This window comes from Cibotium barometz, chromosome 33, assembly GCF_041138505.1.
Source record: "Cibotium barometz isolate CiBa-2024 chromosome 33, ASM4113850v1, whole genome shotgun sequence".
Lineage (NCBI taxonomy): Eukaryota > Viridiplantae > Streptophyta > Polypodiopsida > Cyatheales > Cibotiaceae > Cibotium > Cibotium barometz.
Genome location: NC_141078.1, coordinates 42395394 through 42467482, shown reverse-complemented (window position 1 = coordinate 42467482; position 72089 = coordinate 42395394). Strand labels below are relative to the sequence as shown.

The following is a 72089-nucleotide window of genomic DNA, read 5'->3' as shown; positions in this document are numbered from 1 at the left end:
AGTGATAATACACGTCCCAATGGAATGTTTATATGGTATTTGCACAAGATTTGAATATTTATCCTGTATCATGAGGATGTAAAGATAATGAGGATAATAAAATATATAATATTTCTCTTTAAAAAAACTAGTGAAACATGAAAAAAAGTGTTGGAGTTACAATGCCAACAATCTCTTCGTAGGCTAAGGAATGGCCATAGGGAAGCTAGTTTTTTGGCAAAGGGCGACCGGTCGAGAACCTAGCCGACTCAAGACATTCCCTTCACAGACGTACAACTCATGAAAGCAAAATGAAGAGGTGAAACTTTAGAGCATCAGATTTTGCATTGCATGTCGTTGGTTGTTGTCATGGTCCATGGCCTCACAAGATTGTCTACCAATATGCTTAGGAAGTTCATAGAACTTTTGCTTGAGCATGACATAATGTTTCTTGAAAAGATGCAATGACAAAACAATCACCTTCTCACACTTTAAAACTATCCTTAGTTCTTTGGTTTTTTTCACTACAATCATTGGAAATATATAAAGAGCTAAAAGTTTGTCATCCCAAATGAAGAAGGTGTCAATGTATACATGACAAGAAATGTTTATTCCTTAATATCTAATATTCTCTTAGAGTGATTTGATAGGTTAAGTCATTTCCATTGCTCCTTTTTTTCTTAAAAGCATGCTCCTTGGCTCACGCATTTGGAAAATTATTTCTATCAAACTCTACATCAATCCTTTTCGCCATGGGTTGAAAAAGATTTTGAACATTAATTTTTTTTATACTTAAAATTTAGCTATCATACTAGCGTTTCTATCAAACCTTACATCAAATCTTTTCACCATGGTATGAAAAAGATTTTCTTATTTTGAAAAGGCATTTTGATGTACTCAAATTCAATTATGGCACTCGGTTTTTTTTCCCCACGGAATGGACTAAAAAAGATAATGTAATTGTGAGTGGGCAATTTCTTTTTATTTAAGTGCGATTATTGTAAGATATTTTAAAAAATTTGAGGAGTTTTTTTTATAAAGGAGGCTTGAAATATATATATTCTGCTTTTGTTCCATCAATTTTGAGGATGGAGTTTTTCCCTTATTTTCTATTCCCCCCCCCCCTTTTTTTGAAGAAGGATTTTGGAATATATATTTTCAATCCTAAAAAGAAACTCCATCCTCAAAATTGATGGAGTGTTTCCATCAATTTTGAGGATGGAAAAACTCCATCCTCAAAATTGATACAGTTTTTCCCTTATTTTCTAATTTCCCCCCTTTTTTGAAGAAGGCTTATATATATATATATATATATATATATATATATATATATATAACTTCTTTCCCCCAAAATTTTTCCCCTTATTTTCTATTTTTCCCCTTATTTTAAGAAGGCTTGAAATATATATATATATATATATATATATATATATATATATATATCTTTTTTTCCCATCAATTTTGAGCTTTTTTTCCCATCAATTTTGAGGATGGAGTTTTTTTTGAATTTTGGGAAATTTGGAATTTTTAAGAGTGTGCACACTGTTCAAGTGACCGTAGGAGCAAAGGGCATTCGCACGCGCGGGGACAGGGGGGTTGCCGGCAAAGCCGTAAGGAGGCGCTGGTGTGAATAGTGTACCGACTGCGCCGGTCGGGTATAAATGCGGCGTTGGAAATCAAACCATCCTAGATCCCAAGGTTTTCTTCGACCCAAATCCATATGGAACCTTAGCCAAGCCACGCTCACTCATGTCCCTTGCCCTCATCATTCCCTTCCCTTCATATTGGGCCTCCCCCCCTCCCTTCACACCTAATGCCCGCCCAAAGTTCCTTTTTTTCTTACTCCCCCTTCATCGCACCACTCACACACCCCACCATGGATGTCAGAGTTTGAACCTGCGTACTCACACACACCTCGCATGTCAATGTTTGAACTCGGGCCCGTTCGTTTGATTAGAGTAGAATGGCCCCGCTCACCCATAGTTTCCCTTTTGACACAAAGTACCAACTTAAATCTCCCGTGGAACACATTGTTTCAAATTCTGTGAGCTATTTCTGATCACGTTCCTACTGTAAAAAGACACGAAGGTCCTAGACAGAGCTCCGCAAAGAGGCATAAAATGTGTTCATACAAACAATGCTTGATTCAAAAGACATGATGGCTTCTCAAAAAGGGTTATTTCTCAAAACTTTTAAAAAAGGAGAGAGCACCACTTTCACCAACTTGCATGCCACTCCAAAAATTGTTTTTTGGTTACTTATGGCACTCTATTTTCGTTTCCTTTCTTCACTATTCACACACACACACACACACTATTTGACGTGCATATCTACGCAAAGGAAAGCGAGGCACAGTATCCTCATCGACCAAATTGAGCTTTTTTGTGGATATTTGAGATTGAAAGTGCGAGTTTGATTTTTGCCATATTTCACATATTTTTGAGATTGAAAGTGTGAGTGTGATTTTTGCCAGATTTTCATACTCTTATAACCACTCACCAAAAAAGTTGATTTTCACGTGGAGGGGTGGGGAGCCACTACATTATCTTGTCTTTTTGGAGGGGCTCACCTCTTTAACTGACCTTTACCCTTTGTCAGCAAGGGCTTGGTTGTGTGTTTCTTTATCACCACACCTATGATCATCATAAAGGTTCTTTCCCTATCCATGTGCTCTTGTCTTATCTTAGACCCCCTCCCTCCCTCTCTCTCTCTCTCTCTCTCTCTCTCTCTCTCTCAATATGCCTACATAAATATATGCATGCATGCATACACACATAAAAAATATATACATACATACATACATACATGTGTGTGTGTGTGTGTGCATGCACGTGTGTGCGTGCATGTGCATGTATGTATGTATGTACGTATGTAAGCCTTGCGTATATATATATATATATATATATATATATATATATATATATATATATATATATATATATATATATATATATATGGGGTAAATTTCACACTCATTATTTCTTTCTATTACCAAGTCTTTGGAACCAATTTTGTGTGTGTGTGTGTGTGTGTGTGTGTGTGTGATGCTAGAGGTGAAAGTAGCTTCAGCCATTGGGATGTGGAGAGCTTTCGGCATCATTGCAGAGGCAAAGGAGGATCCTCTAAGAGTTGAAGTTTCCACCTTCATTCGCAAAGCTAGGATAGACGGAAAAGGCGAAGATAATAGTTGAGGCCCAAAATTCTTTCATATGGTATCTTTGTAAAGAAGTACAAATGATCGTGTCATGTCGTAGGTGTTTGCCATGTAATGTTGTGGCCTTGTAAGTTTGCTAGGGAATATAAAGTGGAAGTTTAAGATTATAATACAATGACTTTGTAAACGAGTTGCAATGGTAGTTATAACTTGATATGCATTGATAGTTGTAAATGAGTTGTAATGTGTATAGTGCTCTTGTATCCATCCACTCCTCTCCTCTACTATCACCATGAGTCATAATGTTCAAGACCATAGAGAGCTGATAGACACTTAGAAGTGTAGAGAGAGAAACTGCTCGCCTAAACACCAAAAAGCGCTCGCTCAAAAATGCTCGTCAAAAAACTATACCCCATCTTTTACATCCTTGCTCTTGTTTGAGGGGCAGAGTTCTAGACATGATGGCATCAACGATGCATGTTGCATCTCTCTCCCCTGCACTTTCTTCAACGGCCACATATTGACAAGGACCTTGGAAGCATAGCCCCCTTGGAATGTGGCATAGACTGCCACCTTGTTAATGAGAATTATTTTGAAGCATAGCCCCCTTGGAATGTGGCACAAGGCTTTGGATAGTGATTTGAGGGCAAGGAGCTGAAATCCTACCATTGCTGGGCTAAATCCATTGTGCACAACCATAATGTCTTTAGCTAGAATAAATCCCATGTATCGGACCAATGTTTGAATTGTTCCCAAAGGGGTTCCTTGAGCTACCCTTGCGATGTGCCCGAGCATCTATCTCTATGACAAGTTACACATAAAATATATTTTAATAATCATTTATGCCATTACTAAAAATTGGAAAGTAGGGATTGATAACTTATCGAGTGTATTTCATTAGATGCTATCACATCTAGGTACTCAACTTGATGGAGGACTTATGCTCCTCAAGTTCTTGAGGGGGTGAGTGGGCCAATTTAACCACTAACAAGACCACTGACAAGCTAGCTTGCACTTCTTTAAACTCCTCCTCAGGCACACATGTACATGCTCTCATCAACCTCTTCTATATCACCTTAGACAAAGTACACACTCTCGTACCTTCAACTGATACAAGTTTCTTCATCATGTGTTGAGAGCCTCTGTGATGTCTAAAAGAGAATATAGTCCAATGGCAAGGTGGAACAAGCACTCATCTTGCTTCACTTTGAACATTCTCTCCGAGTCTTACACACAGGTCTTGCAAACAAAGAGAAACTCCTCTCCATCCACCACTACGGAGCTAAGTGTACTAAGTGCTACCTTGGGCATATGTGGTCCTCGGGTTCCTCATCAGTGGGGCAGTGATAATCATCTCCTAAGCCAAATAGTAACTAGTCATTCAAATTGAACTTATTTCACTCATTCAAGCTTTACCCAAATAGTAACTAGTCATTCAAATCGTGGTCTAAATAGTAAGTAGTCATTCAAATTGAACTTATTTCACTCATTCAAGTTTTACCCAAATAGTAACTAGTCATTCAAATCGTTATCCAAATAAAAACTAGTCATATAATGGTGACTAGTCATCGTTGAACTTATCCAAATTGCACTTATCTAAATTTATCCAAATATTTCACTCATTCAAGCTTTACCCAAATAGTAACTAGTCATCAAGTGTGACTTATATTTTTATCTCATATTAAAATTATCCAAACTTATCCAAATTGAACTTATTTCCCTCATTTAAGCTTTATCCAAATCGTCATCAAATGTGACTTGTACTTCTATCTCATATTAAAAATTCCAATCACAATGAAAATAAAAAGTACAATGACAAGTCCAATTACACCACCATCACTCCAGGAATTATGAACCACAAAAGACTTCTCCTTACGTCTCTCCCGATGTACACAATCACAGAGCAAAAAGTATTAGGAGGGAATGGATGCCAAGAAATTTTCTTGGCATCTATGCCCTCCTAATATTTTTCGCTATGTGATTGTGTAGATCGAGAGACATAAGGAGAAGTCTTTAGTGGTTCATGATTCCATGAATAAAGAAAAATTGATACATTTCATTGTTCTAACTTGAAGCTTTCTTCTTGTATTCCCTTAAATCCCATGATCAGTAGGTGTTCTTAAATATCTGCTAAGCTCCATTGCATATTAGCATTGATAAGGTCAATGGAGCTATTAGGTAGTTTGATCGATAGTTCTATGGGTGAACCAACACCTTAACATACCTACAATGGTATCCACTCTCCCTTTTCCTTTATCCATCGCTAATAGTAGAACTAGATGTATAAATTTAAGTGCGTCTTCAAGGATCTAAGTGATACTTGAAATCACAACTCTGCAAGTATATACATTCTTGCTATGCACCCCTTCCACTATATCCCAACCACTTTCAAATAAGCTATTCATTTGTTCAAATTGTAATTTCTTATAAAAATGAGCATTATTGGAGTGGTTTGTGGTAATAGCTTACAAAACATGTGCATAAAGAGATGAGTGGGAGCATACCAACAACTAAGGCCTACTAATTGAGAGGACTTGTCTCCATCATACGCTCTCTCTCTCTCTCTCTCTCTCTCTCTCTCTCTCTCTCTCTCTCTCTTGTGTTGTTGAGATCTCACTCCAATTGCAGCATCTCTCTCAAAAATCTAAGCCATGAAAGAAGCAAAAACCATGGCCATTGTCATAATATGAGTGAACAACAATAATGTCTAAAACTAATATATTTCAAACATTATAAGCTACTGAAATACAAAAGCATTCTTGTCCTCAAGGTGTCAAAATTAGACTTGTCTTCTAGTTTCAATGATTAGATCCCCTGGACCCGCTTTCCCTTTCCATGGCCCTTGGGCCCTTGGGCCAAGGGCCCCAACCGCATGTATCACACATTTGATAAAACACTTCTGTGTAATGAGATCTCTAGTCCCATCATTGAACTTTGGCATCAATTTTATGAATTTTGTGATTTTCATAGGTTTCATCATATTTGTTCATATATATTTAGTGGTTAGAGCAGTAGGTGTAGTGGTGTAGATGGAGGTTGAGGTAGTTACAAGTTGGTAGTATGGGTACAGGTCAATCGGGATAAATCGGGATAGCATGGCATATGCAAGATATTGCCCTTGCCCTTAAGCCAAGCTGGGGTATTATAGAGGGTATCTGTGTAAGGCTAGGTCGTGCTAAGTTGTGTATGCCCCTCCCAATGTTAAGTCTATTCTAGAGCTCCCTACTTCGTGCTATAAGGTTCCCCTCATAGTGTACCCAATAGCTTGGGTAGACTCTTTAACCCTAGTATCTTTAGTCATTATGGCCTTGGTGGTCATACTAAACATGCATCCCCTTGCACTACTAGTATTGGGGTCTAGTGCTGCTAAGCTTGAAGATACAGTAGGCCTATAGGCTATTCCAAACATTCCAAGGTTCGTGTTTTGAGAGCTTGCTGAGCCAAAGGCTACTGACATACACCATTATTTCTACGATAATGCTAGCTGTGGTTCTAGAATGGATTACTCCTTCCTCTACCAAGTTGTCACTCCTCATTCTTGAACTAGACTAGTTAGGGTCCATATCAGGAGCCATATTTGGCCTTTCTAGCCGATTTCCTTTTACTTTGCTGGGTAGTTTGATGATTTTTTAACTCCCACTCATCGATTAGACCTCTTGTGTTATAATGTCTCTAATCATGTCCCATGAAAATCCTTGGCATGGTTGTAGTAGGGGAGTCAAGTACACCAACCTCTTAGTCTATATACAAGGCTTCGAAGAGATTTAGGAGCGAATGCCTCATGGGGGATGCCTCCGTATGTGGCCTTTCTAGCCAGTGGTCTCTTACTTTGTTGGGCAACTTGATGATTTTTTAACTCCCACTCGGACCTCCTGTGATAATGTCTCTAATCACATCCCACAAAACTCCTTTGAGTTCTTGTAGGGGAGTCAGGTACACCAACCTCTTGGTCTATACAAGGCTCCAAAGAGATAGGCTCCTAGTAATAGGCCTCACTCAAGCTAGTGTCTTCATTGCTCAAATACTATGTGCCTAGGGTTACTTGGCTCCCATGAGTCCCAAGGACTACAATGCATGAAGAGATTCCTCTTGATCTTAATTCAACATAGCTTTTAGGGCAGTCTCTTTTAGCAGGGATTGAATCCAAAAATCCTTCCCGACCTTGTGAACATGTAAGGGAGGATCGGCTTATAGCACACCCATTACCAACACGTCACGTGGTGGCCTTGGATATTCTAGATTCAGCTTTATTTTTTATGTTTTTAGTCTGTGTTTGACTTGTGAACGTGCATTCATAAGTTAAGAACATGTGTTCCCACTTTTGATGGCCATGTAAGGGTGGATCAGCTTAGAGCACACCCTTTACCAACAAAAGTCACATGGTGGCCTTGGATATTCTAGATTCAGCTTGATTTTTTTAAATGTTTTTAGTCTCTGTTTGACTTGTGAACATGCATTCACAAGTTAAGAACGTGTGTTCCCACTTGGGTACGTACGTGGCTAGTGAGTTGGGAACATGTATGGGGATCTGCGAACGTATGTGGCTAGTGAGTTGGGAACATGCATAGGGATCTGTGAATGTGTATGGCTAGTGAGTTGGGAATGTGCATGTCTAGGTCCTAGTTAGACTTGAGTATGTGTGTTCACAAGTCTAGGAATGTTCATGGGAAACTAGGAACGTGCGTGGGAACTGTAAACATACATGACCAAGAAAGATAGGAACGTGCGTGGGAAACTATAAACATACATGACCAAGAAAGATAGGAATGTGCATGGCCAGGTCTTGCGAACATACATGGCAATGTGTGAATGTACATGACTAAGTGTTTGTTGGACTTGTAAACATGTGTTTAAAAGTTGAGAACATGTGTTCCCACTTTGGCACGTACATACGTAGTTTTTACAGGTTCACCACTTGTAGTGGTGGAAGTTTGGGCCACGTGATGGTCAGTTTTCAACCATTTTATCATTATGGGCATTTATGGGAAGAATATTATCTGACTTTTCCTTAATGAGAATATTGTGCACATTTTCCATGTCAAACTTAGGAACATGCATTCTTACTTGTGACGTGTATTCCCAAGCAAAGTTGAGCATGCACAACACAGGCAAACTAGAGAACAGTCTACGTTTTGGTAAAAAAAATCCATGTTTTGCCCTCTTATTGCTCCTTAATGGTGCATGTTTTTGGATTTTTTATTTGATAGGATGTCTTCGCTTTTCCTAACCTATCTAATGATATGATCAATGCAACCTAATGGATTTTCTACAAAGATTAATGGTGAGATAAACTCCTAAAATGAATAAAAATTTGTAAATACAAGAAAGAAAGAGCAAGAAAACACTTGTAATTATACAACTCGAGCTTAAAGGGTTGCTCCAGGCTCCATTGCACCAAGGTAACCAAACAAACCAGAAAACAAACAACAACTAAGAGTTAAACATTACTAAAAAATCAGTGGATGTGCACTCCAACTGGGCTATGTCAATACTCCAAATGTAAAGTATAGCAAGGGAGTCCTAAAGCAAAGGTGATTTCCCAACAGCGGCGCCAAAGATGTTCATTGATTTGAGAAAATTTGAGCCTTACAATATAGAGAGAAGGAGAGGAAGAATGTAAGGGTCTTATCGGTTTTGCACCTCTAGCCACTCTTGGTAGAGTAACCCTCTCTTGTGTAGTGCTAGTGTCCTCAACCTTACCTCCTTTGTTGTCTCACTATAAAAGGAGATTTGCAATTGGGTAGGGATCAAAGAGAGAGAAAGATATGGAAAGCTCAACCTCTACTTTGATGCCATGGTGATTGAGAGCATGAGAGAGCAGAGAAGATGTATGAACATCATAAATCACCCACATAACCCCTAACCATCCATATAACAACCAAGAAGAAGAGAAAGCATACAAGCATCTTCAATCAAAAAGCAAGAAAAAATCAATTGTGGGAATGGGGGAATCTAGGGAGGTAGATGTAAGCACATTGAAGCTATGTGGAGGTAGATGTAAGCACATTGAAGCCATGTGGAGGCATTGCAACTGGCATGCTCATGTGGGGTGGTGTGTAAGAGTAGTACGAATGGTTGGTGGTGCAAGGGAAATTGTTGTACATGCTATCCATGATAATGTTCACCTCCTCATTTTGGGAATCTTAGAAGGTACATTGAAAATTGTTATATTGGCTATCCATGATGATGTTCACTAATCTTGGGAATCTTGGAAGGTACATTAATAATCTTGGAAGGTGCATTGATAATCCATGAGAGTGATGTAACCTACATAACACCATAAAACCATGAAGGCCAAATTATGGGAATAACAATCTCAGACCCCTCCAATGCTCTCTCTCTCTCTCTCTCTCTCGTGATACTCAATAATGCTCTCTCTATTGATATTCAATGCACACACACACACACACACACACACACACTCTTAGTCTCTCTCTACTGATATTCAATAACACTATAAAAAATTTGTCAATGTAATTATTTATAATACATAGCTTTAATAGTTATGTCTTTGAATGTAACCTTATACTAACTTTATAAGATTTATTCTGCCCTTTCTATACTAAATTTATAAGGTCTACTCTACCTCTTCTATACTAACTTTATAAGATTTACTTTACCCTTTCTAAACTAACTTTTCTTGCTCATGCATGCATCTCAAACCCTCTTAAATCTTTTACCATATTCAACTCATGCATTATAACCTTTAAAACATCTAACTCTCTAATTAAAAGCTTTCACATACAAATGAATATCAAATCTCTTCAATTAAAGGAACATGTGTACATGCACAGTTTCCAATTTGAACTCATTAGGCCCATATTTTATGAATTTTTATAGAAACCGTAAGCAAGACTGGACTTGGAAAATTTTTGGAAGTTGAGCGTCCAGATTCATGTAACCTTACAAATCTTATCTCTTTGGTGCATAAGGAACCTTGGAAAATACAAATTTGGAATTGGTGAGAAAGTGCTCTCATTTCTCCCTCACATTATCCATCTCCCATAATTTTCGGAAATAATGTGCTCTTATTTTTTTCAAGAAAACCTCTTTCTGAAGTGATTTGTACAGGCTATAACTTGAAGATAGAAGATGCACGTTTAAGCTTAATCAATTATTATGCTCTATTTTGGGTTAATTAAAACACCCCAAAATTGATGGGTGGAATCAAACCTAAATCAACAAGAAATGGCTTCACTAGTAGCCTACACATTAAGGCTACTAACTTCTAAATGGAGGTTGGATATCAACGGATTTTTTGAAGATCAATTAGCATAATTAAAACATAATTTAGGATCAATAAATGATTAAAAATTTGTAGACATTGTACCTCTAAATCTAGTAGGTTTTATGACCCAATTTTATGAGAAATACACATGGTAGTCTAAGCCCATCGATTCAAATGATAAGAGCCATGCATAAACCATCTTGTAAAAATTGTAGAGCATGATTAGGGATCAATTAAGTGTAGTTAAGAACCCAAAAGTTTAATGCAAAGTTGACGTTTTAGTCATGGCTTAAGTATAGGGATTAAAGAGGATCCTTCGAGGTATTCAAGTGCATGTCTAAGTTTGCCCATGAATTCACCTTAAGCATGAAGTTTAGGTAAACCCTTCTAGGGTAAATTTCATTCATTCTAGGTTTATAGATGAAGTTTTGTTTGAGATCCCAATTCTATGTATAAGCCTAACTTATCATGAATATAAGAAAAATCATGTAAAAATTTTAATGGTCTTGGACCTGACTTGGAAGAGAAATTGAGTGAAGTGATTAAGGATGCATATTTCAATGCATGCGAGCATAATGCATTGTTTTAAAGTTTTGGGATTTAAAAGCATGTTGTTTAAGTAATCTAATACAATGATAGCTATGGATCCTCATGGTCATTCAACGAGCCGCAATAGTAGGCAATCCAAGTGATTAGCCATCGAGTCCTTGTTATTATTTGTGGTGGCTAGGAGCCTTGATCCACCCTAGTTTAGAGTCATAGGTGTGCTTCCAAGTATGCCCGAGGGATCCTAGAAGAAGCGGCCTGATGGTGCGCTCTCCATCAGGTGGTGTGATGGGACTCACTAGGTAAGGAACCCAAAAATGGCTTTGGAGGAAGAAAATATATGAGGAAAGTGCGAGAAGTTGGGTGGTCCCGATTAGCCATGAACTTTCTTCAATGGTGGCAAATCAATGATCGTGAAAAGTTTTATATAGGAATAAAATTAGACAAAGATAAGAAGATGTAAATAATGTTTTATACATGAATAAAATTAGACAAAGATAACAAGATGTAAATAATGTTGAGTATTTTCAATATGGTATTGTAAATAATATGGTTATAAAGATTAAATGTATGCTTTAATGTTTTTATTTCAATTATGTGTATGTGCATACTTGTTTTTAGAGGTTTGTGTGAGTGAAAGCTAAAGTGACAAGTGGGTACATACTTGAAAAAATCTCTAAACTAAAAACTGAAAAGCATGTGATAGGGTGGACTAGAGAGGCGCGAGTGCTTTCCAATCTTAGAAGTTAGTATCCTTTAGTTGAGACTTGGTTGTGAATCAAAGAAAATTTAAAAGAAAATTTTAGATATGACTTGTTAGGACTTTAGGGAATGTTACCTAGATTGCCCAAATGGACATCTTAGCTAGTTGAGCCTCAAAGAAGATGATGAATATCATCAAGCCTTTGCTGAGAAGAAGCTTTACTTCACCAATTTGTTTGTAAGAAGAAGCTGGATCCTCCACTCAACAACTTATAGTGAAGAATGCGAAATCGGCTTAGCGGAGGCCATAATGATGGTCAAAGACTTTGTTGAGCCAATTTTAGTAAAGGGTTGTAATGTGCTAGCAAAGATACCTCTTTTACCCTCTCCTGTATTACAAGAGGCCAAATTTTTGCCTCTTGCTCCCATGAACAAAGTTGCCTTTGCAGATATAAGGCCCTAGCATGAGGAGGTCCACTTTTCAAGATACCTTATTTGAGAGAACAAAGTTGCCTCCCACATGTAAGGTCCTAGCATGATGAGATCCACTTTTCAAGATACCTTGCCAAGTAAGAGATCGATGCTATAGGTGTTTTGAGACGAGACATCAAGCTAGGGATTTCCTGATCAAACAAAGGTTTTCCATTAAAAAGAAATCATGCTCCCTTCACTCATAATAGAGAATTTAATTGAGGAAGGAACATGATTCAGGTAGCCACTTCTAAAAATTGTCACTATAGCCAACAAAATAGAACGTATTAAGAAGGGTCTGATTCATGCACATCAGTGAAACACTAGGGATAAAACAATAATTCTCAGTGATCCAAGTCCCAACAACTTTTCAAGGTAAGGAAATTTTCATCGCTGACTAATTGTGGTAGTACACATTCATTCATTTCACTTGGCTGTATATGCGTGAGTTGATATTGAATCAGAAAAAGGTAAACCTTGAGCGTAAAGTTTTAGCTGCTAAGAAATGGATAATATTTCATTCTCTTTGGATAGAAATGAAATGTACTAGTGTATTTTCAAGGTACTACCTTTAGGAATCCATGATGGTACTACCTTTAGGAATCTATGATGGTATCCTTGGCTTGGTTCCAACCAAGCTGACATCCATTGTCACAAGAGGATAATTTCTTTCTTGGATCCACATGGGAACAAAGTATAGGAATTGGGAATCACAGGGCATCCTAATTTACAAATTGTTAAAGCATCAAAGATGCTTAAGGGGCTTAGAAAGAAGCACGCAATCTATGTGGTAAAGCTCAACCATGTGGATCGGGAGCCTAAGGCATACAAAAGTGAGTATGTCGATGTATTCCTTGAGAAACTTAGTGAGCTTCTACTAGTCAAACAAGTTGACCATGAGATAGAAATCACTCCCAGAGTTGAGCTAACAGCTAAAAGAGCCTACAAGATGTCGGTACCAGAAGTCATTAAGCTAAGGGAGCAACTTAAGTAGCTTTTAGAGCAAGGCTTCATCCATACTTTTTCAAAAGAAGAAGAATGTGATCTTGAGGCTTTATATTGATTACAAAGGCCTCAATTAGCTAACGATCAAGAATAAGTATCCTATTCCAAGGATCGATGAACTCTTGGATTGATTACACAACAGCACCGCAGTTGTTCACAAAAATTGATCTCAAGTCTGGATAAATCAGATTTGGATAAAAGAGCAAAATATCCCTAAGATAGCATTCAACTCAAGGTATGGGCATTATGAGCTCACAGTTACGCCTTTCGAGCTGACATGCCAAAATAGCCTCTCCATTGACAACATTAATGAAGAAGGATACACCATTTCAATGGAATGTGAAATGCTAGAGTGCCTTTGACAAGCTGAAATTTCATTTGGTTTCCAATTCAATACCAAATTGCTAGTATTCAACAAACCTTTTGAAGTGGACTAACATGATGTAGGAAGGTAGATCCATAGCATACGAGTCTTGCTGACTTAGGCCTCATGTAAAGAATTATGCCACACATGATTTGGAACTATTTGCAATTGTGCATGCACTAAAAATGTCAAGTTTGAGATTGTCTGCTATTAAATAAAACATATTTGAGATGATGCTTTGAGTAGGAAGACCTTCTTACTGGTAGTCATTGTAGTAAAAAATCCTCATTATGATGAAGTTCAAAGACATATTTCTCAAGATTTCTTGCCTATTATTACATTAGTACAATAATCAAGCAAGACTCTAGAACTAAGAAAAGTTTAGGAGTAATACAAATTTGAGAATGGATGTCTATATTTCAGTAATAGGCTATGCATCCCCAAAATTCCAAACTAAAGAAGATTCTAACAAAAGCTCATGATAGTCCTATAGTTGGACATCTTGGCTATATTAAAACTTTCATGTCTGTGAAAAAAGAGCTTCTTCTAGCTAGGTTTGAAAAAGGATGTACTGCAACATATCCAACAAGGTTTAGCATATCAGTGTGTTTAAGAGGAAAGAGTCAAGATGCTAGGCAAGCTAGATATTCCATAGATGATGAAGTGGAAATGTATCAGTGTGGATTTTATCATAGGCTTACCTAAGGTGTATTCAGGATATGACTCCTTTTTTGGTAATTGCCTAACAAAGATAGCTCATTTGATACTGCTAAGACAACCTACATTGCAATTGATGATGCTAAGATTTTCTTAAAGGAAATTTTTAGATTTCATGGATTGCCTAGAAGGATTGTCAGTGATTGTGATACAAAACTTGCCGCATGTTTTTGTACCACTTTCTTTGAAGCTGTGGGCACGTCTTAAGATCTCAATAGTGCATGTCACCCAAAGATTGATAGAGAGAGTGAATTAAGTGATTAAGGATATTCTTTATTTGTATTCTCTTTATTCATATTGCAACCGTGAGCCTTGTAGATAGTTGAATTATGATCACTTTGTAGATAGTTGAATTATGATTAAGGATATTCTTTATTTGTATTCTCTTTATTCATATTGCAACCGTGAGCCTTGTAGATAGTTGAATTATGATCACTTTGGTAGAATTTTCCTATAAATGCTTCTCATCATTATAGCATTGGGATGAGTCCATTTAGAGCTCTTTATGGTTAGGACTGCACTATTCTGCTCACTTGGTCAAATCCCATGATCAAAGTTGAAGTTTTAAAGTAAATGTTGGATGAAATGGAACAATAGATGCAACCCATCAGAAAGGACATTAGAGCTAACCAGGGTATATAGACGAGGTATGTCGATTCCAAGAGGTTTTCCTGAAATTTTTTAAGGAGGAGGTATGGTTTTTCTCAGGGTAAAGCCGAAAAGAAGTTCTCTATTCTTAGGCAAGTACAAGAAGTTGGCACCTAAATACTGAGAACTTCTCTATTTTGAAGAAGGAGATATGGTTTTTCTCAAGGTAAGGCTCTCGAGGTAAGGCCGAAAAGAAGTTCTCCATTCTTAGACAAGTACAAGAAGTATGTGCCAGATTTTTAGCATGTTCTTGGTGATTAGCAAGTACTATTCCTACTTAAGGATATGTGGAGCTCAAACTAAAAGCCATTCTTCATGTCAAGGAAAAACCACTTAGAAACAAAGTACTAAGACAATGTCTAGTAAAGTGGAAGTTCTTCCTTGTTGAGAAGTCACAACTTGGGAGAAAGAAGAAGATATGCTTAAAGATTACCCTTACTTGGCAAGATGAGGGCTTCTCGAGTTCTTTAAGGGGGGAGGATGTAAGATCCCTATCTATGGAACCCCCTCCTAGAGTTACGTAAAAGTATATAATAAAAACCCCTCCTTTAAGTGGAAATTTACAGAGAGAGAGAGAGTTTGATTTGAGTAAAATTTGCATTTCGAAAAACTCTAGGACATGTGTATATGCTAGTTTCCGATTTGGACTCCGTTAGGCCCATATTTTTAACGATGGCTTTTTTATAGAAATCATAAATAGGACCGAACTTGGGAAAATTTCAGGCTTGAAATGCAACGAGAGACGTCTTGAATAAGAGTCCCAAAATAGAGCCACATTTTCCATTATGCGAGGGAGCAAAATGCATCGCAAGAGGAATGTAGGCTTGAAATGGCAATTTGCAAACGACTTGGATATAGGAATGGATTGGCGCCATTAAACTTTGCCAGATGACAACTCGGTGCAAACAATTGGCACAAACGAAAGTGATTGGCTAATTGACGGTTGGTGTGCCATGAGCAAGGTGGGGAGGCCAGATGAAAAGCTTGTAAAACTTGATGGCTGCGCCTGGTGTGAATGAGGCCGCCTTGTATTAAGTCGGTGATTGGCCACAACGAGCTTGTGAAGACTTGGCGGCGCCTTTTGTGAACCCAACCTAAAGGTAGAGTAAATTGCATTGTGGCAAGGGTCTCCCACCACGGGCTTTCTCTCTTTCACTCTTTTGCAGTTCACCTGTGCTTTTCAAGCTGATGTGAATGGTTCTGCCTTGTATATTAAGTCGGTGATTGGCCAACGAGCTTGTGAAGACTTGGTCGGGCCTTTTGTGATCCTAGTCTAAAGGCACATAGGCTGTGCACCCCACGAGAATTCAACGGTGTTAATCAAATCCCGATCGCAAAGTCTCTTTCCAACAATAGATCCTTCCAGATTCATTTGCCCAAAAACCGGAGGCCTTCACATGGTTAGAAGCATTTAGGCTTAAGCATTCCGTTGATCACGGTGGCCGGAAGGTGAACTCCGTCGGACGGAGTGTTTACTACAACAGTGATCGTCTTAGGAATCAGTGTAGGTGAGCTGTTGCCGTGTTGCTGGGTCATGTGAGGCTAACGTGCACGCCTTGCATGCCCAGCTAGCGCACCTACCCTCTACCGGCTGCTGGAGGGGTATGCAAAGCCTTCGCTTGGAATGAACGTTTTTGCACCAAAGGCTTGTCCCACATATTCAGTAGGCAGCTCGGTTGGAGAACAGAGACACTTGAGCAGACATGAAGCTTGAAACCCTAAGCCTGACACTAATCTGCATTTACAGAGATTATTCGAGATAGCTAGATCATCAGATAGAGACACCTAATCCAACGGTTAACCACGTTCTTGCGCTAGCTTAACCCTAATCCCAATCTTAACTCTAACCTTACACACTAACAGTCCTGTACAGAGGTTACCGCTGATCGCTTGATCATCAGACAGCAACAAAGACACCTGATCCGACTGTCAGAAAGAAACCCTAGCTCTAATTCCTAAGTTTATACTCTGAAGGATCTTACAATGCAGTTCCCGGCCAGTTTCTGTTTTGTTTTACAAGGAAATCCCTTTGTGCAGCCAACAGATTTCCACAACGGTGACCAGGAGTAGCTGGAAGAGGGCTGGCTACGCCGCCCACTGGCCGCTCGGTCAAGCTGCCCATTGGACTCCGCCTAGGGCTACACGGAGAGCCTGGAGAGCAATGTGGGGAGGTTTAGGTTCACAGAGCGTTCTGCCCATAGTAGTGGGCATTGCCCTCATATGCCTTGTGCTCACCAATGTGCATTGGGAGTTCTTCTTCCAGCGTCAGTTAAGCTTTGTGCAGAGAAATGGAACTCATTTTGTTGTTGATGGGAAGCCCTTCTATGTGAATGGCTGGAACTCTTACTGGCTGATGGCCCAGGGTGTTGACTACACCACCAGATCTGCTGTTAAAACTGTTCTTCAGAACGGAGCTGCGATGGGGCTTTCTGTTTGCCGGACATGGGCTTTTTATGATGGCATGGATGGACTTCAAGCCGAACCAGGCCATTATTCTGAGGATGTATTCAGAGTAAGGAAGCGATTCCCTGCTATTTTGTTTTGCTTTTTTTGTATGCACTTGAAGGTGATCATAGTCATTGTAGGCGTAAAATTGCACCCAAAAACACTCTTTCTTGCCATAATTAGAACCCTGCTCCTGCATGGGAATTGGGGGTTCTAGAGGCCAGCACCATCTATGACTATCATTCATTGTATGTATGCTATGATTGCATGGTTGATTATGCTTGAATGTGAATTGTAGGTCCTGCCTATTGTGGCTGCTTAATGCAGTTAATAAGTTGATCCATGCGTATTGTTAGTGCTGAGGCATATATGACCAGTACAAGATGCATGTTAGAGTAGGGTGCATACGAGTAGTGCTGGAAGTGCCGAGGTCAAGATTAGGTCTAGAGAGATGTTATTTGATATGATAAGGTATTCATGTCTACACATGAGTTAAAACAACCATCCTGGCCAAGGTTGCAAGATGGGTGGATTGCGAGGGCATAGCTTTGGCGGCAATAATTAAAGATGAAACAAAGGAAGTGTAAAATTCTGTGTCATGTGCATCATATTTGTGAGTGCCACATGAACAGAACATGCTTCTCAGCATTAGCACTGAGCAGGTTCAAAGGCGGATCTAGGAGAAGAATTTAATTGGATTGGAGCAGATTGACAGCCCTATAGGCAGCCAGAAATGCCCAGGACATGCATCCATAGGTGGGTCATCCATGGAGAGAAAGAAAGAAAGAAAGATATATTAACGTCTCCTAAAGGCCGAAATGGCCCATGAGACCAAAACAAGGTACAACTGATGATGATGATGTCCCATCATAACAAATCTGAAAGAAAGAATGAAAATAGTAACATCCTACGAGAGCTAAGAGCTGAAAGCTGAACCGCTGAATTGTCGCGGGGTAAACTCCTCCGGTGGCGGGCAATTATGGCTCGAATCTGCTGATGGTGAGGGCGATCCTCGTGGTTGTGGGCGTCTTGCTCTACAGATGGCAATGGCTCTGTCCAAGGTGACTCCTCTGGAGGGTGGTCTGCCAGGTAGGCCTGTAGATGGGGGAGTAGAGGCTGGTGGGGTTACAGTGCTGGCCCTGAAAAAATCTGTGAGGGCTCTTTGTCTAGGCGGCTCTGGTCCCACTGCCCTCATGTCCCTCAATAGGCTCTCTTTGTGGCGTTGAAGCTCAAGTATGAAGAGCCCTAAGCACCTTTGGTCCTCAAAGTCCATGATCTGACGCAAAGGTCCAAAGCCTTCACGGAACAGGGAGTGGTACCTCCCTCAGATCTCATAGTAGACAGTACAACGACATATATAGTGTTCCTCCGACTCCACCTCCTGATGGCAAGCTGGCATATGCGGTCCTCTAGTGATATATCCTCATATCCACCTGTCTCTATCCTCACCCGGTGTGAAGAGGTGCGAATCTGTCCAATAGCACTGCGAATACCATGTGAGAGGTGTGTGTCCATGTAAGCATGGCGTATAATAAACCCGTCCGAAGAAAGGTGTAGAAAATGACTATGGTAGTGTGCCATTTTCGTGCCCAATGGCTGCGGGGGCCTGACCCATGTCCTCTCTGTATCTAGTCTCACAATGTCCATCCTGATCACCCGATTCAGCTCTGAACGGCTGAGATCTAAGAACGGGCAGTCCAGGCTGTAAGTAAAAGTGCTATCAATGTCTACAAAAGATCAAAGAGTCTATGAGAGATCAAAAGTATTACAATGTGTCCATGAAGTGACAAAATCATGGACAGCATGATAAAAAAAAACCCAACTAGAGCTGAGAGAAGAAACAACAGCCCTGTAACTGCCAGTGGTACAATGATACAATGTGGGGATTATAGTGGATCCTTGACATCTATGACATTAAAGAGGCTCTCCACATCCACCAGGGGCACTCCTGCAGCTACATCTCTCGAAGATCTCTCGGATTTGAAGCTGTTGGGTGGAGCATCTCCTTGGACTAGTGGGTCTTGGTCGTCTACCTCGCTGCACCTGAATCGCTGTGTCTAGGGAGACTCCCGGGAGGCAGGGTGGCATCTGTGGCACATGTACGGTCAATGTGTACTGCCTGGTCCACCAAGTAGGGGCATCCGGGTCAGTGCCATCTGAAGGCCTCCATCCTCGTGATGGTGGGCTGCGAGGTGTGTGTGTGTGTGTGTGTGTGAGAGAGAGAGAGAGAGAGAGAGAGAGAGAGATTATTAATGTCTACAAGACCAAAGGGTCTATTAGACCAAAAGTGTTACGATATATCCATGAAGTGACTAAGTCATGGACAAACATAAAAAATTAACTAGAACTGATACAATGATATAATGTAAAGTGATCGATGTGGATCCTTGGCATTAGTGGCTGCATAAAGGCTCTCCACGTCCACTACTTGTGGCGGGGCACTCCTGTGTCTTTGGTGGATCCCTCGGATCTGAAGTTGTCAAGTGGAGCATCTCCTCGGACCAGTGGGTCTCGGGCATCTAGCTCGTTGCACTTGGATTGCACTGTCTAAGGAGACACTTGGGAGGCAGGGAGGTATATGGGTTGCTAATGTGCATTGCCTAGTCATTTTTTTTTCATTGGCATGAGGCCCAAGGTTCTCCTATAGTAGGTTGTGGTCTTCTAGCTAGACAGTTGGTTGATCACAGGCTTGTTTGGATCCCAAGGTCTCAACCTTTGAGGATGAGCCAGCTGGGGGAGGATGAGATTGCCTAACAATAGTTGGAATATCTCAGGATTGGGACAGCTCGCATGGTATTTTTTTCACACGTGTGAGAGCTTTGATGCAAATGCATTGAACCCTATGCATTTGCATAAGGGCTTTTACCTTATGCATAGAATGCATTTGCATACGGGCTTTTACCTTATGCAAAAAAGATAGCTCTATGCATAAGGTAAGAGCCCTTATGCAAATGCATTCTATGCATAAGGTAAGAGCCCTTATGCAAATACATTGAGTCCTATGCATGCATAGGGCTCTTTATGCATGTATAGGGCTCTATGCACATAGGGCTTTCTATGCATGCATAGGGCTCTATGCACACATAGGGCTTTCTATGCATGCATAGGGCTCTCTTGAGCTCTATGCATACATAGAGGGCTCTACTTTAAGGATAGAGCTCTCTATGCATAGGATGAGAGTTGTCGTGTGTGTGGACATGTGTGAATTATTCCAGTGTTATTCCAATGGTTTACCTATAGGGGGGGGAGGTGTAGTGCACGAAGACTTAGTTGGAAGAGGATTGATCACCTTGACTCGACTTTAAAACTCTCAAGGAAATTTTATATGGTGTGTATCCTAGTGGTATGGGACGCTAGGATCTGCAGCATGTAGAGTTTCTGGGTGTGTCTATATTTTCTAACCTTGCTATGTCCCATCCTTATGGGTGAATCTTTTACCTCATCTTGTGTTGACTTATATGATTCCTTGAGAGGGCTATGTCAAGCCGATAGGCATTTCATTCGGTATTGGCAACAAGTCTAGGTTGGGAGCTCCATTGTTTTAGACCAGGACTCAGAGATCATTCCACTTGTTAGGGTGGAAGGTAATCAATACCATATTCGGAACCGATATGTCATGTGCATGACATGTACATGCTAATCCCAGGGCTATTTTCTGAAGGGCAGCAGATAAACAGAGACATTAGTTATTGAGCAGGGTGCTTGTGCAGGCTGCTGGAGATCTCTCTCCATCTCATGTATGCATTTTGCATCAGCATGTTCCAGGAAAGGTGTTTAGGGCTGAAAGAAGACTCCCAAAGCTTCTACATGTGACATGGTAGTTGTTCCGTGATGATTTAGTCTCAGATTGTGCTGAGATTAAGGAGAGATCTCTTGTGGGGTCGCAACACTCCTATAGCAGCAGGTCATCCGGAGGTTTGAGTTTTTATGATCATCCTCAGTCCAATGGGCAGATGGAGAGGGTGGGATCAAGTTTTGGAGGTTATTCTTTGTGCATATGGCGACCATTTAATTGTGAGAGGTACATCCCTATGGTTGCCTATGGTACTATTGAGTGTATGGTTATGGCGATAGCTAGAATGTTCGGTAGGAGTGGGGGTAAACCTTAGATTCCCTCAAACTTTGATAGCTTGAAGGAGACAGATTTGTGGTGTCTAATAGTAAGGAGTCTTTGAGAGGGAGGTATGATATCCCTAGGTATGAGGATTTACCAAATCTTAAAAAGGACGGGTATTATGTTGTAGCCAGGAGATATTTGTCTCAGCGATTTCAGGTGTCCAATTCCATGAGGAGTTGGAGGATTGAAGGATGGTTTATGTTCTTGAAGGACCTAAAAAGGTTTTGTTTTTGGTCTTGTTTCCACGATCATATGTTGAAGGAATAACAGCTTCGGTTGAGCTGGCTCCTTTATATGTGGGCCTGTGGCTATGTGGATTTGATAGATATGTGTAAACCTGATTTCAGAGATAGTTGATGCAGGTAGTTGGATTCTTCTTCACTTATTCCAAGAGTGGAAATGTCCTAAGTGGGGAGAAATGTTATGTACCTAGCCCTAACCCATGGGGTTAGGGGACTAATCCATCAAGGTGAGGGGAGTCGTGGGATTAGGGAAAGCAGGCGGTTTCAAGTGGCTAAGGTCCATATTTAATAAATCCAAGATTATTGGCTATTTATGATTGGGCTGTTATTTATAGCAGCAATATGCACTATATAAGTGAGTCTTGGGTTATTATTGATTCAGTGTGGTCGGGACTTGGACCAAGAGACGTACTTCTGCCATGGACATGGTAGATCATGGGTGGTCTTGCTGAGGGCCCGTGTGGGCAGGCATTGGTGGTATGGGATGCCAGGGCCGACTAGCATGGACGCGTGGGAGTGGAACCTTAGCCCTTGGCTTGGGGGAGGTTTGCAGACGAGAACCTATAGTTGGGTGGTGAGCTTGCTTGCACCCCTTTTATTTGGTTTCTCTAATCTTGTTTATGCCTATGTATTAGGTGATCCTCTGGAGGAGTCCCTCACACTACCACACTCATAAGAGTGGATGCACACACAGGTAAGACCTTGATTCCCAACATCCACTATGAGATATGCGGACGTCGGACATTGTCTCTTTAGGGAGGGGTTTGGGTCCCTGTCTATGGAGATGCAATATAGAGATGAGAGATGTCTAGGACTATACCTATTAGAGCTGAGGCACCATAGAGACAAACAATTGAGGTAGGAGCCCGAGAGGCAAGAAATTGCACTGACATATATCACTGACTTTTTTGGCCCCCACCAATGAGCCCCGGTTGACTCTCTACGCGCACACGAGATACACCGGGACAGATTGACCAGTACAAGGCTAATCGTCCCCACTGAGTGAGCACCCCTTGCACTTGGGGGGTCCTTTGAGAGAGAGCACATGTCCTCTAGAGAGCTGGACATCCCCAGTCCCAGAGACCCATATCCTCTTCTCAACAGCTCCAGATCCGAGACTTGCTTCAACGATAGAGCATGATTCTTCAAACTACTTTGAAGCACAACTATAAAATATATAGAAAATCAAAAGAGAGGAAAGACCTTGTTCTCTTAACCTAACCTATTGTATATTCACAAATCTGATGTATTTACAATGAATTATCTACTTCTTTTCAAATAGAAGCCAAGCCTTTGGCCGATTTGTGTTAATTGCTGTTGTTTGGGTGGAATCTACTACTCTTGACTTGATCTTCTCTCTCTTGGTTGCTCCCAAAAGGCTTAGAGGATGTTTAGAATGAGGAGAGAGGGGTCCTATTTATAGAAAAAAGTAGGCCGACAAAGTCAGCTAATTGCACTCGGCTAACTTTGCATTAATTTGCATTTTGGAATAACTTGTGTTAGTTTGTGTTTTGCATTAGCTTGTGTTAAGTTGCGTTTTATGTTAACTGCAGACACCTCCTCTTGTGCACACACTGGTCCAAACTCCAAATAAAACTTCCATATCTTGAAAGTCTCACTTTATTGAAGACACTACTCCTTTTGCTGAATTTTAATCCCTACAAATGCAGCTTTGTTGTGTTGAACCCGCCTCTCATATATTGCAAGCTGGTTATCCTAAAGTTTTCCTTCAGACTTCATTGAACTTTCCCTCGTCATCCATTGGATGTGCTGCATTGTATATTGAATCAGACCCTCTACACTCTACGAAGGCAGGAGTTTGACTACCTTCAATCATAAGTGATGAATTTGGAGCTTATATCTATTGCCAAAAACCCAGATCGTGAAAAATCCGATGTGTCCATGTTGATCATTCACTAAAAACATGATTTTTCCCCACAAACCCTAATTCTCATTCTAACTAGTGGCCCAGAGCATGACACATGCAACCAATTACTGTGACACACCTTTTTTTTTATAGTGAAAATAAAACTCCTATTATGGAAAAATATTACAAGGAGTTAAAACCCAAGGTGGGATTAACTCAGAAGCATTGGAAAAACAGTTTAAACTGGGCAAGAGAAATCTGCTTCATTCGAAGGCTGTCATGCATGTGACGCACACCCACACATGCACGTGCACACACACACACACACACACAATGACACACGCATGCACTCAATTGGGGCTTAAGACCGGACCTTGCTGCAAGTACATGTTTCTAATTGATTTTGGATGTGTTGCTAATGAACTGGTCTTTTGTGTCACAGGCATTGGATTATGTCATTGTTGAGGCAAGGCGACGTGGAGTGCGATTGCTGCTAAGTCTTGTCAACAATTTGCCTGCATTTGGGGGCAAGGGGCAGTATGTTGAGTGGGCTCGCAATTCAGGAGCTGATGTTGGCTCCTCAAATGACTCATTCTTTTCAGATCCCACTGTTCGCGGCTATTACAAGCATTATATGAAGGTAACGATGCAGGGTTCCTCTTACTATCTCAAGAGAAGCATGATCTCAACTACACAGACCGTACCCACATACTTGGTTTGCCTTCAATGCCATGGCATCATCTCTCTCTAAATCATAGTCACAAGGGAACGGGAACGTTTTGAGGAACGGATGACTGTTTGGAACGGGAACGAAAAGCTTGAATAAAAGGGAACGGAATCGGGAACGCCACATCATTGCATAAATGTGTTTATAAATTTACTTTATATATCTATAAATGCTTTGGAAAGAGGCATAGTAAAGAAAGAACCTCAAACCATCTCAGTAGTGGCCATGATAATGCATAGATGTGTTCTACATGATACATAGTCCACTTATATTTCTTACATGGTCTACGGTGCCATTTTGGAACGGGAACGGGAACGGCTATCTCTATGGAACGCGTTCCCCCGTTCCAAGAGCTTGGAACGACGTTCCCTTGTGACTATGCTCTAAATACCAAATGTGTCAGGCATTACTGTCTGCCATGGTTAGGTTTTTCTGTAGTAGTTCTTATGCTGTGAGTTTGATCTTGTTTTTAAAAACTTAATTCCTTTTAACTTAGTTAGCTGCTTTTTACCAAAAAAATTATGCACCTGCCACAAGTAGGACACATTTGAACTTCATGGATCCATCACTTTTGCTTTCGGAATGAAGATCCTTTTGCTCTTTTGTTATAAAGCATTGGAAACCATGCTGACATCATTTCTGCTGCAAAATATGGTATTGTTTACTGAACTCATTACCTATGAATGTTTGTGTTGAGAAAAATGGAACGTGAGACACCTCACCCAGATGGTTGTTGCAGACCTGCATGTTAACCATGGGCAGCTGGTAGTGACCAGCCAGGGGCAGACAGCAGCGGGAAATGCGGAATTCACAGTTATGCAGCCTGTGGGCAGCCCGGCTGTTTGTGGGGCTGGTCAGCCAGCAGTAGGGGCCCTTAAGCTGGCCCCCAGCACCCTTGTTTCTTCATTCTTGCAATTGGAGCCACAACACCCCAATTTACCCCCTCTCCTTGGCAGCCACATGTGCTAAATGCAACCAATTTCAGCAGCAAGTTTTTCTCTCCCCAGTCCCTTCTCAGCTAGCATCTGCCCTGCAGACTGAGGTGGTGTGTTATGGGCATCATGTATCTTGGAGATATTGATCATTCACTCAATTAAGAATACAATTTATTACAATGAATATGCCACATGAAAAGTAGATCACAATACACAACACTAGGGTTGAAGACGACACCCCCCCTCCCCCAGTTGTAGGTATTTTATTGTTAAAAGGAGTATTAATTTGTACTTTGTGGGTGCCTGTGGAATGCCTCAGTAGGCACTTTAGATTTCCAATTATACCAAGCAAGAAACTCAAACTCTAGATGCAATTGAGAATACCCCGGCAACTGTCACAGGTGTACCTCTGCATGTGAATGAATGGATGGATGGATAAAGTGGAGCCTCGCTTGTTGCCGGCCTTGTACGGCCAGATCCGAGTATCGATGAATGTGGCACTTTGCATGCAGCAGAGTTTATAAAAATGGGGGCCTAGCAGCTATTTGGATTTGGTATGTTGATAGAGCTACAATTGTGGAATTGGAGGCTGGGGGATTGATTCCTGGATGAGTAATCTTAGACAGCATGGGTTTTTGTGGTGGGACTTAGTTTTTTCCGCCAAATTTTGATTTGGGGTGCGGGGCTGGGTCAGAATTTGACACACACATCCCCCTACCCCCCCCATTTTATGCTTGCTCTCATACACGACAAGCCAAACAGTTCTTGATGATCAGTACTGTGTAAATTTCAGGAGCTTTAATTATTCAGTTTATGCTTGTATTCATTCTGTTCCTTGAACTACAACCATCTTCTGGCCTAACTTTTTTGTGTGAAAGAGTCGGTCTTCTTTAAAAAACTGCATTCTATGTAGAGGATCAATTTGTTTGGTGCTTTTTTTTTTTTGTCAAAAAATTATTGGCAGAGAATCATGACAAGAGTCAACAGCCTCAGTGGAATTGCATATCGGGATGAGCCGACCATTTTTGCTTGGGAGCTAATGAATGAACCTCGTTGTCCATCGGATCCATCAGGTGACACTTTGCAGGTATGATGCATAGTTTTTGAAAACATTCTTATTTTGCTTTGCCTTGTCTAACGCAAACTAAGCCAACCTTTGGTTTGGATGTGCATTATACTTTAGTATCGACTGGCTATTGATTATTTATACGACTACAATGAGCTAATTTGTCTGCTTTTGAAGATTGGATTCTCATCATCCCATTACAGTACAAGACATTTAGCTTTTGGTAGTTTAAAACAGCGTCAACTTGTAATCCAATGCTCTGCACTGTTAAGTGCTCAGGAGCTCATAGGCTTAGCTTTCAGCATAAGGTTGGAGTGTACATGCCATTCAGAGTTACGACTATTGTGCTTTAGCAGCACACTGTCACCTAGAAGGCATCACTTTTTCAAGGCTAGTGGCATAAGCTTTTTTTTGCCTCACTTTTGTGGCCACGTAGGATCAAGAAGGCCTAGATGGGGTTTGTGCATAGCATGGCCTGTCAGGATCAAGAGTGTTGAAACAGCATTTTCTAGTAGAATATGCATGGTTTGTGTGGATGATTATGTTCTTACTAGTAGGTTTCATGACTAGGGGGTCTATCGCACATCCAAGAGTTTTGAATGCATATAAACGTTCATTGTGCAGCTGGAGGAGAGCTGCGTGCAAGCTCTCATGCTTCTTGCTATTTTTTCAAGCATGCAGATTCTCAAGGTGTGTTTGAGACATGCCAGATGGTTTAAGAGTCAAGGTGGACTTTGCAAGCACATATGTAGGCCATATTTTTTTAATGCATGAATTTTCATGCACAGAAATGGGCAGATGTGTGATTTCTTGAATGACAAGAAGCCTGGCAGGAATAGAGGTGAGAATTTGATTCGGTTGATTCCACTCTGCTCAAGGATGGGGTGATTGTTATGGACTACCCCATAGACCATTTCCGTAGGAAAGGAATAGAGTTGTCAAAGATGACATTTGGCAGATATATTTCCACAGGTTGTGGATTTAAGCTGGAGATGATCCCATCCAAGATGACCATTCGCCATAATCACTTCGTCACAATTACAGGGTATGAGTTTGTTCAGATGTTAAGTTACTTGGGAACAATACTAGAATCTTGATAGCCTTTTTTTAGCTTGTTTTTGTTTTTTGTTTTTTGTTTTTTTTTTGGGGGGGGGGGGGGTGGGGGGGTGGGGATTGGGTGGGTTTGACAACCTAGATTGGTAGAAATCATGAGGATCCAATCTAATAATGCTTTTGGATGTGATCCGCAAGCATTATTAAATTACTCAAAATGCACTTCAATCTTTTACAAAAATTAATTGCATGCATGGTTACACCTCAGCTGGCAATCTAGGGGCGTGATACAAACAACCCTTGACTTTGGATAACCTTGTGCAAATACCTAATGGATGCCAGTATGTTTAAACCATGCCAAATCAGTTGAAGCATGAGGATTTCTTGGGGGTACTTTGGGATGTTAGAGCAGCTCTGTTATAGGTATTGCTAATGCAACATTAGATTGCTGTGGGAGGCTACAACACCTTAGGAGTGGTACCTGCTTATAGAACTAGTACGGGCAGTTCTCATCATATTCCTGGAGGTGTTCACCACGAGGCTATGCGTTAGGAGTGGTACCTGTCTATAGAACTAGTTCAGCCAGTCCGCATCATACTCCCAGAGGTGTTTAAAAAGATTGATAAGGCTACACCTTAGGAATGGAACCTGCCTATAAAACCAGTACAGCCAGTCCTAATCGTACTCTCGGAGTAAAGGGTTTGGATCATTGGTTGTGGATTCTCTGCAATTTGTGTAAACAGTGATTGGGTATGGAGATTTTGGGTTCTGGGGAGTTGCCTCACATCAAAGTACAGTGGGATTCAAGGGTGCGAACTTGGAACAACCTGATTTAGATACTGAGGTATTCTCATAAATGACCACTTTTATCTTGCTAAAGAGATGGATCCAGATACAGTACAAAGGTCTTACTCTGTCGTGTGTATAGTCGAGAGCATGCCCTAGTAAGACCTACATTGCTTTTGGGTTTGGTTTTGGCAGAGTTTTTGGGCCAACAGGCTTCTTCATCATTGTTACTGTTGGAATATGCGGGCCTTGCACTTGGGACTTTTTGGCATGGTCTGGATCCACATGCACAAGTAATGTTATGTGCTTGAAAAGACCTAGAGGCTTGTCGCAGCAGGTCAACAAAGGCTGAGCTTCTTTGGTCGGGGTTGTGTAGCATGGGCAACGGAGAGAGGACTTGTAGCTCACTATAAAGATGATGTGCAGGAAGGCTTGAGGTATGCAATAGACATATCAGTTAAAGACTTATTATCTGCCTTGTAGATCGATTCATTGTTTTTTTGGATTTTTATTTGGAGTGGATTGGGTATTCTCATGCCCATGCCAGCTGTGTAGAGATCCCCATCAGTAAAGCATGTGGGCATGGTCTGGTTGGACTCTCTGCACACCCTTTGTGCGCTGTGGGAGAGCATCCAGGGGGACTCAAAACTTTCAAAGGAATATGACAAGGGCTTTCTTCACAAAGCTGTGAGAGCTTGGAATTTGGCATCTCTCACTAGCGGCAGTTTTGGGGCTTTAGGTTGATGTGCTTATGCCTACCTTTTAGGTCAATTTTCAAATGTGCTAGTATGAGATAAATATTAATTTTGTTTTTCCAAACAACAGGGCTGGATTGAGGAAATGGCTGCATATGCAAAATCACTTGATCAGAAGCATCTTCTGACGGTGGGACTAGAAGGATTTTATGGTCTGTCTACACCAGAGAAGCTAGAGAAGAATCCAGGAAACTGGGCCAGCAACCTGGGTTCTGATTTTATCAGGCATTCAATGGCAGATCTTATAGATTTTGCCTCCGTACATGCATATCCTGATATATGGTACATTTTGAAGCTCAGCTCTTCTTTATTTAACTTAAGGTGTTTGGTTTACTGCTTATGGGTGTTTTCAAGATAAAATGTTTGTTGATGACATCTGATTTGGCAGGACTCCGAACCTTCTTATGGAGGAGAAGATAAAGTATGTGGAAAACTGGGTGACTTCTCACATTGAGGATGCAGAACAAGTCCTTCAGAAGCCAGTCCTCTTCACTGAGTTTGGGGTGTCCGATCAAACACGTAATTTTGATGTCAACAATAGGGTTGGGATGCTTGACATGATGTACAGTAAAATCTATGAATCAGCCAAAGCTGAAGATGCTGGGGCTGGAGTCCTGGTGTGGCAGTTTTTGGTGGAGGGTGTTGACCGCTTCCGCGATGAGTTCACTGTCATCCCATGGCGAGAACCTCTGTTGTATGGGGCCATGGTTAAGCAATCCTGCAGACTGTACAATATATCAGAAAATTACAACCCAACACACCCTGCTTGTTCACAATAAGAGACAATCTATAATGATGTTGGGAGCTTCCCTAATGCTTCGATCATTGTACATCTTCATTCTGGTTTGAATAACTAGAAATGGAAACTCATTTGTGCATGACTCAGCTTGCTGCAGATAATCAAATTCAAAACACACACACACACACACACTCTTTATTTTTCTTTTTCTTTTTTCATAATAGAAGATATATTACCAAAAATTACTTTACAGATGGCCACATGGCTGTCATGTGAACACTCTCTCTCTCTCTCTCTCTCTCTCTCTCTCTCTCTGTGTACAGCCGTTAGATAATGATGATGTGCCTTCAGTTCTACCAGTCAGTTCTGAATGCAATTGGTAATGTAGAACAAGCGAAATTCCTGTAGAAACCCATCTTTGTAGCAACATTTGGCAGAAGCTCGAGTCAATGATTGCAATTTCTGTCGATGAAGACCAGATTTGATGCAAAGATTATACTATGCATGTGATCTACCCTTCATGTTGAGAATGCACTTAAGGGTTTGATATAATGGTGACGATTTGAAAGGCTTTTTGTAAAATCTAAGGGTTACTCAAGCTAAAAAGCATCACATAGCTAATTTCCACTGATCATAAGGTTAAAACCTTTATGTAATAAGGTTAATAAAATAACCTAATGATGGGCTATAGTTAGCCTGCTTTATTGAAGCCTTACTGAAAGATGTTATCAGGTTGTTTTGCTTTCAGAAAGCACTGCAAAAGATTGCAGAACTGTGTTGATATTGATTGCAGGCCGTTTTGTGAAGTGTGTTGAAGAGAGAACTTCTTTGGCAATCATTCAAACTCTACTTGGTGCCACAGATTACATTTGCCACTTTTCCCTTTTCATGTTTAACACCTCCATATGAACATACACTCACTTTTTTTTAGTAATGATATATTACTAGTGGGAAACCTCACTGCTAAGTGAAAATCAACGAAGGATATGCACTCTGCAATGGCGAGTCCCATAAGTACACATACTAGAGTTCTTTAAAAACAGTCAACGAAAAGTGTGAAAGTTTGCAAATCAACATCCTGGCTCACATAACAACAGTGCAATGTCTGTCGAGGAGAGCCTCAAGGAGGAGAAGGTGTCTGACATATGCTGCCTCCTGAACATGAATTGGTCATGAACATTCACACACACACCCCTACTCCCTCCATCACTCTCCTCTCCCTTTCCCCACCCCCTCTCTCTCTCTCTCTCTCACACACACACACACACACAAATCTTAATCTCATTGCTACATACACAAATCTTAATCTCATCACTGCTACATATACAAGAAGATGGATTATGATAAAATACATGCATGCGTCAATGATTGCATTCTCTTTCGTGGGACGCATAAGGAGGCTCTACATTGTCCACTCTCTTGAAATCACTATGAAAAACCATATATAGTTCAAACGACCTTAATTACACACACACACACAAACAAACGCTCCATGTGAGTAGGGCTTTCCATGTGTTATCCATGTGCCTAGCACACAACATATATCTAGCCTAATGACATCACTCAACTTACATCATCTATTTATTTTCACATCCGTATTTATTTTATTATTCCAATTACTAATAACACTTACACCAATAAACCATAAAACATGCACAAATTAAAGAACCATGCTTTCCCTTCACCACCACATTTCTAACAAATCTATGTTCAAAAGGCATTGCATTATGCTCGCACGCATCCAAACATGCATCCTTAATCACTTCACTTAATTTTAATCTTATGGACTTTTCACGCGGTTCTTATTTTATTATTTATTTTTGCCCCTAATAAAGACCTAAGCTTTCACCCTTTCAAAGATTTTATTTAATTTCATGTGAGAGTATATGCCACACACCACTCCAAGGGTATTTTCTAGTGTGGAGAGAGAGAGAGACAGAGAGAGATTGTTCATCATGATGATAAGAGAACACTGTGTGTGCACATACATACATACATACATATATATAAACGTGCATTCATACACACATATATAGGTATATATATGTTAGTATGTATGTGTGTATACACACACACACACACACTAACATACATACATACATACATACATACATACATACATACATATATATATATATATATATATATATATATATATATATATATATATATGGAGAGAGAGAGAGAGAGAGAGAGAGAGAGAGAGAGGGTTTACCATAACGGGAGTGTGTATGTGTGAGGGAAAGAAAAAGTAGTTTGTAAAACAGAATATGAGAGCTGAGATATATATTATGTGAGTGTGTATATGTATATATGTATATATATATATTTACACATACACATGAGAGAGAGTAGATTGGTGGTGATTTTGTGTATGTGTTTTTTTTTTGGTTGGGGGGGGGGGCCTTCTATGAGGAGAATATAGAGGCATATCCAAAGAAAATGCATTTGATTTAGATACCAAACATTCCCTTTAGAAGAGGGGGCTGGCCATCCAATGTAGATAAAATAACATCTTTCCATACATCGACTTTGATCTTATCAGAAAAATTGACAACAAAGCTCCAATTTTTTCTTCTCAAGAAGCTTTTTTTCTCGTTTCTCCCTACTAGCACGCATTATAGACTGCCCTTGTGTTTCCCTATTTGTAGTGAGGATGTTTAATTTTGTTTGCATCATTTTTGCTTCCACGCAGTCTATTTTTTAATGAACTTCTATTCGACACAATAAAACGAAGAAGCTTGTTGCCTAAGAAATGTGTGCAGATCCCGTTTGGCCCACACAGACTGGATACTGTGCATGGTTGGGTGACTAATGCGCCCACACCACAATCCAGGAAGTGGAATTGGTTGTAGGTCTTCAGATTGCCATCCTCGTCCCCAGAGACAACCTGGCGAGCCCAGTCATCAAGATATCTGAAGGCCACAAGCACTGAAGATTGTCAAACCCATCGTTGATCTCCACAGCTCCATCTGCGTCCAGCTAAAAGTGGGTTGTATTATAATTCAAGGTCCAATAAGGCTCGTTGCTCGCTGAGGTATGTTAGCACCTGCATGGATGAGAGCAAATACTGCCCAAATGAGAGATCATATCGGCTCTTTCTGGCAATCAACCGGCCTGAGTTGCTGTCGAACACTTGGTTGGGAAGAAGCGTGTGGGTGGTGGGATTGGAGAAGCTTTGCCATTGCAGGGTTATTATTGTCGCCCCTGACCAGTTGCCAATTCCCATCATCACCTAGCAATGCTCCTTGCACGCCACTCGATGTGTTGGTGTTGCTCATCCACACTTGGATTCCATTAGAGCTAACAAGCACTAGGTTCCCATCCATTTCCGAGTGTTACAGATGAGCCCTCCCCCTGCAACTACACGGTCCCTGCTGTTGGCCAGCCACACCAATGTGGTGAGGGGAAGGCCAGCATACCATATTCCAAAGCCATAACCTTGAGGACCCATCCAAGCCAGGCCTACTGCAAAGGTGCCTTGTGGGGGGAGCTTGTCCCCATGACTGATTCAGGTGTGAAACATAGCCAAGAGGAATGTTGAATGATGTCGTGTAGGAGGCTTTTGACTGCAAGGTGTTAGCAAGCAGACCAAGCCGGCACCATGTACGAGGGGTCATTGGAGACCCTTTGAAGACGAGAAGTTGAAGCTCTTGGTAGCCTTAGAAATGGAATCTCATCGCACAACAACTTTAAGGGCGATCAGGTTGCTTACCAATTCACCTTCTGATTACATCTCAGCCCTAGTTCACATTTTAATTAATTATCCTCTTGCTCTGGTAGGTAAAAGTTACAAGCTGGGTTAGTTCAACTAGCTAAACCCTCACATTGAAAAGATACAGGGGAGAAGAGAGTTTGAGCTCTTGCAAAAGCGCACACACACTCATATAAACCCTAGAAGAGAACACACAAGGTGAGAGGCTAAAAATTCTTCTTCTTCTTCTTCACATAACAAAAGAGGTCTACAAAGGAGATAAAGTGACTAACACACATAATAGAGTATATACAAGCGGTCCATAATGTGAACACGCTAAGTGGAGTGGGTAGGTGTGGACTAGTCGGTGTAGTCCAGCTGTAGAATCTCTGGCGAAGATATATCAGTGCCAACTACCAAACCTGCCAATGATGTAAATGTCGAACTGTCATGCAGGCACCTCGTAAGTGTCAGCTCATGTTGAGCTTGACATCTCAACACTCCCCCTCAAGCTCAACTCCAACTCATGAACTCCAAGCATATCTTGAAATCTGTGGAGCTCCTCAGCTCCCGAGCCTTCGTAAGATGTCAGCGACCTGATCCTGTGTGCTGACGTAGGCTAAGTCGATGTCGCCTGCCAAGACTCTCTCCCTGACAAAGTGGTAATGTACCTCAATGTGCTTCGTCTGCGCATGGAAAACTGGGTTCCTAGCCAACTGTATACTACTAAGATTGTCACAATATATGACAATCTTTCTCTCCACATGCAACCCCAAATCAGCAGTAGCTTGCGTAACCAAGCTACCTCACACGCTGCCACCACTGTAGCTCATATGTACTCTGCCTCTGTACTCAACAAGGCAACTGTGGGCTGCTTCTTGCTACTCCATGTCACAACAACACTCCCCAATGAAAACATAAATCCACTGGTAGATCTCTTGTCTGAGATGCTACCTGTCCAATCTACATCTGTGTACCCATATAGCTCCAATGGTACACCTGCTGCATAAAACAATACATAATCAACAATGGCCCTCAAATATCGAAGTGTGCGTCGCACACTGTCAAGATGTGGTTTGCACCGAACCAACATAAACTGGCTCTTTAAGCCAACAATGTAACTCAAATCAGGCCTGCTGATCGTGACATAGATTAAACTCCCCACAATCTTCCTGTACATAGTGGGATCCTCCAACACATAACTTGCATCCGTACTAATGGCACCAAGATTGACTTACAAGCATCTATCCCATACTTGGACAACATGTCCAATACATACTCTCTGTGTGACAGCCAAATACCCTCAAGTATGCGAATGACCTCAATTCCCAAAAAGTAGCGTAGATCTCCCAAATCCTTCATCTCAAACTTCCTTTTGAGAAGAGTTTTCACATGCTCAATCTCATCCAGGTTGTCACCCCCAATAATAAGATCATCTACATAGATGGTGATGATTCACAATACCCTTATCACTCTTGCACACATACAAAGAGTGATCTGCATCTGCCATATAAAAACAAATAGTGACAAGATACTCTGCAATCTTGTCATGCCATGCTCGTGGAGCTTGCTTCAGCTCATACAAAGCCTTATGAAGCTTACATACATACTCCACGTGACCTGTATCCTCAAAACCAGGTGGCTGATCCATATACACTTCTTCTTGCAAGTCACCATGCAAGAACGCATTTTTTACATCCATCTGATGTAAAAACTAGCCTTTTGCTGTTTGCAGTCACTGCAATCACAACTCTCACAGTTGCCATCTTTGCAACAACTGGAGAAAATGTCTCCTCATAATCAATCCCACGTGTCTACGTATATCCTTGGCTACCAATCTAGCCTTGTACTTGCTTATGCTACCATCACTATTATGTTTCACCTTATATGTCCACTTACAACCAATAGCTTGCTTGCCTTTAGGCAATGGCACCAAATCCCAAGTCTCATTTCCATACACTCAATCCATCTCCTCATCCATAGCTTGCTCCCAACACACATTTCCAATAGCCTCATCAAAACATGTGGGTTCTACAACCTGCACAACTTTTGCCATATAAGCATAGTGATGTGCCACATAACCATCATAAGTCAACCTCTGCACAGGTTTTTTGACTCTTCTAGATCTTCGTAACTTTGCATTCATAGCTTCCATAGCCTTCTTCACACCAGGTGTCCTCATTGCTGAATCCCAAGCTCCTCATCAAGGCTTATTATCTCCAAGCTACTAGACTCTCCATCAACAGGAGAATGCCCTACAGAAATATCAAGCATACCAAGGGGCTCAACCACTTTCTCTTTGCCTTTATGTGATGTATCAACAACATTTCCAAGACTGTTATTATGACGTATTCTGCCACTCCACGTTCTATCAACAGAACCACTGGATGAGGACTCTCATGATCCACTCAATGACTATGATTGTTGCTAACTTGCATTCTGTGCAACCACGTTTCCACCTACATCTTTTTCAGCAGCATACCAGCTACTCATCTCATCAAATACAATATCCCTCCTTACCCTCAATTCACATATAGCTGGATTATAGCATCTATATCCCTTTTTCTCAAGGAAATACCTAATAAACACACATTTTTCTACCTTTGGATCTAGCTTAGTACGTAACTCATTTGGCACATGCACATATGCGATACATCCAAAAACTTTCAAGTGAGACGAATTAGGTTTCCTCCCAGTAAACTTCTCCTCTAGCGTTACATCATGTATGGCTGTAGTAGGAGTCGTATCCATGATATAAATTGCTATAGACATAGCCTCAGTCCAATAGCTATGCGGCATATTCTTCTCTACCATCAATGCCCGTGCTATCTCTACAATGTGCCTATTTTTTCGCTTAGCAACTCCATTTTGATGTGGAGTATATCTACATGTAAATTGTCTCTGAATGCCATTCTTTCACACAAGAATTCAAAGAACTCATTGGAGAAGTATTCTCCATCTGACCTTAGGCACTTCAGAGAACTCATTGGAGAAGTATTCTCCCCCTCCATCTGACCTTAGGCACTTCATATGTTTTCCTGTCTGTTTTTCAGCACTTTGAAATTCTGAAAATGAGTGAACACTTCACTCTTCTCCTTCATGAAATACACCCACACTTTCCTTGTGTGGTCATCAATGAATGTTACGTAGTACCTCCTGAAGCCACCCATAGACATAGTCTTCGCAGGGTCCCATTCATCTGAACGCACAAAATCTGGTACATTCCTACTCACATTTTTGTCATGTGGACATGCATGCTTTGTTTGCTTTCCAAATTGACATGCTTCACATACTTTCTGCATACCTTCAACTTTAAACTTCGGCAGCCCTGTCACAATTTCTTTAGTATGCATAGACTTCATTCGTTGCACATTTACATGCCTGATTCTCTTATGCCAAAAGTCTGTATCTACAACAAATCTTGGACCATTTGCAAACATTGCAGCACTCACTTCAGGCATATTTACATTCAGTGTAAACATTCTGCCCACTCTATTGCCTTTTGCAACCAACCTGCACTTATCTTTAAAGTCTTCTACTTAACAGCCAATCAGGGTTAAACCGGACCTGCAAACCCTGCTCAATCATCTAGCTAGCTGAAACCAGATTCTTTCTAATGTTTGGAACATAAAGTACATCTGCAAGGTACTTCACCTTACCATCCTGCATAGACAATGGCACATCTCTAACATGGGCAATTGGATGAGCAGTGTCATCTCCTATTTCAACAAAACCTGGTCTTTTGAGATTCTTTATTTCCTTGAACCACTCACTGACTTGTCATGTGGTTTGAAGCACCTAAATCAACATACCATACATCATCCTTACATGCTGCTACATCATTTCTAGACATGGCATTAACCACATGTTGCATAACAAACAACCTCTCATTATCCTCATTATTTATGCTGGAGGATGCATAGTTGTTTTGCTGCACTTTTCCATTTCGCACGTCACTCTCCTTCTTATAGCAATCTGCATGTACATGTCCAGACTTACCACAATACAAACAGCCTCGTGTATCATTGTGTTGCCTTTGCCAATTTCCATGACCTCGTTGACTCCCCCTGCCTCTAAATTGGCCTCTTCCACCTGTGTTATTGTTGCAAATCTTGGGATTGTTGCTGTGCTGACCATAATTCTGATTACCTGTTCGGCCACCACCTTGGCCACGTCCACCACCTTGGCCACCTTGGCCACGTCCACGATCTCTACCTCTTCCTCTACCTGTACTTGTGTAGAAGGCCTACTGCTCTAAACTGTTTTTGTTTTGTGAAGACTGTTGATCTTCACCAAAATTCTTCTTTTCAATGATCAGCATTGACACCAAATTTGTGAAGTTGGGAATGTTCCCCCGAGTTTGAATAGATATCTTGACAATGCCTTGTATTATGGCCCAAGACCACGTAGACACTTCCACCTTATCATCATCATCAAACAGAAACACCAAGTGATGCAAGGGATTCCACAATGCCCTTGATCTTCAAGGCATAATCATTCATAGATATATTTTTCTTCTCCATAGTATGAAGCTCATTCTTCAACTGAATCTTTCATGCCTTAGTGTTGGTTTTATACAGCTTCACCAAGGTGTCCCATGTCTCCTTAGTTAACTTGCATCTTGTATATGCCCAATCATGGTGTCCTGTATACTAATAGAAATCCAATACATGACTTTCCTTGCTCCTTAATTCCAATCCTTGAATTCTTTTACATTTGGAGTATTTGGATTAATCTCAGGTATCTCTGGTGCCTCCTCATGTTCACCTTCAATGTAGTCCTAGTAACCTTTTCCCATCATGAAATTTATCAGTCTAAACCTCCAAGCATGGAATTTGTTCTTGTGTCAAGCTTCTCTGTAACAATTTGGTTTATTTCATCATTCGAATATTGTCTGCAATACGAATTTATCGAAAACAACACTCTTGTTTGACCTGCACAAATTGATGTATTCTCTAGAGCAGAACTATACTACACCCAAACTGTCACAACTAGTGACCTTAATTTACATACATACACACAATGGCAACTTTAAGAACTCTTTGCAGTATACACAATGTCTCCACAACCAATCGACCTTCCTGTGGTTCCCAAAACAGAGTTCTGCAGAGAATTAAAACTTACCCGCAGTGCCCATGAACGCATGCGAACTGAAAATCAGAGGTCTCCATACGCCCTCGAAACGAGTTTTCTGGGGAACTATAGTTGCCTTGTAGCTCTGTTTCCGCGAAGAAAGCTCCTCAATTGGAGTTTGTTTGCCGGTGCCTCCCAAAGAACTCCTGACAAGGGTGTAGTAGCCAACACAAAGGGGAAAGAATAGATGAAGCTCTTACCCTCGTACCGCTTCATGTGCTTCTCTTGCTTGGCCGCTCAGCCCTTAGCATAAACCAAGCTCTGATACCATGAAAAGATGTAGGGGAGAAGAGAGTTAGAGCTCTTGCAAGCACAAATGCCCACATAAGCTTTACAAATGTTATCTGTGATTTGTCTTCTGGGAACAAAGCCATATTGGGCTTGATGCAATCCTCTGTGCAGTATCTTTTTAACTCTCCGACTTATCATCTTAGTGATGATCTGATAAATAACATGCATAAGTAATCGGACGCCAATTCCAAAGGTTCTGACAAGGATGCTTCTTCGGCACTAATCTAACTAGTCCTTTCTAGGATCATGGCATAACACCATTGATCATAAGTAATAATGGATCCTCAAGAAGATCCCAGAATTGCAAAAAGAATTCCATAGTCAATCCATCCCATGCAGGATATTTCCGTATGTCTAAAGCCTTGACTGCATTGTGTATCTCCATAGACATTGGCTAATCTCTCTGTATTAGCACTCCTTTTGAACAAGGAAGTTGTAGGCTGCTAACAAGTGCAGGTGTGTATAGCAAGCCATACCTCTAAAAAGACTGGATCATGTTCGTACATACACCTTTCGAGTGAGGAAGGTGTAGGTTGCTGCAAATGCAGCCGTGTATAGCAAGCCATACCTCTGAAAAGACTGGATCATGCTCGTGCACACAAACCCTAGAAGAGAACACAAAAGGTGAGAGGCTGAAAATTCTTCTTCTTCACACAACAAAAGAGGTCTACAAAGGAGATAAAGTGACTAACACATATAATAGAGTATATACAAGCGGTCCACAATGTGAACACGCTAAGTGGAGTGGGTAGGTGTGGACTAGTTGGTGTAGTCCAGTTGTAGAATCTCTGGCAGAGATATGTCGGTGACAGCTACCAAACCCGCCAGTGATGTAAATGTTGAACGGTCATACAGGCGCCTTGTGAGTGTCAGATCATGTTGAGCTTGACATCTCAACACGTATCAATTGAGGGACCTTCACTTAGGAAAAAGAAGTGTGTCTACGAGGGGGATAGAGAAAAATTGCCTTATCTCAAAAGTGGCAAATGAGGGGGTGGCTGTAAGGGGCGGCTGTACCACAACAAGTACACTGCACTGGGACAAACAGCGGCACAGCAGAGCATAAGCTACGTAGAAATGCGTGTTGCCCATGGAGCACCTCGGGGGTTTATAAACTGTGGGGTACGGGTATGGGCGCTGCGCAAAGCAAGAACGAAAGGACGGTGTACCAGCAAAGGCTATAGATTAGTGGCTTGCATGGCTCAGGGAAAAAGGTACGATATCGGTTAACAGGGAAAGGAGTGGTATGCATGTACCTTATCTGGTCAGGGACAGTATGGGCGTCCACGTAGCGGTACGTGTGGACCACACAGTGGAGAGTCGTCCCTTGGTTCTTGTGCGACCATCGTACGAGTACCCTGGTAAGTGTGTACGGTCTAAATTTTTGAGGCGAGGTCCCCAAATTTGGGACACCGACCTGGATTTGCGTGCCGGACTGCCCCGGGGGTGATTTTTTTTTTTGTCCGAGATGTTCTCCTGGTCGTTGGGGTGCGGACCGTTCGTCAATCGGACGCTCGGTCGTGCATTTATTAAGGTTTAAAGGTCATCACTTTTTAACTAGAAATGATTGAAATTTGCGTATAAGCTTGATCCGGTGTCCCTTTTGGATGCTGTAAAATCTCATACTAGGGTAAAATTGCGCGCAGATTCTAAATTTGGGCTTAGAATTTGAAGATTCTAAGTAGAAATGACTCATTTAATAAAATCATTGATTTTTATACCATAAAAACTTATAAATTTATGTATTACATGGACATTTCTTTATTAGTGAAGATGGGTATGTTATATAAATTTATAATATTTATAATAAATTTACACTTGTGTTTATTATATTACTTACAAATATCTATAAACTTTTATTTATTTTTATACCTTATGTTTATACTCTAGTAAATAAAGGAGACTTCATTAAAATATAATAAATAATAAATCATACTTCTATTTCATGTTACACTATATTAATATTATATTATTTACATAGTTACTTATATTATTATTTACACTTAAATATATACCTAAAGCTATATTTATTTTTAAACTTATATCTATAGACTTAAAAATTAATGACACTTCATTAAAATATAACAAATCATAAAAATATATTTATATTTCTAGCATGATTAATTATATTATTATTTACACTTAAATATATACTTATACTTATATTTACATTTGTACTTACTTATACTTATCATTATTTTCTTACATATTAAAGGGTTTGAAACACAATAGACTTAAAAAACCACAACACTTTATGAAAATGAAGAAAAACTAAATTTACAACACTTTTAGAGAAACAACTTCTTATATTCACTTGGAAGAATAAGAATTACATTGACTCCACAATCTCAAGGATGTGTGGAGTAACACACTGCTTGCATGTTTTGCAATGTTCACTTTGACTCCCAGCCTTCCTACCATCCAACTTAAAATAAAAATTACAAGGGGGATTATTAGACATAAGTTAGATTTCCTACCTCAGAAAACTAAGGAGCCAATGACTCTCTACATTAACGCTAAAAGGGTCATGAACCTCCCAAAGAATAATCACATCAATGAGTGCTGAATGTGTGCCATCTCGCATAACTTGGTCCAAGCTGAGCCACTCCCCTCATAGAAGTTGCCACCTCCTATACTTAAAGCGAATGCACAAAGTTTGTCTTGCAATGAAGTACCTGTCATAAAAAACAAACAACAACCAATATAAAAACATAAAATCAACAATCAACAATTGGTTAAAAATCAACATAAGTACAATCTTACCTAAAGGTAACATCTGACACAATAATTCTGTACTCAATGATATCATAGAATCCCAACTCTCTCATTGGTCAGGCCAATCTTTTTTTATTCACTCCTTAAGGAAAAAAATGGAGAGTCCATATTTCTCCTAATGGTAATTCTAATAGCTTGGAATGGATAGAAAAATAGAGCTAAACCCTAGGCTAGTCCCCTATCAGTGCCAAATATATTCAAGTCAAGAGCTAAACCCTAGGCTAGCCCCCTATCTTGGTGCCAAATATATTTAAATCAAGAGCTTATCTTATAGTAGCTGGGAATCTTGGGGGTGAGGAGTGTGAGAGAAATAAGAAATAGCTCAAGGAGAAGAAACATACAAAATAAGCAACAACTAAACCATGGTTGTGGTTGCTTATATACTAGCTAACTATAAGGTGTCCATTCACACCTAGGTAGCCATGGAAAAAAACATGGTGGGATAAAAGTGCCCATGGCATCATTACATGGTCTCACTGAGGGGAAGGCCTCAAAGTTTTCATGTGATAAGGCTTTAGTGAAAAGATCTATCACATTGTTATGCATATTGCAATAGATCAGATTGATCTCACGTGCATGGAGTCTTCCTCTAACATAGTGGTAGTAAACTTCAATGTGCTTGGTTGTGGCATGAAAGATAAGATTATTGGTGGCTACTACTACTACCATTACACTTTGACTATCAATGAGAATTGGAGTAGGGGTGTCTATTGTGCACAAAGATCCTCCATCAATATTCTTAACCATACATATTTGTTAACCACATTAGTACACGGTAACACTTTTGAGCCATACTTTTTGTACCGTGCAAAGCACTTTATAAATGATTAAGGAAAATCTCCGAGTAGCTCTTACAACTTTTGTAATATCGAAAGATAGTCAAAACTGAGCTTAATATGACTTGTGTAATGCCAATAGTATATACTTAGACTAAGAAATTCATCTAGACTAGCTTTTGGGCCCAAGGAAATTACTTGGTTGGGTGTCTAGGCATTGTAATATGAGTCTTGTATATAAGACATTTTGACAAATGAGAAAGAACATACTCCCATTCTCACCATTGGGTTTACAGAATGGATATCCCCAATAGTCATAGTGCCTAAGAAGAAGAAGAAAATATGGGTTTGTGTTAACCTCAAATAGATTAATGTAGCCATAGTAAAAGATCATTACCCATTTCCATTCATCATTCACTAAGTGTTATAGCTCACCCTAACCCTCCTTGAAACACATCCAAAAAGAGATTACCTCGTGAAACCTAACTATCGTGAGAGGATCTTTCCAATGGCCAAGTTCATAACCCTCAAGTTCTCTAATCTCTACAACTCCTTGAGAAGCAACTCCATCGTGCCTCCCGACAAGCGTTGTCACACCGCCACGTTGCACTACGGGTACTCATCCCTCCTCTCACCTCACACACACTCACTAGCATGCATTAGAGAGAGAGTATAGCAAGAGGATTAGCAAGAGCAAGACTCAATTGCACAATGGGAGAGTATCTTGTATTATGAGAGATATTCACTTATATACATGGCCATAAGTGTTCACTCACTTAAACTATGGTCGGCCGGGCACTTTAAGCTCATAAGAGGCATAATGCTATTACAATGACTACTCTCATAATATATCTATGAAGTACATCACTTAGGACTTTATCTTATCTTGCTACCACATGCTCTTGAAGCGGGAATCACCATAAATACTCCGTCACACCATTACGGGCGCCCGTCCAAGTTGTAGCTTTGGACACCATTGCTTCATATCTTGAATATATGACCCTTTGGTGTATTTATCGTGACTCCTTATTGTAAGATAATGGCAGAAGATCTTATTAACCCTAGAATTGAGTTAATGGCGATCGCGTCCGCGTGATCGCGTAGAAGACCTTTGTGTGGGAAAAATGGACAAGCTTTGTCGATGGCTTTGATGTTGAGTGACGTTCAATGGTCTTTGTTTCTCCAAAAGGAATAAGAAAAGCTAGTTCTCTAACAAGGAACTCAAATGAAAAGCCCTAGAGCCTATGCCTCTTCATCGATAAACCTCACCAGAGGAGACAACCACATGCTTAAAAGCCTCATCATCGACGGCCACTCCACAAGAGACTCTAGCCTCATCATCATCAACAATGCCCATGAGTCTCAAACCTGCAACCTTAGCGCCAACCAAAGTCAAGAAGGGCCCCAAACCTTCCACATCAACCCAAAAGAAAACTCCACCAAGACAGTCAAGATCAAGGTATCTTAATGGTATCAAAATGTGGGCGGAAAAGCAACTACGTATAGCCCAAGGCTACTACGAAGGTGCCAATAAAATTTGGGTGCCTTGATAGTCAAAGCCTCTTCCTCAACGTAGCACTTAGAGGCCAAAGAAAAACAAAAGTACTCCACAACACCGTCCATAAAAGCCTATGCAAGTTCCTCAAAGAACTCCACCAAGTCATCAAGTGTGGGTACCAAAAATATTACTGCAACAAGGGTACTACCAAAGTAATACCAAAACTTGGATTCCCAAACGCATCACAAAGTCCCCTAAGCTTGCACAAAGAAGGAAGCCTCAGCACCAAGCACATCCACCACATGTTTAAAATGTTCATCAAAGATGGGTGCATGTGCATGTGCTTCAACAACAAGGATACTATGATGGTAATCCCATCATATGGTTGCTTAAATCGAACAATGTGAAGAAAGCCTCACCCCACCAACTTCAACCCCAACAGCTTCACCTAAAGTTTGACAAGAATGGAGGCCCAAGAAACAACAAGCAAATCACTCTCATGCATTCAGCACCTACATAAGAGCTTGTGTGTTCAAGCAAACAACCAGCAGTCTTACCTCTACTACCTCGGCAACATTTGAGAAACAAATTCAAGAATCAATACCCACATTTGCAAACGGAGACTTATGAGCGCATCAAGGACAAAATAACAATGCTCTTGTCACCCCTCTAGATGTGAAAAATAAGTGCACAAGAACCTGTTACTCATCACAAATCATGCCCTAGTTGACCCATAAAATCAATCAAAATAAAAAACCATCAAGGTCTGTGTACAGAGTAACCTCAGAACTCCCTCATCCATACTCCAGCTGAGTATAAGGGTAAGTCATTCAAACTTTTGATTGATTCAGGAAGTACTCATTCATTTATTTCCCCTGGATGCTTGCGTAAGCTAGTCTTAGATCAAAAATCAGGGAAACTTATGCTGGCCAGTGGGAAGATCCTTTTCACTCACCATGAGACAGATCGTATTCAGTTCAATCTAGATGGGAATATAATTGACTGTCAGTTTAGAGTCCTACCTTTGGGAGTTTTTGACGGGATCCTTGGAATGGATTGGCTCACAAAAATCAAGCCGACATTCACTGTCACAATGGAACCATTTCCTTCCGTGACCTTAACGGAAACAAAGTTCAAGGAACCGGAATTTTAGGATCCCAATAAAAGCTTCTAAGTTACTGAAAGGACTTAGAAAGAAGCAGCTCATTTACGTTGTCAAAATGAATCCAGTAGACACAAAGTTAAAAGCTAAAGAACCAGAATGGTTACGTGAATATGATGATTTATTCCCAACAGCAGAGTTAACAGAGATGCCTTCGATTCAGGAAGTAGATCATGTGATAGAATTGACCCCCGAAGCTCAGCCTCAGTAGCCCAGTGCATGTATAGAATGCCAGTCCCTGAAGCCATTGAACTCAAGGAACAGCTTAGGTAGCTGTTAGAACAAGGGTTTGTAAGACCGAGTATTTCACCTTGGGAGCACCAGTTCTCTTTCAGAAAAAGAAAGATGGAACACTAAGACTCTGTGTGGATTACAAAGGTCTCAATCAACTGAAGAATATGTATCCTATCCCCAGAATTGATGAGCTTCTGGATAGGCTAAGTGGAGCCCAGATCTTCTCAAAGATAGATCTCAAATGAGGGTATTATCAGATCAGGATTAATGAGCAAGATATCCCGAAGACAGCCATCAATACTCGATATGGGCATATGAATTTACAGTCATGCCGTTTGCCCCAACTACATTCAATCGCCTAATGCAGGACATTCTCAGAGAATACTGGGATGATTTTGTTCTTGTTTTCTTTGATGATATTCTGATTTACTCAAAGAATGCAACTGACCATCATGAAGCTCACGTCCGAAAAGTTCTTGAGATTCTAAGGAAGCACCAACTCTTTGCTAAAAAGAGCAAATGCAGTTTCTCTATCGACCATGTTGAATACTTGGGCTTTCTGGTATCCAAAGATGGAATTTCTCCAGATTCCGCAAAAGTCCAAGCAGTCATAGATTGGCCTGAACCAAAGACAGTGAAAGAAGTCAGAGGACTCTTGGGGACTAACTAGTTTGGTATAGAATTTTTATACCTAAGTATGCTCTCATAGCTTCCCCCCTGACTAATCTTCTCGAAAAAAATATCCCGTTCCAATGGTTTGCCAGGTGTCAGAGTGCTTTTGATAAGCTGAAGACTGCCTTGGTAACCAATCCCGTTCTGAAATTGCCAGATTTCTTTCTACCCTTTGAGGTAGTAAAACTGATGCCAGTGGTTTTGCCCTGGGAGGTGCACTCATGCAGGAAGGTCATGCAGTGGCCTATGAATCCCGAAAACTCAAAACGCATGAGAGAAATTATGCTGTCCACCATGACCTGGAGCTACTTTCAGTAGTATATGCCTTGAAGTTATGGAGACATTACCTTCTGGGTCAAAGATTCACTTTGATGACAGATCATCAGAGCTTAAAGTGGATCTTCACTCAGAAGGATCTCAACATGCGCAAAATTACAGCAATGTGATGAGCTATGGTGGATCAAATGCTAGAATCAACATCATTAACAAAGAGATTAGATGATAATTAAGATGTGATTAGTGAGCAATTAACTAATAGCTTAATGTAGGCATGGATAATCAAAAACCAGCAAATTCTCATTAGACCAATGCCTCAATTTATAGAGTTTACATCCAAGCATCTAATCCCACTGATTTCTCCTTGATTCACTCCACGTCTTTTGCTTGATTCTCTCCACCTCTCCCAGAATATCTTCACAGTTCCTAAATCTTCTCATGCTACCCTTTATTCTCTCCCAGTAGATTCTTCTCACCTTTTCACAGGTTCTTTCACATTTACAGACTCTCTTTTACACCCTCTAACCAAGGGCTTGTTCCCGCATACACCCTATTCACTTGTATATTTCAACACCTCCCCTCAAGTGAATACTCATAGCACACATGGACCCTATACCAAGTTTCCCTCTTACTTGATAGTCCGCGACCAGTGCCTAGCACACCTCACCTCAAGTGAGCAATCCTAGCACACCTGGACCCTATACCAAGTTTCCCTCTTACTTGATAGTCTGCGACCAGTGCCTCAAGTCCCTAAACTCATAGTCCTTGACACACTCTCTCTCTATGTGTCCAAGGCTACTACAAGTGCCCATTACCTTGACTAAAGTGCTCACACATACATCTACCACATGGCCTACATCATCGGTGGCTCAGAGGTGGTTTTACTCTGTTGGGGCAGGTTACATTGGGTTGTGGGGTCTCTCTCTGTCTCTCTCTCTCTCTCAGAGATTTTCACATGGCTCCTCACTCTTTGGAGCCTCACATCTTCTCTTGTCTTCACTCTTCTTGTTCTGGCAGCTTCTCTTCATGCGTCCATGTCTTCCTCTTCTTTCAGTCTTCTTGTTGTGGCAGCTTCTCTTCTCGTGTCCATGTCTTCTTTCAATGCTTCCTTTAGTGTTTCTTCTTTGTGTGGATCTTCCTCTTGGAAAGAGATGTTCTTCTTCTTTCATAGCTGGGGCCATGAGCTTGTCCGTCAGTTCTTGCTCCATGTGAGCAACATGTTTAAATGTTTTGTTGACAGTTCTTTTGGGTTTTTGATGTTTATCTTGTGTCATTATGCAATGCAAACCCAAATCTATGTGGGAGGTCTTACCTCTTGCCTTATTCTGGACAAGGGTAGTGTCTGATCCCATTTTTACACTAATGTGATGTACCCAATACATAATGCATATAGCATTCATTCTTATGCACATTCCCAAATGCATATAGCATTCATTCTTATGCACATTCCCAAATGCAACTCTGGCTGTGAATAATCTTGAATTTGAGTGTGATTTGTCGGCATTAACCAAGGGTTAAATGCAAAATGATGATTTGCAGGTTAAATGTAAAATGATGATTACCACAAATTTATCAGCATAATTTTACCAGAAATCACATTAAATCAAGGGTAACCAATGTGTACGGAATCGTTGGAGTATCAAACCATCTCCGAATTGCAATATGAATTTATAGGGATCTGTATCAGATACCTAATGGTTAATTTGAACCCTTAATTACACCAAAATACAGTGATTAGCATTGATTAATCACTGACTAAGCAAATTAATTCTCTGTTTTGTGTATAGAAAAACATTGTATGCGGGGAGCCCAGATCTGAGGCCTTAGAGTTCAAATGAGCTCAAATCCTTTCAAGACCATCAATAGCAATTAGTCTAGTAGAGGATTAAGCCAAGAAACACAAGATTTGACCAAACATTGAATGCTTAATCTCTGTTTTACCAAAGTCACCTGGCAGATTTAATGAAGAGCTTGAATCTCACTGTAGACTTGATCAAATCAAATTCTGACTTCACCAGCTTGTAGAGCATGCTTGAAAACCCTCGGGGCTAAGAGAAATTAGACCCATTGCAGTTGGAGCAGACAAGATGTCAAATTTTCTCAGAAAAAATAGCACTGGAAAAAAACGTGATTTCTCTTGATTGCACCGGTGGTTTGCTGTGCTGATTCGATGGGTTGGAGCACCATTGAAGTAGCTATGTTGGGCTAGAAGGGTTTGGGCTGATTTGATGTATGTAAGGAGATAGAGCTCCTCCACCAACTGGGGGTACAGAGGGTTAGTTGAAAAAGAGGAAAAAATATTAATTTTCTACTAATCCTAATTAGCCAAGTGATTATCAAGATAATGGGCTCACAAATTGATGGATTCTGCAATGTGATGAGCTATGGTGGATCAAATGCTAGAATCAACATCATTAACAAAGAGATTAGATGATAATTAAGACGTGATTAGTGATGAGCAATTAACTAATAGCTTAATGTATGCATGGATAATAAAAAACCAGCAAATTCTCATTAGGCCAATGCCTCAATTTATATAGTTTACATCCAAGCATCTAATCCCACTGATTTCTCCTTGATTCACTCCACCTCTTTTGCTTGATTCTCTCCACCTCTCCCAGAATATCTCCACACTTCCTAAATCTTCTCATGCTACCCTTTATTCTCTCCCAGTAGATTCTTCTCACCTTTTCACAGGTTCTCTCACATTTACAGATTCTCTTTTACAGCCTCTAACCAAGGGCTTGTTCCCGCACACACCCTATTCACTTGTATATTTCAACATAGAATTTAAATCTAATGAAAATAACACTTTTATAATTAAAAAAATATCCAATATGCATCTTTCTATGCATAGAATTTAAATATAATAAAATTAACACTTTTATAATAAATTTTTTTATCCAATATGCATCTTTCTATGCATAGAAATTAAATCTAATGAAAATAACACTTTTATAATAAAAAAAGATCCAATATGCATTCTTTCTATGCATAGAAATTGAATCTAATGAAAATAACACTTTTATATAAAAAAATATCCAATATGCATCTTTACTATGCATAGAAATTGAATCTAATGAAAATAACACTTTTATAATAAAAAAATATCCAATATACATCTTTACTATGCATAGAAATTGAATCTAATGAAAATAACACTTTTATATTAAAAAAATATCCAATATGCATCTTTCTATGCATAGAAATTGAATCTAATGAAAATAACACTTTTATAATAAAGAAAACATCCAATATGCATCTTTCTATGCATAGAAATTGAATCTAATGAAAATAGCACTTTTATATAAAAGAAAATCCTTTTATGCATCTATTTATGCATAAAATCAATTTAATAGGAATAACACTTTTAAATTAAAAAGAATTCCTTTTAGAATGCACAAACAGTGGGGATAATTCGTTTTGAATAACATAAAGATAAAACTTATTTCCACAAAATTTAAGAAAATTTTACCATAACCTTCTTTGTATGGCTGACCATTTCTCAATTTTTACATTATAAATATCACTTTAATTTAAATCCAAGTTGAAGTAAAACACTCTAATCTACTCAATTCTCACTTTCAAGTAAGTAAATTAAAAACTATTAAGCTTTTACAAAGGGGGAGGCTTCTATTTATAGGAAAAAGTGAGCCTCTAACCAAGCAAACTGATTCTAGAATTTTCCAGATCAGTTTGGTCAATTTTTGACATTTTTGGGTCAGCTCAGCTTACTTTTTGGAACTAGACTTGAATTAGGAAAGAGGAGAGATGAAATGTCTCATTATTTGAGAGTTTAAAACTCCTCCACACATGTGAAATAGGCGCCTCCTTCATGAGGTGGAATCCCCACTCTGAGGTGTCAAAAATTCATTTTTTAAGTATTTCCTTTGGTCCTTAGTCCACTCTTCATCTTATGTGAGTATTTACTCATTTTTGGAGGATTTTCTTTATTTCTTCAATTTATCTGCTCCCTACATTTGGATTAATCTGATTGGCCCTTCAGAACCTTAATATAAAATTTTCAAAAAATCTGGACCCTTAGGCTAAGGTCTTTTTAGCAGATTATAATTTATTTCTAATGCACCTTAGGAAATTCTTTTTAAACTTCTGTTTCAGGGGAATTTATTTTAATAAGAAAGGATATTTTTCTATCCAAAGATATCTAAAAATTGAGTTATCTCTCTCTAGAATATTTTCTCTCTCTAGGCCAAAACAGGTAGAAACAAGATCTTTTATTATTCTGAAAAGGGGATTGATTACAGGGAAAGATACTGGACATCTTGAGGAAATGGGGAGGAATCTTACATTCTCTCCCACTTAAAAAATGTGAGATGTCCTCATCTCGCAAACTAGGGGTAATCCCGCAATAGTTCGGCTTCTTTCTCCCAGGTAGCGTCTTCAAAAGGATAGAACTTCCATTTGACTAAGAATTCTCTCAAAATTCTGTTCCTGAGAACCTTCTCTCAAACATCAAGGATTTCTTCAGGTTGGAGTTCCATCAGCCCTTGGGTTGAAGAAGTTAAGAGTTCATCACAATAAGCACATGATTCGGGCTCGGTACATACTTTTTAAGTAGGTTGACATGAAATACATTATGTACTTTGAGATGAGGAGGCAGAAGAAGTTCATAGGCTAAGTAACCTACTTTCTTTGTAACCAGATATGGCCCACAGTATCTCGGGGATAACTTCTTGTACTTCCCAAGAGATAGAGAACTTCTTTTTGGGCGTACTCGAATGAAGACCATATCTGCTTCTTCGAATTTTTTGTCTGACCTCTTCTTATCTACATATTGCTTCCGTCTTAGCGTTCCATCTTTCTTTTTCTGAAAGAGAACTGGTGCTCCCTAAGGTGAAACACTGGGTCTTATAAACCCTTGTTCTAACAGCTGCCTAAGCTGTTCCTTGAGTTCAATGGATTCAGGGACTGGCATTCTGTACGTGCATTGGGCTACTAGGGCTGAGCTCCGGGGGTCAATTCTATCACATGATCTACTTCCCGAATCGGAGGCATCTCTGTTAACTCTACTGGGAATAAATCATCATAGTCACAACCATTCTGGTTCTTTAACTTTTAACTTTGTGTCTACTAGATTCATTTTGACAACGTAAATGAGCTGCTTCTTTCTTAGTCCTTTCAGTAACTTAGAAGCTTCTACTAATTGCAGACTCCTGAAATTCTGATTCCTTGAACTTTGCTTCCGTGAAGGTCACGAAAGGAAATGGTTCCATTGTGATAGTGAATGTCGGCTTGATTTTTGTGGAGCTAATCCATTCCAAGGATCCCGTTGAAAACTCCCAAAGGTAGGACTTTGAAACTGACAGTCAGTTATATTCCCATCTAGATTGAACTGAATACGATCTGTCCTCATGGTGGTGAGTGAAAAGGATATTCACACTGGCCATCTAGATTGAACTGAATACGATCTGTCCTCATGGGTGGTGAGTGAAAAGGATCTTCAACTTGCATAGGTTTCCCTGATTGAACTGAATCTAAGACTAGCTTACGCAAGCATCCATGGGAAATAAATGAATGAGTTGCCTGAATCAATCAAAAGTTTGAATGACTTACCCTTATACTCAGCTGGAGTATGGATGAGGGAGTTTTGAGGTTACTCTGTACACAGAGGGGCAGATGGTTGAGCTGGATTCTTCCTGGGATAGCCCTGATTTTGAGGAGACAGACCCTGATTTGACTGATAGTAGGAAGGGGTTGGTCTTTGCATTCTAGGTCCTTGACTTCCCTATCCTCTTGACATGGCAGTCTTTAAGCTGGTGACCAAAACCCTGAAATCCAAAACATCTGTTCTCACTTCTAAGCTCAACCCTTCCTCCGAGTCCTTGAGAAAGGTGGGGCTCCGGAGAAAGTGTTCTAAGGGAAGGGTCTTCCTTCAATTCTGAATCTACCACCAGCATCTTGATTCTGACTTGGGCCTTGCTGCCTCTTCGGGGGTGGAAAGTTTGAAGCGGGGTTTGGAACCTTTTAAAGTTTGAGGGCGCAGGCCTTGGCGGGACCTTGACAACAAATGCCTTGGCAAAGTCCTTTGCCATTCTGACAGCTTCCGCCATTGAGATTGGTTTGGTATTTTTCACTAAAGTATCCAATGGCTCATTCATTCCTCGAATGAATCTGGCCACATGAGCTGCTCTTCATCCAAAAGTGGAGAATATTTGAGGAGAAGGGCAAAGACCTGATGGTACTCTTTAATTGTCTGGCTATCCTGCTTCAATTCCAAGAACTCATTCATTTTGGTTTCCAGGAAGCCTGGAGGACAGAACCTTTTCTTGCGATATGCTTTAAGATCTGACCAGGTTTGGATATTTCTTTCGAGACGGTTTGTCTCACAATGGTTCCTCCATGCGACCCTAGCCGTTTCCACAATCTTTAATCTAGCGGGAGCCATCTTGCTCCTCTCATTGTAACCGGTTACATCAAAGTACTCTTTGTTGAGATATCGAGCTCATCTAGTGAGACAGTGGACACTGATGACCCGCCTAGGGGATAGGCCCCACACTTACACCACTGGCATGGTTGGTGAGATCATGGGTGATATGCAGCCAGTGGGATGACAGGCTGTGTGATAGCCATTCTAGAGAGTGGCATAGTTATAGTGCCAGCTCATTTAGTTAGGTTCACACTATAGAGAACCCTAGTATGTATTTGGTTGAGTACCTTTTCATATAGTGTGTACTCTTATCTTTGTATATGGTGTGTTGAGTGTTGTGTGAAGAAGCAGAAGATTTTCAGCCTCTCACCTTGGGTTTTCTCTTTTAGGGTTTTGTGAGTGAGTGTGTGTGTGCTTTGCAAGAGCTCAAGCTCTCTTCTCCCCTGCATCTTTTCATGGTATCAGAGCCTGTTCATGCTAAGGGCTGAGCTGCAAGAAGCAAGAGAAGCACAGGAAGCGGTACGAGGGTAAGAGCTTCATCTACTCTTCCCTATTTATGTTGGTGACTACACCCTTGTCGGGAGCTCTACGGGAGGCACCAGCAAACGATCTCTGATTGAGGAGTTTTCTTTGTGGGAGTAAAGCTATGGGGCAACTATACTATTGAACAATATATCTCGAGTCGAAAACGTGTTTTGGGTGCGTTAGGAACTCCGTTTTTTCGAAAAGCAGGCAATTTTGAGCACTGCGGCGGGTAAGTAATCGATTCTATGCAAAACTCTGTTTTAAGAACTGCAGGAAGACAGATTGGTTGTGCAAACATTGTGTGTGCTGCAAGAAGGTCAAACAGGTGCCATTAGGTGTATGTATGCACATTGAGGTCACTGGTTGTGACATTTGAGTGTAGTACAGCTACTCTGCAGAAAATACAGTAGTTTGTGTAGGACAAACCAGAGTGATGTTTCTGGTAAATTTGTGTGTCTCGCAAGATGTCAAATGATGGCATAAACCAGATTGTTGCTGAGAAGCTTGACAAGAACAACTTCTATGTTTGGAGGTTCAAGTTGACAAATTTCCTGATGGGAAAGGGTTACTGGGACTACATAGAAGGTGAGCATGAAGAGGCACTTGGAGATCAATCCGACTGCTGTGCAGATGTGAAAGAGTTTAAGTATTGGAACCAAGGAGCCATAAAAGTTATGTATTGGCTCTCTATCAGTATACAGGACACCATGATTGGGCACATACAGGATGCCAAGTTTCCCAAGGAGGCGTGGGACACCTTGGTAAAACTCTATGAAATGAATACCAAGGCATGAAAGATACAATTGAAGAATGAACTTCATACTGTGGAGAAAAAGAGTATGTCTGTGAATGACTATGCATTGAAGATCAAGGGTATTGTGGAATCCCTTGCATCTATTGGTGTTTCAGTAGATGATGAATGATAAGGTGGAAGTCTATCTACGTGGTCTCGGGCCACAATACAAGGCGTTCAAGATGTTGTGGAGTGGAAAAAGAACAAGGAAACAGGCCTCTATAGCTTCCCACTCCCCCAACCTTGGAATCACTAGCACAAAACAGGGGCACCATAGTTAAAGTAAACACCCAGCAAACACATATGCTTCCACTATGTGCATGACGAGGTAATCGAAGGCTGGCACAAAGTGCGCTGTGAGAGTGTAAACCCGTGGACTACACCACCAAACACGTCAATCACGCCTTCTCCTTCAAATTAACACACACAAGATACCAACACACAACCATAGCCAGATACATCACCAGTATCATTCATCTTTGAATTTCCAGTCACAACACTTCCATACAGCTTCAATCAACACACAGGAGCTTTTGCTTCACACCATCTCCCATATATAACACCTTCCAAAAAACACCAGTATCATTCATCTTTGAATTTCCAGTCACAACACTTCCATACAGCTTCAATCAACACACAGGAGCTTTTGCTTCACACCATCTCCCATATATAACACCTTCCAAAAAACACATCTCTGCTCGCTACTACGAGCTGCACCCCAACATGACGACTGATCCCTCTCTCACCTCCTCTCAAAACATCATCACCTCAGCCCTCCACCCCTCAGACACCAGCTGCCCCGCTGGCTATAGCCAACCAAAGGAATGAAGCACACACGAGCCCTGCGCTCAGAGGCGACACCCTCAACAAGAAACATCGCTCTCTGCTGCAGCAGTAAGTGCAACATGACACATTCTCCCTCTCATGTGCCGAACCCAAACACAGCTACACACCCACTCTCTGGCGTCGTCAGCATATCAGACACCAGCGGCAAAAAGGAAAAACACCAACATGAGCTGGGCCGGCTCTGCAACACTGGCTATTTAGCTCGCAATTCTGTATTCTGAGGCGACAACGCAACCAAGTAACACACAAAAACTCTCTCTGGCATCACCCCGTCCAAAACAACTCACCTCTGACGATATCGGGCAACTCCTCAATTGACGCCCTGCATTTGGCAACCACCACGCTCGCCATCCTTGTGTTTGAATGTTTCTTTGTTTGCTTCAAACTCCACGTGCGCCCACTCCTCGTCATCCATCCTTAAAAATGCATTTTCAAGACTTTGAGCTAGGTTACCTTTAGTATATGCCTCATTTTGCAAAACTTGAGCATGAAGATGCTTTGCACAAAACCTTGATACTACCTTCCCTCCATGACCATCATACACACCAAAGAAATAAGTATTCTTGTCAAGGTCCAAAATTGTAGCATGTTGTTCAAATGCCACTAAAGTGTTTCTAACCAACATATCTGCATCAGACACATCATCACATGCTAAAAAGGCTTCATTGCCACTTCAGTAGGTGGAGTATTGGGCATCCCAGTGCTATATGAACATGCATCTATATGTACATATGCCAGAAAACCACACTCAAAAAACTCCTAACAATGTTTGCCCCTCCCCCTAGCCTGCTAGGACATTTATGTGTCCACAGCAACAAAAAGATACAGTCCAATAACTATCCACCAGGATCAAAAGGAAACTTCTGTAACTCACCATCCCATTTCCCAACATCTATGAAAAAAAATGGCTGCATCACTACATGCCAAACGTCAACCATATGTGCCACAAAATCATTTTCGTTCATCATTTGATAAGCATTCACAGACTCTGACCACACAGCATCACCCTCAAGCCTTCGCTCTTCAAATAAACCATGAAAGAACACTTCACCCACAACAAACCTCCTTGTCTTCAAAACCTGTGGCATTGCAACATCTAGCATCCAATTCATCAATACCAGTGAAGGCCAAGTTCCAACATTTTGACCTTTATGCACACAAAAATCCACATCCTTTCCAACAGCAGTGTCCACAAGCACTTCCAACTCTTGTAAAACAGGCATTTCTTCACAACCATACAACTCAACTGGTTCAGAATCCTTGTCATCCATGGACTTTGTCTTTAACATTTCAGCAACATGCAAAGAAGCCTTAGTTACACTCTCAACCATATTTGCATCCATGTCTATCTCTGGCTCCTGTTCATCAAGGCCAGCACTTCCCACATATCATCCTCAAGCACAATACTCACATCACAACGCTCTTCATCAGCCCAATCTACATGCATATCTTCTTGAGTGTTGCCAACCCCCTGGTATCATCGTCCAAAGACTCCCCAGCACCACATAATGCATCAAATGGAAAAACATCCACATCATTCATCGTCGTAGGTACCATACCACCATCAAGCTATCCAAGAAAATCCATAACAATAGGATCTTCCTCCATGCTCTCCACATCCGCATTGCAAACCGTCTTCACTTCATCACAAGTCTCTACCCCATCCTCCTCCCTTGACACAACACCTTCAAGCAGATAAATACCCATCTCCATCTGCTTCAAAATCTTGCCTTCCTTTTCCCTAGCAACCCTAACTGCATCATCAAATGACTTGGGATTCTTCAACTCAACCCTGACCTTCAAATGGGGTAGCAAACCATCAATAAACAAGCTCTTCTTGAGAAACATAGGAGGAACTTCCTGCTTCAATGTCGTACACCACTTACCCCATAGACATGTAAATACCTTCACAAAATCATCCAATGATTGCCCATGGACCTACTTCAAGATGCTCAACTCCTGCCAAGGCACACTAGGCTCCTTTGCTTTTGCTAAAAATGCTCCAAAAGGCCTTCTTTCAACCTGTCTAAGGTCAAAACATCATGTAGCTCATATGCCGCATTCTGTGCTTCAAAATCTTTAAGCCAGCTTTGGACATCTCCCTTCAAGAAAATCTTTCCAAAAAACACATCTCTGCTTGCGCTACTACGAGCTGCACCCCAACATGACGACTGATCCCTCTCTCACCTCCTCTCAAACATCATCACCTCAGCCCTCCAGCTGCCCTCAGACCCCGCTGGCTGCAGCCAACCAAAGGAATGAAGCACACACGAGCCGTGCGCTCAGAGGCGGCACCCTCAACTAGAAACATCGCTCTCTGCTGCGGCAGTAAGTGCAACATGACACATTCTCCCTCTCATGCGCCGAACCCAAACACAGCTACACACCCACTCTCTGGCGTCGTCAGCATCAGACACCAGCGGCAAAAAGGAAAAACACCAACATGAGTTGGGCCGACTCTGCAACACTGGTTATTTAGCTCGCAATTCTGTATTCTGAGGCGACAACGCAACCAAGTAACACACAAAAACTCTCTCTGGCATCACCCCGTCCAAAACAACTCACCTCTGACAATATCGGGCAACTTCTCAATCAACGCCCTGCATTTGGCAACCACCATGCCCGCCATCCTTATGTTTGAATATTTCTTTGTTTGCTTCAAACTCCACGTGCGCCCACTCCTCGTCATCCATCCTTAAAAATGCATTTTCAAGACTTTGAGCTAGGTTGCGTTTAGTATATGCCTCATTTTGCAAAACTTGAGCATGAAGATGCTTTGCACAAAACCTTGATACTACCTTCCCTCCATGACCATCATACACACCAAAGAAATAAGTGTTCTTGTCAAGGTCCAAAATTGTAGCATGCTGTTCAAATGCCACTAAAGTATTTCTAACCAACATATCTGCATCAGACACATCATCACATGCTAAAAAGGCTTCATTGCCACTTCAGTAAGTGGAGTATTGGTCATCCCAATGCTATATGAACATGCATCTATATGTACATATGCCAGAAAACCACACTAAAAAAACTCCTAACAACGTCTATACAGACTCGGGAACATTCCCAATTTCACAGATTTGGTGTCTATGTTGATTACAGAAGAGAAGAGCTTGGGTGAAGACCAACAGTCTTTACAAAACAAAAACAGTTCAGAGCAACAGGCCTTCTACACAAGTTCAGGAAGAGGACGAGGTAGAGGAGGCCGTGCAGCCAAGGAGGTGGCCGAACAGGTAATTAGAATGATGGCCAGCAGCAGCAGCAACAACAACAGTCCTAGAATTCACAAGAACAACAACACGCAGGTGGAAGAGGTAACAGGCCTTTTACACAAGTTCATGAAGAGGATGAGGTAGAGGAGGCCATGGACGCAGCCAAGGAGGTGGTCGAACAGGTAATCAGAATGATGGCCAGCACAGCAGCAGCAGCAACAACAGTCCCAGAATTCACAACAACAACAACACGCAGGTGGAAGAGGCCAATTTAGAGGCAGGGGGAGTCAAAGAGTTCATGGAAATTGACAAACGTAGTATAATGATACACATGGATGCTTTTATTGTGGTAAGCCTGGACATGTGCAGGCAGATTATTATAAGAAGTATGCTAACATGCAAAATGGGAAATTGCAGCAAAACAACTATGCATCCTCGAGCAAAAACAATGAGGATAATGAAAGGTTGTTTGTTATGCAGCATGTCGTTAATGCCATGTCTAAAAATGTTAAAGCAGTACATAAAGATGATGTATGGTACGTTGATTCAAGTGCTTCAAACCTCATGACAAGTCATGAGGAGTGGTTCAAGGAGATAAAAAACCTTGAAGGACTAGGTTTTGTGGAAATAGGGGATACCACTGCTCATCCAATTGCCCATGTTGGAGATCTGCCATTGTCTATGCAGGATGACAAAGTGAAGTACCTTGCAGATGTACTTCATGTTCCGAACATAACAAAGAATCTGGTTTTAGTTGGCCAGATGATTGAGTAGGGTTTGCAGGTTTGGTTTTAACCCTGATTGTTGTTATGTTGAAGATTTTAAAGACAAGTGCAGGTTGGTTGCAAAAGGCAACAGAGTGGGTAGAATGTTTACATTGAATGTAAACATGCCTGAAGTGAGTGCTGCGATGTTTGCAAATGGTTCAGGAATTGTTGCAGATACAGACATTTGGCATAAAAGAATTGGACATGTGAATGTGCAAAGAATGAAGTCTATGCAGACTAAAGGAATTGTGACAGGGCTGCCAAGGTTTAAAGTTGAAGGTATACAGAAAATATGTGAAGCATGCCAATTTGGAAAGCAAACAAAGCATGTATTTCCACGTGACAGAAATGCAAGCAGAAATGCACTAGATGTTGTGCATTCAGATGTATGGGGTCCTACGAAGACCATGTCTATGGGAGGCTATAGGTATTATGTGACATTTATTGATGACCACACAAGGAACGTGTGGGTATACTTCATGAGTGAAGGAGAAAAGTGAGGTGTTCACTCATTTTCAGAATTTCAGAGTTATGGTTGAAAGGCAAACAAGGAAACAAGTAAAGCGCCTAAGGTCAGATGGAGGGGGAGAGTACTTCTCCAATTAGTTCTCAGAATTTTTACAGAAGAATGGTATTCAGAGACAGTTTACATGCAGATACACTCCACAGCAAAATGGAGTTACTAAGCGAAAAAACAAGCACATTGCTGAGATTGCACGAGCATTGATGGGAGAGAAGAATATGTCGCATAGCTATTGGGCTGAGGCTGTTTCTATAGTAGTTTACATCATGAACAGGACTCCAACTACAGCCATATATGATGTAACTGCAGAGGAGAGGTTTGTCTCATCTGAAAGTCTTTGGATGCATTGCATATGTGCATGTGCCAGATGAGCTGAGAACTAAGCTAGATCCAAAAGCTAAAAAATGTGTGTTTATTGGGTATTCCCTTGAGCAAAAGGGATACAGGTGTTATAACCTTGCTACACTGAGTTGAAGGTAAGCAGGGATGTTGTTTTTGATGAGATGAGTAGCTGGTATGCTGCTGAAAAAGAAGCTGTTGTGGGGCTGATGTGAGTGGAAATGCGGTTGCATAGAATGCAAGTCAGCAACCACAATCTTTGAGTAGACCAGGAGAGTCCTCATCTAGTGGTTCAGTTGATAGACCATGGAGTGGCAGGCTGCATTATAATACCAGTCCTACAAATGTGATTAGTACATCACATAAAGACAAAGAGAAAGTGGTTGAGTCCCTTAGAATGCCTAACATTTTTGCAGGGCATTCTCATGTTGATGGAGAGTCTAGTGGCTTAGAGATGAGCCTTGATGAGGATCTTGGGATACCAGCTCTATGAGAACACCTGGTGTAAAGAAGGCTATGGAAGCCATGAATGCAAAGCTGCGAGGATCTGGGAGAGTGAAGAATCGTGTGCAGAGGTTTACCTATGATGGTTATTTGGCATATCACTATGCATACATGGCAAAAGTTGTGCAGGTTCACATGCATTGATGAGGCTCTTGGAAATGTGTGTTGGGAGAAAGCTATGGATGAGGAGATGGATGCACTATATGGAAATGAGACTTGGGATTTAGTGCAATTGCCTGAAGGCAAGAGAGCCATTGGATGCAAGTGGGTGTACAAAGTAAAACAAAACAGTGATGGAAGCATAAGCAGGTACAAGGCTAGATTGGTAGCCAAAGGATATGTGTAGACATATGGCATTGATTATGAGAAAACTTTCAGCCCAGTTGCCAAGATGGCAACAGTGAGAGTTGTGATAGCAGTGGTTGTGTCAAAGCAATGGTCTTTACATCAGATGGATGTAAAGAATGCATTCTTGCATGGGGATTTGCAGGAAGAGGTGTATATGTTGCAGCCACCTGGTTATGAGGATGTGAGTCACCCCCGTGCATGTTTGCAGGTTGAAGAAAGCCTTGTATGGCTTAAAACAAGCACCAAGAGCATGGTTTGACAAGAATTTTGAATATCTTGTCACTATTGGCTTTCATGTAGCCAATGCAAATTTCTCACTGTATGTGAGACACAGTGATAGAGGGGTTGTGCTTGTCATCTATGTAGATGACCTGATCATTATAGGGGACCATGATGCAGAGATCTTTGATGTAAAGATCTTGCTTAGATAGAAGTTTGAGATGAAGGATCTGGGGGAGCTCAGATATTTCTTGGGCATTGAGGTGATTAGGTCACCACATGGTATTGGATTACTGCATAGATAGTATGGCTTGGACATGTTGTCCAAGTATGGTATGACAGGTTGTAGGCCTATTATACCATACTTGGACAACATGTCCAAGTATGGTATGACAGGCTGTAGGCCTATCTCAGTGCCATTGGATCACCTTGTTTATGTCAGCACCACACAAGATGAGGTCATTGACATCTTCACCAAAGCATTGGGTAAAGAGAAGCTCCGCAGATTCAAGGCTTCGCTTGGTGTACATGAGATGGAGTTGAGCTCGAGGGGGAGTGTTGAGATATCGAGCTCATCTAGTGAGGCGGTGGACACTGATGACCCGCTTGGGGGATAGGCCCCACACTTACACCACTCGCATGGTTGGTGAGATCATGGGTGATATGCGGCCAGTGGGATGACAGGCTGTGTGGTGACAGCCATTCTAGAGATTGGCATAGTTATAACACCAACTCATTTAGTTGGGTTCACACTATAGAGAACCCTAGTATGTATTTGTTGAGTACCTTTTCATATAGTGTGTTGAGTGTTGTGTGAAAAAGAATAACATTTTCAGCCTCTCACCTTGTGTATTCTCTTTTAGGGTTTTGTGAGTGTGTGTGGCAAGAGCTCAAGCTCTCTTCTTCCCTGCATCTTTTCACTCTTCCATGGCCTCAATCCATTTTCCACTATTTCTCCTAACTGTTCCTCTTCACCCTTAAATGGACTAGGTTGGGATCGGTGTAGGGCTTTACGAACGTCTAGATCTAACTCTTCATCATCGATAAGAGGATCCGGTTGCCTAGCACGGGCCGTGCGCCTCATGATTCTGACAAAACGAGATTTTTGTCAACTTAACTTCGTCAATCAGATTTATGACTATTTAATTTTTGAGATTTATTTCTTAAACAATAGTTATTCCATCATAATTCATAAAAACAAGACTCTTTCTGATAATTTTATTAACCAATATTCACAACCATTAAAACAGTCTGGAATCTTTTGCAAAACGTCATTTATTATCAAAAGTTTTTGATATATACATAGAGCATCTCAGCTCCAAAAGTCACTGCCTCAATCGCGTATGCATAAAAAAGTGAAACTGCGATGGAGACATGCCATGATATATACGATTCATCACTGGTAGAGGTGTTGTAATTCTACTTCTATGAATAAAGCGGCTAAGAAGTCTAAAAATACAACAGGAAATTCTAAAATTTCGGGGTACATAATGAACAACTTCTAGCCTTATCGAAATCATGGATAGCGAGATATTCTGCCTAAGTCTCTGACATTGATTGGTATTGACGTTAATACATCTTCCTCTAGAGAACCACATATACCGACGTCGCTCTACTGGATCAGGAAAGTATGATCCTCAAAGTGACGGGCAAGTCTCACTCTGCTTACTCGGGTTATAGTGGAGTTGATGAGATGTTCGAATGGAAAGGCGATCATGTCCTGACTCTGGGAGCATCAAGGAATGCTAGACAAATTTGGGGTATCCATCTAAAAATTGAATTCAATTTATGAGTTTTCAATTTATGAATTCATTTCAAACATAATTTATGAGTTTTCAATTTATGAATTCATTTCAAACATAATCTTAGCAAGTGAAAACATTTTTTTCCCAGATTTACTTTAAAAATTTAAGCAATTTTTGCTACTGTTTCATAATTTTTTAACAGCACTCTGATACCAATTGTGAGATCCCAGTGTCCCCTCTGCGCACCGGATTCTCGGTTGGTAGTAGCGGAAGTAGCTTCCTCTTGCGCAGGGCAGGGTTTCCCACTCGGGGCCTCGCCCTCAAATGTCCGGGCACGAGACTAATCTAGTGGTCATTCGGAAACCGAAACTGAGAAAATTTTCCTTGCCGAAAAACGGGAACGATTTCACCTTTTTGAATTTCTTAACAAATCTTCTAACGCGGTCAAGAGACTAAACTAACCTTCATCTAATTAAACCAGATAGAAGGAAAACTATTACAGACTTAACTTGAAGAAATCAACACTTTTTTTCTAATTGAATCAGGCACAGTCGTTGATCTATTCATTTGAGAAGTCTTCAGGCTTTTATTTAACTACTTAACTTCTAAGCGTATTCCTATTAATCAATTTTTATTATTAAAACTCTACTGATTCCAGCCTATCCGGCCCATGGGTTAGTCACCGCCCAACCACTGGAATTGGTAGAACCAGACAAGTACTCACCCAACCATAATTGAATGCCTTTCTTAACTTTTGCTTTAGAATACAGATACGCACACACTCCTCTTTAAACTTTAACTTATAAAACAATCCATTGATAAAGAATTATTGGTTACAAATGTCATAACTCAAAATTTCCATCCAATCCTTGTTTCTCAACAAAAACAGTATCACTCTGGACTCTCCGTTGGGACCAGCTGGTCAGCAATGAGATCTAGTAACAGATTACAAAATAAACATTGGTCCATCATACAATATCTTCATCGACGTAAGCATGGGTGTCCTTGACACCGCGAGCCCGTGCATCGCCTAGTCAGAACCCTCCAGGGTGTCCTGGCACTTCACTCAGGGACCGCTTCGTCGGCCCTCATCCATCGTACCGGAAAAGCGCACCATTTTAACTGTACCGAGGCTAGTCAAGACCTGGTTGGGCAGGCTTTGCCGCATGAGCTACCCTTTGAACACTCCCCGCCAGCTGTTGCAACCGAACTTCCCTTAGAAAAACACATATACCAAATGCTCCCTCCAATATTCTGGCATAAGACAGTCCTTTAAGAAAACAGGGTTTCTATGCAAGTTTTTAGTTTTGATTTTCTTTTGAATATAATGAGTATATCTTAAATCCGTATCCCAAGACTTCTTGATCGTAGGTCTGAGTTCCAAACAGAATTCCTCGAATTATGTAACCTTGATCCTCAGATCAATTTAATGGGTCTCAACTTAGTTTCAGATTTGGTGGGTGATTTGAGTGTATTTTCCTAAACTGGTCACATCGTCTTTCCTTGAAACTGATGAAAGAGTTTGGTCTTGGTCAAAGTCTGATTCTAGGTTTGAGTTTGGTAAGGTTCTTCGTGAACTACCTTCCTCGAAAGGGGGATGATATTTCAATTACTATTTTACTGAATTGCATTCATTGAATATTCACTTAACTAATTTCTAAACTAATTCACGAATTCCTATGAGGAATAAATTAATCGTTTATCTGAATTTTTGACTTCGATAGATTTTTTGAATTTTCACATTACCATCCGAGTGAATATGAAACGATAGATTTTTCTCTCACAATATATTTACTTATTAATTTATCAATTATTCATGGAAATTAAACATAGAATCAAAGAGAACTCTAATTTTGATATAAAAATTCTTATGCATCTATTTATGCATAAAATCCAACTTCAATGGAAATAACACTTTTATATAAAAGAAAATCCTTTTATGCATAAAATCAATTTAATAGGAATAACACTTTTATAATAAAAAAGAATTTCTGTTATGCATCCTTCCATGCATAGAAATTGAATTGAATGAAAATAACACTTTCATAATAAAAAAATATCCATTATGCATCTTTCTATGCATAGAATTTAAATCTAATGAAAATAACACTTTTATAAATAAGAAAATTATCCAATATGCAGCTTTCTATGCATAGAATTAAATCTAATGAAAATAACACTTTTATAATAAAAAAATATCCAATATGCATCTTTCTATGCATAGAATTTAAATCTAATGAAATTAACACTTTTATATTAAAAAAATTATCCAATATGCATCTTTCTATGCATAGAAATTGAATCTAATGAAAATAATGCTTTTATTAATAAAAAATATCCAATATGCATTCTTTCTATGCATAGAAATTGAATCTAATGAAAATAACACTTTTATATAAAAAAATATCCAATATGTATCTTTCTATGCATAGAAATTGAATCTAATGAAAATAACACTTTTATAATAAAAAAATATCCAATATGCATCTTTCTATGCATAGAAATTGAATCTAATGAAAATAACACTTTTATAATAAAAAAATATCCAATATGCATCTTTCTATGCATAGAAATTGAATCTCATGAAAATAACACTTTTATAATAAAAAAATATCCAATATGCATCTTTCTATGCATAGAAATTGAATCTAATGAAAATAACACTTTTATAATAAAGAAAATATCCAATATGCATCTTTCTATGCATAGAAATTGAATCTAATGAAAATAACACTTTTATAATAAAAAAATATCCAATATGCATCTTTCTATGCATAGAAATTGAATCTCATGAAAATAACACTTTTATAATAAAAAAATATCCAATATGCATCTTTCTATGCATAGAAATTGAATCTAATGAAAATAACACTTTTATAATAAAGAAAATATCCAATATGCATCTTTCTATGCATAGAAATTGAATCTAATGAAAATAGCACTTTTATATAAAAGAAAATCTTTTTATGCATCTATTTATGCATAAAATCAATTTAATAGGAATAACACTTTTACATTAAAAAGAATTCCTTTTAGAATGCACAAACGGTGGGGATTGAATCCACCCAACCACCCCAAATTGAGAATCATGATCATATGACATATGCGAAATGCAAAAAGCAAGCTCGGGAGAGCATGCTTAGCTTGGTTGAATGTCTTACAGGATCACCGATTGTGAGCCTAATAATGCCAAATCTTTAAAAACAACAAAAATACAAAGCCTAGAGGAGTACCGCTTCCCCTTTCAAGAGAGATGGGTGCCCGGGCACTCCTAAAAAGCTCCACGAGTTGCTATTCTAGGTGTGGGAGGGCCAAAGTGGGCAAGCCCTGACATCATCATTTGCACCTTTAAGGGCTCAACATGAGTTATACCAAGAAATAAAGAACTCCATAGAACAGGACTGTGAGGATTCACAAGTTTCCAAACATTCCTCATTTAGAATTGTCAAAGGTGTGCTAGTGTACACATTGGGTACTCTTAAAAAAGCTGAGAGCCAAAAAGAGGATGAAAGTGAATGGGAATATGAAACCGAGACCGGATCTGAAGTTGAAACAAAAACTGAAACATCCATGGTTCCTTTGGAAGATTCTATCATGATATGGTTGGATTTGCTTATAGGCAATGATTAGCCCTCGAGCTAGTCATAACATCATGACAATAGACACTTGGATTTCATTGGGACAACCTAAACTCATCCCTACAGACAGTGGTCTTGCAAGAAGCTATGCTACTTTTAGCTATGCTACTCAAACAATCAGTGGAGATGTGGAATTTACATTCTATGTTACGCCCCCTATCTTGGTGCCAAATATATTTAAATCAAGAGCTTATCTTATAGTAGCTGGGAATCTTGGGGGTGAGGAGTGTGAGAGAAATAAGAAATAGCTCAAGGAGAAGAAACATACAAAATGAGCAACAACTAAACCATGGTTGTGGTTGCTTATATACTAGCTAACTATAAGGTGTCCATTCACACCTAGGTAGCCATGGAAAAAAACATGGTGGGATAAAAGTGCCCATGGCATCATTACATGGTCTCACTGAAGGGAAGGCCTCAAAGTTTTCATGTGATAAGGCTTTAGTGAAAAGATCTATCACATTGTCATGCATATTGCAATAGATCAAATTGATCTCACGTGCATGGAGTCTTCCTCTAACATAGTGGTAGTAAACTTCAATGTGCTTGGTTGTGGCATGAAAGATAAGATTATTGGTGGCTACTACTACTACCATTACACTTTGACTATCAATGAGAATTGGAGTAGGGGTGTCTATTGTGCACAAAGATCCTCCATCAATATTCTTAACCATACATATTTGTTAACCACATTAGTACACGGTAACACTTTTGAGCCATACTTTTTGTACCGTGCAAAGCACTTTATAAATGATTAAGGAAAATCTCCGAGTAGCTCTTACAACTTTTGTAATATCGAAAGATAGTCAAAACCGAGCTTAATATGACTTGTGTAATGCCAGTAGTATATACTTAGACTAAGAAATTCATCTAGACTAGCTTTTGGGCCCAAGGAAATTACTTGGTTGGGTGTCTAGGCATTGTAATATAAGTCTTGTATATAAGACATTTTGACAAATGAGAAAGAACATACTCCCATTCTCACCATTGGGTTTACAGAATGGATATCCCCAATAGTCATAGTGCTTAAGAAGAAGAAGAAAATATGGGTTTGTGTTAACCTCAAATAGATTAATGTAGCCATAGTAAAAGATCATTACCCATTTCCATTCATCATTCACTAAGTGTTATAGCTCACCCTAACCCTCCTTGAAACACATCCAAAAAGAGATTACCTCGTGAAACCTAACTATCGTGAGAGGATCTTTCCAATGGCCAAGTTCATAACCCTCAAGTTCTCTAATCTCTACCACTCCTTGAGAAGCAACTCCATCGTGCCTCCCGACAAGCGTTGTCACACCGCCACGTTGCACTACGGGTACTCATCCCTCCTCTCACCTCACTTCACTCACACACACACTCACTAGCATGCATTAGAGAGAGAGTATAGCAAGAGGATTAGCAAGAGCAAGACTCAATTGCACAATGGGAGAGTATCTTGTATTATGAGAGATATTCACTTATATACATGGCCATAAGTGTTCACACTCACTTAAACTATGGTCGGCCGGGCACTTTAAGCTCATAAGAGGCATAATGCTATTACAATGACTACTCTCATAAGAGGCATAATGCTATTACAATGACTACTCTCATAATATATCTATGAAGTACATCACTTAGGACTTTATCTTATCTTGCTACTACATGCTCTTGAAGCGGGAATCACCAAAAATACTCCGTCACACCATTACGGGCGCCCGTCCAAGTTGCTTTGGACACCATTGCTTCATATCTTGAATGTATGACCCTTTGGTGTATTTATCGTGACTCCTTATTGTAAGATAATGGCGGTAGATCTTGTTAACCCTAGAATTGAGTTAATGGCGATCCCGTCCACGCGATCGCGTAGAAGACCTTTGTGTGGGAAAAATGGACAAGCTTTGTCGATGGCTTTGATGTTGAGTGACGTTCAATGGTCTTTGTTTCTCCAAAAGGAATAAGAAAAGCTCGTTAGTGAATGAAGAGATTAGTGCTTTATTAGGAATTCCTAATGGGGTGGGGGCGGGGTTTTTTGTGAATGATTGCATTTTTATATTTGTGTGAGCATGTTTTTTTTATATTTGTGTGAGCATGTTTTTTTTCCCTCTCTTTTTTTTGCTTTTTGCTCACTTTATTTTTGGCAATCATAAGCAATGTTACATGTGATTTGTATTAGCCTTGGGGATGCTAAGAGATGTTAATGATGGGAGAGAAGAGAGGGAATGATCCGGAGGAATGTAGATTTATCAGGAACGAGATGATGATTCTCAGTTCCTCATTTGATTCATTGAAGAGACATTCATCAGTTGAATAAATTGGCCTTCGATGATATCCCTTTGTGTGGCAAGATTCTTGTCAAATATTATTGAGTAGGATTTGTTCTTGCTTTCTTCTACCCATGTGCTTTTTATGTTTTTATATATATTTAAGTGCTCTTATGAAGCAAATATACATGAAGTACGAGAATTGAGTCATATAGACTCTTGTTGAACTGCTCTATGTTGAAGTAGCCACTTGTTGGTGAGGATTGAAAAAATTACGTTGACTTTTGCGAGGCTAATATAGATATCTTCATGAAGGATTGAAGATCATTGATTTGTGAAGATGGTAGTGTCGTGTGGAGAGGTTTGTAATTTGAAAGAAAATTCCAGGCGATGGGTTGTACCATTGACCAGGCTTTTGCCCACCATGGTCCCCCATCCAAAGATGTGCTTGGAAGTTGTTGATGGTGAGGTTTTGGTGCAAATGTTCGTGAGTGCATGAGTATGGATATGTCCTCATGGAGCAGCTTCTACATTAACATAGCCAAAGAATAGTAAGCTATAAGCTTAATAAATATATAATGGCTATTAAAGATCGTCGGAAGGTGTTAATGCATGAGATGGCTTAATCCGTGATATGGCTTAAATCGTGAAAGCGCAGGTTCTTAAGTCGTGAGACTGTAATTCGTGAGAAACCTGAACTTGTGAGATTGCAGGTTTTTTGGCCACCGTGAAGGGATATTTCGTGAAATGGTCTAATCCCGTGAGATTGCAATGCTTTTTTTTTTTTACCGTGAAGGGATATTCCGTGAAATGGCATGAACCCATGAGATTGCAGGTTTTTTGGCCATGAAGAAATATTCCATGAAATGGCCTGAACCCATGAGATTGTAGGTTTTTTGGTCGTGAAGGGATATTCCATGAAACAGTTTAATCTCATGAGATTGCTTTTTCTTTTTTGCCATGAAGGGATATTCTGTGAAATGGCCTGAACCCGTGAGATTGCAGGTTTTTTGGCCATGAAGGGATATTCCATGAAGTGGCCTAAACTCCTGAAAGTTAATCCCGTGTGAAATGGTGTTTCCGTGAAAGTGCAGGTCGTGAAATGGTGATTCCGTGAAATTGTTGGCCATAAACTGGAATTCCGTGAAATTGCAGGTTTTGATCCCGTGAAGTTGCAGGTTTTGACCTCGATGGTTTTTTATTTTGATTGATTTTATGGGTCAGCTAGGGCATGATTTGTGATGAGTAACAGGTTCTTGTGCACTTATTTTTCACATCTAGAGGGGTGACAAGAGCATTGTTATTTTGTCCTTGATGCGCTCATAAGTCTCCGTTTGCAAATGTGGGTATTGATTCTTGAATTTGTTTCTCAAATGTTGTCGAGGTAGTAGAGGTAAGACTGCTGGTTGTTTGCTTGAACACACAAGCTCTTATGTAGGTGCTGAATGCATGAGAGTGATTGAGTGATTTGCTTGTTGTTTCTTGGGCCTCCATTCTTGTCAAACTTTAGGTGAAGCTGTTGGGGTTGAAGTTGGTGGGGTGAGGCTTTCTTCACATTGTTCGATTTTAGCAACCATATGATGGGATTACCATCATAGTATCCTTGTTGTTGAAGCACATGCACATGCACCCATCTTTGATGAACATATGGCGGATGTGCTTGGTGCTGAGGCTTCCTTCTTTGTGCAAGCTTAGGGGACTTTGTGATGCGTTTGGGAATCCAAGTTTTGGTATTACTTTGGTAGTACCCTTGTTGCAGTAATATTTTTGGTACCCACACTTGATGACTTGGTGGAGTTCTTTGAGGAACTTGCATAGGCTTTTATGGACGGTGTTGTGGAGTACTTTTGTTTTTCTTTGGCCTCTAAGTGCTACGTTGAGGAAGAGGCTTTGACTATCAAGGCACCCAAATTTTATTGGCACCTTCGTAGTAGCCTTGGGCTATACGTAGTTGCTTTTCCGCCCACATTTTGATACCATTAAGATACCTTGATCTTGGCTGTCTTGGTGGAGTCTTCTTTTGGGTTGATGTGGAAGGTTTGGGGCCCTCCTTGACTTTGGTTGGCGCTGAGGTTGTAGGTTTGAGACTCGTGGGCATTGTTGATGATGATGAGGCTAGAGTCTCTTGTGGAGTGGCCATCGATGATGAGGCTTTTAAGCATGCGGTTGTCTCCTCTGGTGAGGTTTATCGATGAAGAGGCATAGGCTCTAGGGCTTTTCATTTGAGTTCCTTGTTAGAGATAGATGGTTGCGCTGTGGGAACTTCATAGCGGGAATAGCTGTTGATTTTGCAAGGTATTAGCATCTAACTTCGTTTATAGTGAAGATGGGGCTAAAGGAGTAAATGCTTCATCGGAGTTGGTCATTGACGTAGATGGTAGGTCATTGTGTAGAGGGGCTAGCTTATACGCAAATTTCAATCATTTTTAGTTAAAAAGCGACGACCTTTAAACCTTAATAAATGCACGACTGGGTGTCCGATTGACGAACCGTCTACACCCCAATGACCAAGAGAACATCTTGGACCAAAAAAAAATTCGCCCCCCGGGCGACGGTCCGACACGTAAATCGAGGTTGACGCCTCAAATTTGGGGACCCCGTCCCAAAAATTTAGACCGTACGCACTTACCAAGGTGCCCGTACGATGGTCGTACAAGAACCAAAGGATGACCGCCCACTATATGGTCCACACGTACCGCTACGTGGACACCCATGCTGCCCCTGACCAGATAAGGTACATTCGTACCACTCCTTTCCCCTGGTAATGGACACTGTACCTTTCCCCCTGAGCCATGCAAGCCACTGATCTACAACCTTTGCTGGTACACCGTCCTTTCGTCCTTGCTTTGCGCAGCGCCATACCCGTACCCCACAGTTATATAAACCCCCGGGGTGCATGGGCAACATGCATTTCTACGTAGCTTATGCTCTGTTGTGCCGCCGTCCGTACAGCCATTTGTCCCAGTGCAGTGTACTTGCTATAGTACAGCCACCCCTCTCCACACCCCCTCATTTGCCACTTTTGAGATAAGGCAATTTTTCTCTATCCCCCTCTTGCTAGGAACTAGTGTCAACTCTTCTCTCCCCCCTCCCCCCTCCCCGCCTCATCGTGTGAAGAGACTTACAGTAGCCCTTCTTCCCTTCAGCATAACGTTTTTGTGTTAAATAAGGACATCTCACAATCCCCCCCATTTGCGTGGACTTTAGCAAGAGGTTTTAGCCTTAGAGAGGGTTCATGCGCTGTGGTCTTTTACTCATACAGTGAGCAAATGATCTCAGAATTGAGATCTGACTGGAGCGTTTCGACCACGACAACGAGTCCTACAAGACGACATCCAAGATGGACCCTTCTCGAAAACTTCAGAATATTATCTCGAGAGGAGTGCGCAATAACGAGATTAGAGAAGATGCTCCTGATGCGGCTCCAACCCTCCCTTTACAAGCTTCTCAAGAAAATGGTGGCCAGGTTAGCTTGGTTATCTTTTAAAGAAGAGTTTTTTTTAATATTAGTATTAATAAATATGTATCTTTTCCTTTTAAAATAATGACATAAAATTGTTAGAAGTTACGAATTGAGTAATGCTGTATTCAATGAATTGCATTGAAATTGTTATCTTTAAAGAGTGCAAGTTTTTCCTGGCTTCGACGCTAACTCCGTTCCGTGCTTGTGTAGCTGGGCAGCATCGTTAGCAAAGCCCGGGAATGTCCCAAGATATCCTTCAGGAGAACTAGGTCCGCCGATTGAGGCAAGAGATTATGATGCTGTCTAATTCTGAGGGCCCAGGCTAGTGCGGTGAATAAGCCCACCCTAGTGTGCAGACATCCCTTTGAGGCACGGGAGGATCGAGCGATGGAGCCTGAGAGGGCGACAGGCCGTGGCTACTTGAGTCCTCCTCGCCAGTGGGTGACGATGAGGTGTATGGTCCCGTAGGGTTT

At 40.5% G+C, this 72089-nt stretch overlaps 1 protein-coding gene across 1 annotated transcript; it reads left to right on the top strand.

Moving 5' to 3' along the window:
* The first annotated feature begins 16254 nt into the window (after window positions 1-16254).
* Window positions 16255-29685, top strand: LOC147619584 (mannan endo-1,4-beta-mannosidase 2-like). The gene is made up of 5 exons (XM_086773250.1): window positions 16255-17326; window positions 23928-24125; window positions 26112-26234; window positions 28878-29089; window positions 29196-29685. Exons 1-5 carry the CDS (start codon window positions 16976-16978, stop codon window positions 29584-29586), a joined length of 1275 nt encoding a protein of 424 aa, XP_086629376.1. The 5' UTR covers window positions 16255-16975; the 3' UTR covers window positions 29587-29685.
* The last annotated feature ends 42404 nt before the right edge of the window (window positions 29686-72089 follow it).

Excerpts from the sequence above, each read along its gene's own strand:
- LOC147619584 (XM_086773250.1), top strand. The coding sequence starts at position 16,976 with ATGTGGGGAGGTTTAGGTTCACAGAGCGTTCTGCCCATAGTAGTGGGC. Across the intron at positions 26,235-28,877 it reads CATCAGGTGACACTTTGCAG|GGCTGGATTGAGGAAATGGC; the intron begins GTATGATGCATA and ends TCCAAACAACAG. Across the intron at positions 29,090-29,195 it reads CATGCATATCCTGATATATG|GACTCCGAACCTTCTTATGG; the intron begins GTACATTTTGAA and ends CTGATTTGGCAG.